At 43.2% G+C, this 56,181-nt stretch overlaps 1 protein-coding gene across 3 annotated transcripts; it reads right to left on the bottom strand.

Moving 5' to 3' along the window:
- Nucleotides 1–12,619: 12,619 nt before the first annotated feature.
- Nucks1 (nuclear casein kinase and cyclin dependent kinase substrate 1) lies at nucleotides 12,620–42,458 on the bottom strand. Of its 3 annotated transcripts, XR_005974023.1 has the most exons (8): nucleotides 42,215–42,452; nucleotides 29,763–29,812; nucleotides 26,653–26,758; nucleotides 24,132–24,187; nucleotides 19,884–20,036; nucleotides 19,170–19,319; nucleotides 16,597–17,770; nucleotides 12,620–12,929 (listed from the first exon to the last, which is right to left on the bottom strand). XR_005974023.1 is itself a non-coding variant. In XM_041648015.1 (7 exons), the coding sequence occupies exons 1-7, from the start codon at nucleotides 42,229–42,231 to the stop codon at nucleotides 17,571–17,573; spliced, it is 729 nt and encodes a 242-aa protein (XP_041503949.1). In that variant the 5' UTR covers nucleotides 42,232–42,458; the 3' UTR covers nucleotides 12,620–17,570. The 3 variants fall into 3 exon arrangements, 2 of the variants coding, with proteins under 2 accessions (XP_041503949.1, XP_041503948.1); XM_041648015.1 differs by having other exon boundaries at nucleotides 12,620–17,770; nucleotides 19,170–19,316; nucleotides 42,215–42,458; XM_041648014.1 differs by having other exon boundaries at nucleotides 12,620–17,770.
- Between the last annotated feature and the right edge of the window lie 13,723 nt (nucleotides 42,459–56,181).

Below are 56,181 nucleotides of genomic sequence, written 5' to 3'. Positions count from 1 at the left end.
CTGGCTGGAACTCATAAAGATTTACTTGTCTTTGCCTCCCGAGTGCTGTAAAGGCATGTGCCACCACATCCAACCATTTTTTTTTTGTAAGTATAAGAATAACTGTCTTAAAAAAAAAAAAGGTTTTTGAGACAGAGTCTCATGTAACCCAGGCCTTGACTTCTGGTTTCCCAAGGGCTAGGACTGTAGGTATGTGCCACCTGCCAAATTTGGGCAGTGCTGTGGATTGGACCTGTGGCTTTGTGCATCTTAGGCAAGCATTCTATCAACTGAGCTACATGTCCACATTCACAGAATTTTATTTATTTATTTATTTTTTAGTTTCGAGACAGGGTTTCTCTGTAGCTTTTGGTTCCTGTCCTGGAACTAACTCTTGTAGATCAGGCTGGCCTCGAACTCACAGAGATCCGCCTGCCTCTGCCTCCCGAGTACTGGGATTAAAGGCATGCGCCACCACCGCCCCTCTCACAGAAAAAATTTTAATTAAAAAAAAAAAAAAAACTGCCGGGCGGTGGTGGCGCACGCCTGTAATCCCAGCACTCAGGAGGCAGAGGCAGGCGGATCTCTGTGAGTTCGAGACCAGCCTGGTCTACAGAGCTAGTTCCAGGACAGGCTCCAAAACCACAGAGAAACCTTGTCTCGAAAAAACCAAAAAAAAAAAAAAAAAAAAAAAAACTTTGGTTCAGTGGTTGGTTTGTGCAAGGCCCTAAATTCTGTCCCTGATGCTGTTTTAAAAAATAAAAATAAATGTTTTTTTGTGAGATCGAGAAGCCTGTCCTGGGTGTGCAGTCTCTAAAGTATCCCAGATTCTTCTTCCTGTTTTTGAGGAATCTGGCAGACTGTCCGAGTTTCCTCAGGGAAGGAACTGCTAACTGGCCAGCAAAGGACCATAAATCCACTCCTCTTCCTCATCTCCCATCCGGTCACCTCAAGGTTGGTATTTCGGTTTTCTAGAGAACTGGAAGGGAGAGCTGAAAGAGGAGAGAGCATGCGAGGCAGGGGCCCGAGTCTCTCCGCTCTGTGCCTCTACCCCCTAGTTCTTTCTCTCCACAATGGTCCCCGAGAGTCACATCCTGCGCTGTCCTATCCGTGCTTCCTGTTCCCACAGCTGTCCCCTCTGTCTCCTCACCTATGGCCCCACAGGAACTGTTTTCTAAAACCACCTGCCGGGACAGCGCTGACCCGGGAAAGCCAAGTGACACTAGGGAAGCCTAGTGGCAGAGGATGCTCCTGCAGGCCTGTCCTGGGAATCCAGCCAGCGTCACCTGCTCCCCTGTCCGCAGCAGTGGCAGGGGACAGCTACACGCCAGGCGCTGACAGACTGAGAATAAAAACTCTGACCTTTTCGGGCCCCCCTCTACCGTACAATTTCATCTTTTTCTCAGCGTCTCTGAAATTGCTCACGTCCCAGCTCTGCCCAGTGGCAGGTTTGGAAGCTTCTGCTGGTTGAAGGGAGCGGTCTCTGTCCCAGGCTAGGGTCCCTGGCGGGGATACGGAAGAGAAACTGCTTCTCTTCCTTCCCTTCCCAGGACTCTCATGAGGAGGGGGCACCAGGGACTTGAGTTTCCCATCTCAGTCCAGAAACTATTTCATTACAGAAGCGTGTAATTTGCCTGGGGAAATGGAGGAAGTCCACGAAGGAAAGCATCCCCGTGCCCCATAGTCTGCCTTTCTTGTTAGGGTTCAGAACCCAGTATCTCAAGAGGAGGGTCCCAGAGGCCTCTGTTGAGCAACTCTCTGCTCCCCGTCTCTCATCCTTCATCTGCCATTGGGGCAAGCTCCGGACACCGGACTTTCTTCCCTCCCTCAAGATGGGCTAGAGAGGGGAAGGTCCTTTCCCCAAAGGCAGCCCTAACTTGTCAAGGTCAAAGATCCCTGCTTCAGCTGAGTCCGACTCCACACTTTACAGAGAGGCCTTGCTGGGTCCTTCTTGGTTGTCATTACGTCCACCATTTTTCTACATGTCTGTCCCTTCTTCATCAACTCAACATAAAAAAGTTTCCCCTGGGTCTTGGGTCTTCAGTTTGAAGGGTCAAATGTCACATCAAGCTTTGATTACATAGATATAATTTCTTCCATTAACTTGCCTTTGTTTCAGTGAAGGGCAGGGACGGTGGTTAGCCCTTTCCTCCTGACACTATTTTACACACACACACACACACACACACACACACACACGGGCCGTGGGGCGACCCCTCTGGCGGTGCTACACTGAAGGCATGCTATGTCAAGATGCAAATGTGGACCAGCCTGGCACGGCATTTCAAACTGGCATGGATAGCTGGGCAGGGGGCTGCAGTGGTCCATATGGGAAGCAAAAGGCTACCCTTGGGCTCCTCGAAGCGGGGTATGGAAAGTGGAGGCCAAGGGCTGGGATTCTTCTCATCAGCCAGTTCTCCCCTTGGCTCTTAGAAGAGGCCTCCTGAACAAAAAAGCATCAGCTCGCTAGGGGGAAATCCCAGGAAATCATTAGGTGGATAGTTTTCAACTTGAGGCAGCTTTATACCCTGGGGACATTGATGTGTCTGGAGATATTTTTTTATTATACCATGGGGGAGGGGCGTTGTTGGCACCCAGGGAATGTGGAGGCCAAATATGCTGCTAAGGCACCCTTTAGCACATGGCACAGGCTCCCAGCACCCGGCACAGGCTCCCAGCACCCTGCACAGGCCCCCAGCACCCAGCACAGGCCCCAAGCACCCAGCACAGGCCCCCAGCACACGGCACAGGCCCCCAGCACCCAGCACAGGCCCCCAGCAAACGGCACAGGCCCCCAGCAAACGGCACAGGCCCCCAGCACCCAGCACAGGCCCCCAGGAGATAGCCAAGGTCAGGAGACCCTGATCTAGAGAAACTAATCGTTCTGGGATTTCAGTTCTGAATTTCTCCTTGCTCCTCCATTCCAAAATGAGGAATGAGCCAAGTTAGATTCCCAGCATTTAGGAGGCTGAGGCAGGGGGATTGAGTTTGGCACTCTGTAATCTCTATAGGAGCCAGAGGTACCTGAAATGATATTGATGGGCTATCCCCAGTGTAGCCTGTTCCACAAGACTCAGGCTCAGCTAGGGTCAGCAAAAGAAAAGTAAGAGCTTGCAGGATTCTCCCATGAGCCACCTGCCCACCCTTAACCCTGCACTCCAGCATCAGAGAAAAGGGGGGGGGGCAGGTAGGAGCTCATGACGATGTGTTCCTTACCAGAGTAACTCGGGGGTTTCTAGTTATCTGCCAGTCCCATCTGTTTATCATCCATGGCCCCTAACCGGGAAGATCTGACTAGCCAAGAGAATCTGGGGAGGCAGGCCTGGCTTGTGCTGTTCCTAGATTCTAGGACATTCAAAGGCCTTTCTCTGGATCACTCACACGTATAAAGATGTATTAAAGGATCTTGTTTACCTGGTGGTTCTCAGGATGAGTACAAATAGACAGTGCCTAAGGCAAGGCATGCAGGAGGCCTGAGGAACCGAGTGGGCAGCTGTGTGAGTCGGAGCTGGCACTCCCTCTCACTGATTTACCTATAGCCATCATTCCACCCTGAGAGAAAACACTCCGCAAGATAGCTTCCCTGTGCAGCAAGAATGAACGGCATGGTGGCTCAGCGACTGCTCCTTGCTTCTGCTCCGGGTGGGCCATTAACCTCTCATGCCCCAGGAGAAGGCCTCCTGTGAGCCTTTGCAAGGTGTTTTGTGTGTGTTCCTGCCAGTCACGTTGAGAAGATGCTGCAGACAGCTCACAGCTGCAGAACCTGGAACTCAGGGAGGCGAAGTGTCTTACCGAGGCTGGTTAGTGGAGAACCTGAGCTCAAATCCAGGTCCCTGATTTTCCCTAAGTTTTTACTGGAGTAATGCTCCTTTTAGGTAGCCTCTGGTGACCTGGTGCTTCTGCCAGAAGCTATTCTGGTACACAAACAAAGGGAACCAAATTGCAATCGATCCCTTTTGACTTTAGTCAATAAGTATTTGCCCAGTGTTGGGGTATCAGGTTGTATGTGTTAGTGGGCACATTGTTTAACCATGTTTCGTCCTCTTTAAGTCAAGGACAAGTGTGGTAAGGATTCGTGAAGTGGTAACATCCTTACCAAGGCTCAGTGTGTTAGGAGAACAAGGTGACAGCCCCAATGAGGGTTTACACTATTCCAGATGAAACTGTGTGCTCTGTGCGCTACTCTCGAACATGACCACCTGTGGGGTTTGTCTTTTTGTTTTAGTTTTTGGAGACAGGGTTTCTCTGTGTAGCTTTGGAGCTTGTCCTGGAACTCGCCCTGTAGACCAGGCTGGCCTCGAATTCATAGAGATCCGCCTACCTCTGCCTCCTAAGGATTAAAGGCCTGTGCCACCACCACCTGTGGTTTCTGCTACCTGTGGTTTTCAAAGGCATTTGCTCACTTGTCTTCTAGAGTGGGAGAAGGAACCTAAACAAGGCCTGGATCTGCAGGAAGTCTAACAGCAGGCAGGATTCTTGGTGGGTATGGGCATGTGCTTGTTATACATGCATGGTGTATGCACATACATGTACAGGTGAGTGTCCCTGTGCACACACACGTCACCCAGTGTAGGACATCAGGTGTCTTCTGTCAATCTCTGCCTTAGGGTTGCCCTGAACCAGATGTTCACCCTTTTAGTTAGGCTGGTCCTATGTGTCAACGAGGCTCTGAGACCCAATGCTGGGGTTGCAGGCATGTTCAGCTTTTTATGTGGGGAGTTCAAATTTAGGTCCTTGTGCTTACAAAGCAAATGCTCTTACCTGTGGCGCCATCTTCTCAACTCGCTCTCTTAAGACTTTGTGTGTGTGTGTGTGTAGGTACTCATGGAGGGTACAACTTTTTGGAGTCTCTTCTACCACATGTATTCATGAGGGAATGGACGTAGGCGGTCAGGCTTGACAGCAATCAGCTTTAGTCACTGAAACATCTCGCCAGCATCGAGGTTTATTTGTTTTGTTTTTTTAGACAGGGTCTCAGCCAGACATCGGGGGCACACACCTTTAATCCCAGCATTTAGGAGCAGAGGAAGGTGGATCTCTGAGTTTGAGACCAGCGTGGTCTACAGAGTGCATTCCAGGACTGCCAGGGCCACACAGAGAAACCCTGTCTCAAAAAACCAAAACCAGTGGGGCTGGAGAGATGGCTCAGAGGTTAAGAGCATTGCCTGCTCTTCCAAAGGTCCTGAGTTCAATTCCCAGCAACCACATGGTGGCTCACAACCATCTGTAATGAGATCTGGTGCCCTCTTCTGGCCTGCAGGCATACATACAGACAGAACATTGTATACATATTTAAAAAAAAACCAAAACCAAACACAAAGAAACAAACAAGACAGGGTCTCATTCTGTAGCCCAGGTTACCCTAGAAATCACTATGGAACACACATTGCCCCCGAACTTGTAGCTTCTGCCTCGGCTTCTAGAATGGTGGGGTGACAATTGTGAGCCAGCGACAGTGCCCTCTTAGCAGACAGGATTCTTGAGTCACAGGATAAAAAGCAGAGGAGTCAGAAGAGGTGTGTGATGGAGCCACAGGAAAGAAACAGGTCACTTCTATCCTTGGTGATTCCAACAGATGAAATATCCAAGAAAAAAATCAATTACTTCCAGATCAGAGAGATGTCTCAGTGGGTAAAGGCATTTGCCTGAAGACCCGAGTTCAAGCCTCAGAACCCATATAAAGGTGGAGAGAGAGAGCTAACCCCACAAAGTTGTCTTCTGACTTCCATATGCATGGGTGGCATTTGCGCACACAATTAAAAATAAGTAAAAATTTTGCCAGGAATAGTAAACAAAGATGCAGTGGTAAGATTTCACTGGTGCAGCTTAACAAACCATCAGCTCATGATACCGTAACTGCCTGTGTCAGTAACCTCACTCGGGCAAAGGCGGTGGGGGTGGTGAAGAGGAGCAGGGGGAGGATGGAGGAGGAAACGGTGAAAATTTAGTTCAGCTGATCCTTGAGTATACTTTATATTGGAAGTGGCTGTCAGAATCCACCGGAGGACTTGTTAAACCCGAACTGCTAGGTCCTATGCCCAGTTTGGGATTTAGTAGGTCAAGGCAGCGCTCAGGATTTGACTTTTCAGGCCAGTTTCCAGCTAAGGTTGAGGCCACTGGCCAGGGCCATGCTTGGAGAGCCCTGATATAAAGAACTTCTATGGGCAGCCAGAGTATCAATTTGCAGCATCCTTCCTTAATACTTCGCTCCCCAACTGCTCTGCTCGGCCTCGGGGATTAGAAGAGATGACTACGCTTCAGTTCAAAACTTTATCCTGAATTGGGCGTGGTAGCATGCACCCCAAATTCTAGCCCTATGGAGGCCGAGGCAACTTGGGCTACTGTCTGAGGCAAGACCTATCTCAAAAAGAAAAGGAAACACTAAAAACTGAGAATCAGTTCTAAAAGATCGGAGAGAGCTAAGCCTGGGAGAAGAATACGATCCTAGTTTTCAGCTTTTTTTTTTGGTACCACACTCTTAGTGGGAACAAAAATACAGTTCTCACGACCTTAAAGGCTGACACTTGTCCAAATGTCTAGTGAGGGGAAGCGTGTGTCATACACATTAACGGAACTCAGTGATAGCAACTGAGCAGACAGAACTGAAAAGTTGTCTAAAGCCAAAACGAACAACCAGATAACACAAGAGGAACTTAGGACTTCTGGGAGTTATCTGTCTAAAAAGCACAGATGATACCTACATTGATATGATGGAAGCGCCGATTACGTGATAACATGTTCCTGACTAACCGAGGATGTGTTCAGGCTGAGCATTGCCCAACAGACATAGCCCAAATGCTTTCCGATCTGTTGAAACTGGGTCTTTGTTCCCTGCAGATTGAAGAACTCGTGGGGAGGAAGGCATCCATCTTGTAGTTTGCTTCTGCGTCCGGCTGCCAAAACGCTATTAGTCATAAAGGGACTCGTGATTGCGCTCCAGAACAAGCATTTTCCGCGAGGTTTTAGTATCTGAGAACATGGGGCATTACACTTCATCAGTTAAACGGTTCTGCCGTGGACTGTGGACCCACTTTTGTATCTTCCTTTAAATTCGAGGCAAAGACACCAAAACATGGTCTTTTCACACACCAAAACCATGCCATTTCCTCCCCATTGCTGGGGATTGAACCCAGGACCCCACAAGACACAATGATCAGCAAGTGAACTCTACCCCATCACTTGCCAAGTATTTCTAATCTGTTTTGCAGACTCAGACCAACATTCTCCCATTTGAATGTACTTAAACTAGGAATACAGTTTGGGATCACTGGGTAAAATTCCTTTTTCTTATAAGAAGCTGAAAAGATGAACACCAACAGATCTTGTATTCACACTAAGGAAAAACCCCAAACTCCACCTGAGTAGTTAGTGCGGGTGACTTGGGGCCGCTGTCACTTTCCCTTAGAACCACCTTACTGTGGCCTGTTAAAGATTACCTTTTTGTAAGTGTACTCATACTAATAAATAACTCACTTATCCCTGAGACAGCGCTCAAGGCTTCGTGTTGCAGGAGCGGGGTTTTAGACTCCAGGCTGCCTTGCCCGGAGATAACTAGCATTGCTGCCCTTGTGTGAAGCTGGTAGCTCTACAATGCCGCCAGCAATGGTGTGTAGACAGAGCCTGCGCTCCAGCCTCCCTTGGGCTACAATGTCCCTTTGAAGTAGAGAAACAGTCCCTTATTATCCTTATTGTAGGAGAGGGCAGGGGAGTGGAAGGGTGGAGAGGCCGATGACTTGATGACAAGATCTTCCTGTAAACTTATCTTCTGACTTACCAAAATCAGTCACAAAACTGAGAACCCCCCACCTACAAAAAAAAGCTACAAAGTTGAGAAGAAAAAAGATCAGCCACAAAACTTCGCTGAGCGACAGGTGTGTATGTGTTGGGGAGTGTGGAGTCATGCGCACCCTGCGAGGCTCCACTGTCCCAATACTTGCTTGTTTTCTGTACCGCTTAGGTCAGTTCCCTGGGATAATATAGTTGTCTATCTTGAGCTTTAGTTCCTTAAGACAAAAGTCATGGACATGTCAATATTCGGAGACCTAAACTGCTCTTAAGCTGGTTTCTGTTAAGAAATATGATGTACCGCTCATTTAGTTGTTTTGTGTGTGTGCACGCAGCTAGTGTGTAAGAATATAGTTGCCATAATTTCCACAGTCAATAAAAACTGCCTGCCAATTCTGAGGAATAGGCATTCTAGGAACGGCTGTTTGTTCCCACTGCCTGGCATTGCAGGTGTGTCCCAGAGCAAGCGCCTACCTCTCAGACTGCTCAACAGTGTTGACTTCTAAAGAAGGGTAAGTAGTAGGCTTTATTGCTCCAAGGGCGTGGGTGGGGAAAGAATCAAGGAATACTGGGTCTAGAGGTGACCTGCTTTGCTGATGGCCCAACACAGACCCACTGTGCAAGATGGAGGACAATACCTACACTCTTGAACTAGATACCGTTCTTTATCCTGCATACCTGAAGCCGGACCAGCATTCACAATAGAGCTTTGAAATCTAAGCTCTACATTGTTCCCCATTTACAAGGCAATGCTGTTTATCTTGTACTCAGGCCAACAGTGGGGCTTTCTACAGGACAGTTGGCTCCCCATCCACCTCCAGGGGGCCGGTTCATAGCTAAACAATGTTAGTTGTCTCAGAAAAATCTAAACCTATGGAAAACAAATGGTCATTCACAAAAACAAGAGAAGGAAACAAGAAATAGTGGCAAATAAGGCCAGAAGCAGGAGGAAAACATAAAACACTCAGCCTGTAGTTGGAATGAGACAGGCAGTAGATACAAAGTTAGGGTACCAATCAGGGCTAGGTGTGGTAGCGGCACTTGCCTTTAATCCCAGCACTCAGGAAGCAGAAATAGGTGGGTTACTGAGTTCAAGGCCAGCCCAGTCTACAAAAAGAATTTCAGGCCAACCAAGGCTACATAGTAAGACCTTGTCTCAAAAGGCAAACAAAACAAATACAACAAAATAAACAGAATGTCAACTGAGTCTTACATAAGAGTTTTGTTACTTCACTATTTTTAATTACTTTGGCAGTAAAATCGTGTATTTATTTTTTCTGTGCTCAGTATTTTTACTCGGTTAGGTTAGTGAACTGCTGGGTTGAGGGATGGCTCAGAGCACTTCCAGAGGAGCTGACTTCAATTCCCAGCAATCTAGAATGGGATCTGATGTCCTCTTTCAGTATAAAGTTGTCCATGTAAATACAGCACTCATTAAGTATTTCTCCAAATATTCAGATACGTGTGGGCAAGGATCACCTCTCACTATGTATCTCGTCAGCTGTGATTACAAACTGGTAGTCATTTTCCCCTAAAATTTCTGTTTTGGTTTCTCAGTAGTTTTTTTTTTTTTAAATATTTATTTATTATGTATACAATGTTCTGTCTGTATGTATGCCTGCAGGCCAGAAGAGGGCACCAGATCTCATTACAGATGGTTGTGAGCCACCATGTGGTTGCTGGGAATTGAACTCAGGACCTTTGGAAGAGCAGGCAATGCTCTTAACCTCTGAGCCATCACTCCAGCCCCTCTCTGTAGTTTTGAAGCCTATCCTAGAACTAGTTCTTGTCGACCAGGCTGGCCTTGAACTCAAGAGATCTGCCTGCCTCTTCCTACAGAGTGCTGGGATTAAAGGCTTGAGCTACCGCTGCCTGGCTCCCCTAAAATTAAACCATTATTTTTCTTGGATTAATAACTTCATTCACCTGCCCTGGTCTCTTATAATCAGGAACACATACAGACTACCTATTCCTGTTGCTGCCCAAGATGGGGAAAATACAATTAGACACAATACCTCAGCCAAAGAAGGGTCTTTTTCTTTTGCTCTCGTTCTTTTTTGAGAACAGGTTTCTCTGTAGCTTTGGAGCCTGTCCTGGAACTAGCTCTGTAGACCAGGCTGGTCTCGAACTCACAAAGATCCGCCTGCCTCTGCCTCCCGAGTGCTGGGATTAAAGGCGTGCCCCGCCGCCTGGCGTCTTTCTTTCTTTTCTTTTTTTTTTGAGACAGGGTTTCTCTGTGTAGCCCTATCCTGGAACTAGCTCTGTAGACCAGGCTGGTCTCGAAGTCAGAGATCTGCTTGCTTCCACCTCCTGAGTTAAATATGGATTAAAGGCATACACCATCATCAACTCCACTGGTGTCTTTAAAAAATTATTTTTTTTTTACATGTGAGAGAAAGAGAGAGAACACATGAGGGAGCACATGAGTACAGACGCTTGGAGCAAGTTACAGGCAGTTTTGAGCCAACTGACAGGGGCGCTGGAACTTGGGCTCTCTAGAAAAAGAACAATGTTCTTAACCACTAGAGGTGTCTTTCTTTTCTTTTTTTTTTCTTTCTGGATTTTCGAGACATGGTTTCTCCGTAGCTTTTGGAGCCTGTCCTGGAACTAGCTCTTGTAGCCCAGGCTGGCCTCGAAATCACAGAGATCCTGCCTCTGCCCCCCGAGTGCTGGGATTAAAGGCGTGCACCACCACCGCCCGGCTAGAGGTGTCTTTCTTATATGCTTGAACAGAAAAGGCATATATGGGTGTACACACACTCCCAGTCATACTTTAAACACTACCGACTAATTACACACGTATACACACACACACACACTTTCTTGCTGTTCCTTGGATATCTTATAAATCGTCATTCCAGTGCCTGCGCAGAGCACTAAGTCAAGGCAAACAATCATTTCCAACATTTTGTTATCACACTTAAAGTAACTATTTGCTTTACTAGGTTGGAAACCCTGGCTATACCCTCTAGCTCCCTGTCCACAGAATTAGCACAGCTTGTATTCCACAATGTTTGTCCAGAACTTCACTACTGAAACAGGGAGCACACATTTTTCCTGGCAGTGGCCCAGCTAAAGCATGTCAGAATGGTAAGCTGTCCCCTGGGCTGAGAGAATAGAGGAGAGACATGCCATCAAGATCAAGGAGTGGCCAGCTACCACATTTTCTCGAGAACAGAGTTCTGTTTGTTGTATGAACACTTGTCAGTGCTGACACCTTCAAAATGGAGACAGCTGCAAAAGTCAACACTTGTTTCAAAACTGGGCCAAGAGTTCACAACTGAGTTTTGAAACCTCAGTGCACACATTCATTTCAGGATGCTGTCTGCTAAGCTTCAGAATTCTATGTGGGGAACAGCACAAGAGAAAGTATGCATAAATCAAGAGACCCTACTTCCTGTTTAAAACCCTGAAGATTACTGCTGCATGCTCCAATGGACAAACTGATCACAGACTGTAACAGAGGTGGCAGGCTGTGCTGAACTGACACAGAATCTGAAAATGAGCCAGGGAGAGCAGGCATGCCACAGGCTGAGTTGACAAACACTGCCCTCTATTGGCAGAGGACAACTGTGTAGTCAAGCTTATTTTAAAAGCCAACTTTGACACAGGGTCTACTATGTAGCTCTGGATATCCAAGAACTTGTCTTTTTCTGACCTCAGCAGGCATACACATGAATGTGATATATGCAGGCAGAACACACATTAACTCCTTAGAAATTCTACAGAAACCAGCTTTAATCTGGTGTACACAACTCCAGTAAGAATATAGTTTGCCAGGCTGTGGTAGGCTCACGCTTTTCACCCCAGCACTCAGGAGGCAGATCTGAATTTGAGGCCAGTTAAGCCTACAGAGTGACTTCTAGGACAGCCTGGGCTAAGCAGAGAAGCCAAACCAAAGCCAACCAGTCAAACAAAAAGCAAACCTTTAATCTGAGCATTAAGGAAAGAGGCAGGTGAATTTTTATGAGTTCAAGGCTACTGTGGCCTATATAGTAACTTCTAAGATAGCCAGAGCTATGTAGAGACCCTACCTAAACATATACACAATAGTTACAGCAAACGTTTGGTTATTTCAACTCGCAAGTGAGAGAAAAAGTTGGGGAGGGGGGGGGATGCCCAAATAGCTGGTCTGGTCTCAGACCAATTCTAAAGAGGGGTCATGCACCATGCTCCTCATCCCAGCACACCACTGACAGGTCTACCGTTTAATTCTTTTCTTATATTTATTTATTATGTATACAATATTCTGTCAGTATGTCTGCAGGCCAGAAGAGGGCACCAGACCTCATTACAGACAGATGGCTGTGAGCCACCATGTGGTTGCCAGGAATTGAACTCAGGACCTTTAGAAGAGCAGGCAATGCTCTTAACCACCAAGCCATCTCTCCAGCCCGAGGTCTATCGTTCTTTACCTTTGAAAAGGGTACTTTTCCTTGAGAATGTGATTATGACAATAGCTTGTCTAGTACTAAGTTCTGGGGGATGTTTGGCACTGTACAGAAATGTGTTCTGTGAGCATAAAAAACACTAACTTTCATTATACATCTGATTGTTAAACTTAATTGCCCTTCTCACTCTGGAGACAAGAAACTAGGGATCTGCAGACTAGGGATTCCCACATACCTAACCCCTCCCAATCAAGTAAAACTTAAGTCTTTTAGTTCAATGTTCCAAACTATTGACTTCTGAGGCAAGATGAGTGTTCCTTTTTCGACACAGGTGGTCACTAAACAATTTGGGAAACAGCTGTACACCCTTCAAGTCAGATGAGTAGTTATGGGCCAAGGTAACTGCTGCACAAGAGGCAGTGTATTTGCTTTGAATATCTCAAGAAGCACACAGAGCACACATCTGGGTTACAAAAGCCCTTTTATAAAGCCATTTTAAAACAAAACAAACCAAAAGGTTTATAAAAGAAAAAGATACAGAAAATAACTTGCTTCATATGTCCCCCAAAAGAGAAAAAAAATAAAGGGGACAATGCCAACATGCTCAACAATAAGGATTCTTTTCCTTTTTTTCCTTTCTTTTTTTTTTTTTTAATACAAAATACAAGCAAAGGATACACGCACTTAAAACGAAGTTCAGAAGACAGCAGTCCTGGAAATCCTCCAATCAGAGCAAAGCAAGAGTTTCTTTTTGTTTATGTAGATACATACAGACTGATGAGAGATGTGAAAATGAAGAATCACATTAGACCATCACATGATTCTACCAATGCATGTTGCATCTGAAATTCACAAATATGGTCAACAAAAACATGTTCACTTCAACTTTAATTTAAATTAAAGAAAAAACTTTAAATAAAGTGGTTACATTCACACTTTAACTTCCTTAGTGCCATGCTGCCAATTTCAGCACTGCTAAGGTATTGCAGGAATGCCCAACCCTCTGATGTCTGATCATATGTCTAGCCACACTGCAACATGAGAAAAAAACGATGCCTGGCTCTCAGCCCACAGCCTAAGATAGGCTAGTTCTCTGACCCTTCCTGCTCAGAACATGAAAGATTAAGGACTAATATCGAGGAAGACTGGGAGTTTTTAGAACTGGCAAATGAAGTCTAATAGATGAATCAAGGCAAACAATTACTGAGATTGTGGCTGCTGCGTAACCCGGCAAGTCATGCCTTGCAGGAATGAAGCATGTATGCTGCAACATGTTCGTGGTAAACTGACTATGTAGAGCTCTTATTTACAGATCTTGTAACAAATACTTCCAGAGAAAAAAGGAAAAAAATTCACTAACTTCTAGAAGATAAAGGTTTAATTGCTAGACATTTACAAACACACACTCACACATACCCACACCCACACACTTCAGGATTTTATACATGTTATTTTTAGGGCATGACTGAGTACTATACTCCCCACCCCACCAAAAAAGGAAGGAAAAAAAATCCAATTTACCCTCCCCCCAAATCTAGAAAACCCTCCCTCACCCGATATACAAAGTGTCTGCACAACTGTGGTGCTCTACAGCCATATAGAGCATGCTCAAACAGATGTCACTGGTTCAGTTACTCATTGGCATGGCAACAGATAGGCATATGGGACCCCTCCCCATAGTGGTTATTACAATCAGCACCACTGTTAATTAGGCTTTAAACAAAAGTATAATGCATGGATTTGATATTCAGAATCATGTATTTTGTTCTCTAAGACAAAAGGAAAATGAGAGTGAAATAGGAACATGGCTACTGACAGCTTGACATCCCGATACTCAAAAAACAACGAACTCCCCATTATCAAGTAACTTAGCACTTCCTCCAGAGGGAAAAAGTGACAATACTCCACCCTCAAGAGCAACCAGTGGCTTTAACTTTCCCTACCCCCTAGTAGGAAGCCTGCACTGCTTGTTTTGACCTCTATCTACATACCATGAGGAACCTACCTTGGATTTTTTCCTACCCATTCACAGGCGGGAACTTTTTTTGTGTAGCTTCTGATGCTACAGGTAAAGAGAACTGTTCTAACAGGCACTCACTCCACAACACCAACAAGGCTTTCTGTTGCTTCTAAATTCTGCTCTTGTAGCAGCCCTAAACCTGAGTTTGTTTACATGATTCTCCTCTCTCAACCTGTAGGCCAAAAGTCCACTCGTCACCTGCATGTTCATAAAAATAAAAACCTATCTTAAAAAAGTGTCACCTGTCATGGTAGCAATATTCCCAGCAGTGTTAAGAGTGGAAGGGGTAGGAGGTCTCCCAGCCAGGCTACATAGTAAAACCATACTTAAAAGAAAAAGTCAAGCTTAGCTATTAAAAATCTTACTAGATTATAATCTCAAAATCCATTACTGATTGGTTATCTGGAAGAAAATGATATTTGAAACAGTACCAAATAGAAAATTGAAATAAAACTTGTTCTGAAAAAACAAACAAACAAATAGGAGTTTAAATGAAGCAGCCTGGGGTACACAAAATGCTGTGTTTTGTTTTCTAAAGAAAAGGCATTTGTAGAGGATTCTCTTACCAATCTAGAAGAAATATCCTACCATTAGTTTTTAAGGTTAATTCTGAGTGGGAGGTATTTAAAATATATCCTTTGGGTCCCCTCTCCAAATCTATTTGAGGTGGAGGGTTAAAAGCAGCAGTAAATACCACTGGGTGAGACAGAGGCTACCATTTCTGGTTGCGAAAGAGAAAGGCTTTAAAAAGAGCCTCAAGAGAACTAGAATGTAGTGTTAGTCAGCAGAGCTGCTGTAATCTGTTGGAGGTAAACCCAGAAGAGGTTAGGTAACAGACAAGCACCTTCAAATGAACATCCCCATTTCCTGAGCACTGCAAAGCAAGACAGTGAATACATTGCCACCTTACTATAGGCACACAGGGGAGAGAGAGAGAGAGAGAGAGAAAAAAGGACAGACAGTAAGCCACAGAGATGCAAAGGGCCAGTCATTAAGGGCTTATAGCTGTGACCTATCCAGATGTCTGTATTAGACCTAACTGCTAAGCACCTGCTTCCAGTTGAGTCACATTAAATGTCTTCCTATTTGCATGCATGATTTGAAGGAAGACCAGTGTTACAAACTAAAACAGTGAAAGCAAAGGTCATTCAGCGCCTGTGTGCTCACTTGAGAACCAATCAACCTAATCAGCCTGTGATTAGAAAATATACTTTTCAATCTAATTAATTAGCTAAACAAGAAGCCCAACAAAACAAGTAATCTACAAGACAGTATTGTTTCTCAATTATAGGTAGATAAAATCAAAGATGTTAAAACCCTGTCTCGAAAAACCAAAAAAAAAAAAAAATCAAAGATGTTAGTGCAGATTACTATACTAAAGAGACTTTAAAAATTGAGGCTAAAGTTGAAAGAGACCCTATCCACAAATTTTCATGAAACATAACCTAAGAAAAGCCCAAATATCACTAGGAATGTAAGACTGAGTTGTAAACCCCTAAAAGGGAGAGATGCCTGGTGGAAACGATGGTGAGTCTTCTCTTTGCTTAAGGATGGGTACCTGAGCAAGCCCACTAAAGCAAACAGATTATCTGTAATACCTCACTACACAGCTCACAACTACTCCATTACACAATACAATAATGCAACTGTTTATGTTCAAGTCTCTATTTTTGGCCATATTTAATACTCATTTATTAACAGTGCAGGGTTGAAATGACTCTCTGCCACTGGGTGTTTTATTTATTTATTTTATTTATTTTAAAGCAGATCTAAGAATGTTCTTTAAAGTGTCTTAAAAACCCGAGTAAAAATATTTCTTAAATAACCCTTTGTCTTAAGAATACCTATAAGAAAATGACATTGTCTGAGACAAACATGTCACTTAAAAAACACAAAAGCAGAATACTGAAGGAGCAAATTTAGCTTAAGTGCAGAAAAATATACAGAAATTAATTCCACTAAATCTTTAATTTAGTAATAGGACCCCTAAGTTTTGCTTCTATTGGTGCATGGGATCTGACTGTGGAGATCTATGTCCTGACGCTCTGTTAAAGTGTCTAGACTGTTATCAGTGGCACATCGGCACCCTAAAATACAGTTCACTCATCCTGTTGAGGCTCAGGCTCTTGCTGTGAGAAACACGAACAGAAAAGAGGGGTCAGAACAAGTAGTAAAACAATTCCACAGGACGGAAGCAGCATTTAACACACACTCCCATGCTGTCAGTAATGAAAACAGTATTCCACGGTTGAACTGCGAGATTCTGAAGTAGCAGGACAAAGTTGTGAGATGTATATCATAGTATGCTACTATGAAGAAAAGATTTAATATCAAAAGGAAATCAATTCTATCCCCAAACAAAACCAACAAGGTTCATGGGCCCTTGAAAACACATTTATAACATAAAAGAACTTCAATTACCTGTATTTATAAAAGATGAATCTCAATCCTTTGTATCTGAGCTTCACATTAACTCAAAACTTTATTTGCTTAAAACTCTAACATCATCAGCCTGTGAAGAAATGCTCCGTGAGGTGCACACTGATCTTGTCATCCAAATTCTAGAGAATCTTTAATTTTCTGATCATTGGTAAAACTCTATCCAAAAAACAGGATATATATCACCAATCACTGAAAACATGAATGAAATATGAAATTAAAAATGATTTTGGCTTCTGGTGGCCCATTTTTAAAAAGGACTGTTATTGAGACAAATGAACCACTGGCTCTTGAGTCTCTTTGAGAATAACATAGTACAAAATAAGAAAGCCCACATTTCCAGAAAAGCTTCAGGAAGCGTATTCCCTCCATACCCAGGAGATAATGTGAGTAGTCTGAGTTAACAGCCCAGAATTCATGTTCACCTCCCAACTGCCTCATCAGTTTAGAGTCATGATTCTTTGACATGTAAGCTCATGTTATATGATAACTGGTCTGTCAAAAGTACAGGAAAAGAAAGAACAATAATTTTCAACTAAAACCTTTCTAGTTTTTTTTGATTACTGTTTAAGTTGCTATTCTTTAGCAAAAAGCAAAGTTTCCATAGCATCCATCTCAAATCTTACTGCTTTACAGCCGTGGGATTCTTAACCTCCATTAAAAATACAAAGATGAAGCAGTCAACCCAGTGATTGACATGGCTTTCATTGGGAGAAGGGGAGGAAGGGATTGGCAAAGAAAAAAGACCATTAGACAAAATGGCAACTTAAACATTTCAACATACAATGGTTTTGAGAGTGAGATAAATATAGAGATAGATAGCTATAGAAAGAAACAATATTTTAGACAAATGAAATAGCACTGAAAGCCCATGAGTCAAGCCACAGCCCAAATGGTGTCCTACGTAGGTTTCCTTTTTTTGTTTTTTGAATAAAATCTCTCCCCAAACATCACTTTTAATCTTCCCCAGATGGGGCTTCATCTTCAGACCCTTCATCTCCAGACTTCTCAAGTGGGGGGCTTGCAGAAGTCTTCTTTTCTGGAGGGCTTTCTGCTTCTTCATCCTCTTCTTTGGGAGAAGGAGTTTTATCCTTTGATGCCTTTGAAGCTGTGGGGCGACCCACTTTTCCTTTGCCTTTCACTGGACTTGGCGTCACTGAAATACAGAAAGTAACAATTTGGAGACAGAGAAAAAAATGCCTTTGAAAAAAAATCAGCTACAGGAGCTACAAAGAGAGAGAGAGGGAGAGAGAGATGGCTCAGCGGTTTTCAATTCCCAGCACCCTCATAAAGACTTACAACTGCTTATAACTCCAACAACACAACACCTTCACACACATATGCATGCAGGCAAACACACCAATGCACACAAAATAAAAGTAAGGAAAGGATTAAAAACAGCTACAAAAAGTCTGTAAGTATAAAAAATAATCCCACCTCACTAAGAAACAGAGTTCGTAGAGAAAAATATATTACTCCTAAAGAGGATAATATAGCCGGGTGGTGGTGGCGCACGCCTTTAATCCCAGCACTCGGGAGGCAGAGGCAGGCAGATCTCAGTGAGTTCGAGACCAGCCTGGTCTACAAGAGCTAGTTCCAGGACAGGCTCCAAAACCACAGAGAAACCCTGTCTCGAAAAAACCAAAAAAAAAAAAAAAAAAAAAAAAAAAAAGAGGATAATATAACACTCAGAGCAGAAACTGGAACCAAATAGTTTTTGGACTTCCATCATCCTCTATAGTATGAAAAGTTTAAAACAAGAAATTCACAAATTATGTCTGCCAGAATAAAGCAAATATAGACTTCTAATTTAACAAACTAGCTCTAACTAGGAAAGTACCTGGCAGAACCCTTGAAAACTCAGAAGATAAATCCTTAGTATCAACAGTGGTTTTGTTTCTGTCAGCATTGTTTTACCCTGCCAGAACAGAAAGCCTTCCCTAACTGCTGGGACCAACCTCAAAGCAGTCAGCACTATGAGCACAGTGAGGAACACTATGCCTGACAGCCTAGCTCACAGGCTCTTTTTTTCTTCTTTTGAATATTCATTTTTATGCACACTGGTACTTTGTAGCATGCCAATATGAGGGTTACAGACAGTTGTGAGCTGCCATGTGAGTACTGGGAATTGATCCCAAGTCCTCTGGAAGAACAGTCAGTGCTCTTAATCACTGAGCCATTTTGCCAGCCCATTCTTTTTATTTTTTTCAAGATTTATTATTTTTAATTGTGTATGTATTTGCCTGTGTGTAGGTATGCACATGTGTGCAGGTGCCTAAAGTAGCCAGCAGTGGCAGCTAGGGTCACAGGTAGCTATTAGCCTCACGATGTTGCTGCAGAACTGAACTTAGCTTCTCTGGAAAACCAGTCATCATCTTAATCACTAAGCCATCTCTCCAGTAGTCTTGAAGGGACCAAAGACACATGTAAAAGCCCTTTGGGTTTCTATCAAATACAAGGCCAATGCTGAGGCCTAATGAAGAATCTGTGTTGAGAAAGTTTAGTCCTTAAAAATTTTAAAGGCAGAAATGTGTTTCTACTTTCATGGGCCTCACCTGTAGCCTTTAGTCTAGGTTTGGGCATTTTCTTTTCTTTTCTCTCAGGTTTGGACTTCTTAACCATCTTTTTGTTTTTCTTTTTTGAACTGCCATAATCACTATCATCATCGTCTTCCATTAGGAAATCTTCATCGCTGCCAGAATCTTCTGAGAGGAAAGAAGAATTTCAACGTCCAACTTAAATGTACACATCCTTCCAAGTGAACAAAGGGAAAGAGTGCTGAGAAAGACTTGATTCAACAAGGAGTTATAATACCAACTTGGCTGGAGCTGCCCTTGGCCCACTGTAGAATGGATATGGACACAAATACCTTAGAATAGGAAAAAAAAATCCTTTTGATTCAGGATTGGATAGATTTACTGGGTTAAAGGTATGTTCCATCACACCCAGCTGCACAGTTCTATCTTTTAACAGGTAGCATCTGCCTGATGCAAGGGACTGGATGCAAACATTTAGTATCTCAAAAAATATCAAAATAATCTACAATTGCAAATAAGTACCGGAACTGGAGATGAAGCTCAATTGACTGAGTACTTGCCTAGCGTGCACAAAGCCCTGGGTTAGAGCCTCACTTCTCCATAAAACTGGGAGAGGTAGTGCAGGCAGATCAGTTAGTTCAAAGGTCATCCTCAGCTACACAACTGAGGTCAACATGGGCTACAGGAGAGCCCGCCTAGACAAACGACTAAACAGTGGGTAACTGTACATACTCTCCTGGAAAGGTGTCTCATCATCATCTTCTGGCTCTTCCTCACTGCCAACATCTTCCAAGAGCATCTCTCGCTGCTTAGAAGCTGCTTTGGATGCTGCCTGTCGTTGCTGGCGTACATTTTTATGATCATCTTTTTCATCTTCACTGTCATCTGCAATATAAAAGTTACTGTGATACAACAATCAAAATATTTCACATCTGCGTACAGAGGATACAACAGCAGCTTAACTTCATTCAGAAAGGAATAAAACCCATCCTTAAAAAAATTCCTTAAAGTAGCACACGCCTTTAATCCCAGCATTTGCCACTGCTTCCACCCAGAGGCAGAGGTCGTCTGGTCCCAAGTTGTTACTGAGGGCCATGTTTGGGTCTGTGTAGCTGGGATCTGTGTCCTGTGTCACACCTCAGTGGGCCTTAGGGTTCATTGGAGATGAAATCAAAGACCATAATGAGTCAGCTCAGCCCTTTATTGACCCTATGAGAGCTGGCCCCTGCAATCAGGAGAGATGGCTGCACCCCTGTAAGGGTGAACTGAAACTGAGGGCACAGATAAAGGGGAGTGGACTTCTGTCCCCTCACCTGAGGCTAGTGGCCCCAGTAACCTGGACTGACCAGCTCAGCTACCACCCAGGCCCACAGCTGGACCTTGGGTTAGCCCACGCTAACATCTACTCCCCATCCCTCGCCCGCAGACCTGCTGAAGTAGGTGAAGGGACTGGTCCTGCAGAATACCCACAGGATCTCTAAGAGTTGATGCAGCCATAGGAAGTCTAAGAGAAGTTCTGGTGAGGACCCAGTGGTGATGGTGTATTAGAAATCATCTTGAACCAGACAATGACTCATTGCAATGAACATTGGCTAGTAAAGCTGATAGGACAAATGATGTGGGATTCCCCTCTGTATGCTGTGAATATCACTTGGGGCTAATAAAGTAACTGCCTCGGCCTGTTGATAGAGCAGAACTTAGGTAGGTGGGGAAAAACTAAACTGAATGCTGGGAGAAAGGAGGTAGAGTCAGAGAAAGCCATATAGCCCCAGAGATAGACACAGAACTTTTCCCAGTAAGCCACAGCCTCAAGGCAATACACAAATTAATGAAAATGGGTTAAATTAATATGTAAGAACTAGTCATTAAGAAAATAGAGCTAATAGGCCAAGCAGTGTTTTAAGTAACATAGTTTCTGTTGATTATTTGGGGCTGAGCAGCTGGGAACCAACAAATGGCCTTCTCCCACAACAGACAAAAGGCCATACTATGTGCAGATTGAGACCTCCAACGCCACCAGAACAAATGAGGATAGGTTGGCAAGGCAAGAAAGAAAGAGAAGCAAAGGGGTTTGTTGCTGTTTTATATTTTCATTGAGGGGCATTGCAGGGATGAGAGGAGGATATAGAGGGACTGGGAGGTGAAAGGAATTGGGATGCATGATATGAAACCTCAAAGAATCAATAAAGGAGCTAAAAATAAAATAATCCCGCAAAATATAGAGTACTAATGTTAAAAATAAACTTTAAATGTACTTTTGATATATAAAGCCCTGGGTGGCCTCAAAATTACAGAGACCTGTAGGCTTTTATCATCATGCCTGGCATAGGCATGTAGTTTTTTTTTTGATTTTTCAAGACAGGGTTTCTCCGTGGCTTTTGGTTCCTGTCCTGGAACTAGCTCTTGTAGACCAGGCTGGCCTCGAACTCACAGAGATCCGCCTGCCTCTGCCTCCCAAGTGCTGAGATTAAAGGCGTGCGCCACCACCTCCCGGCGGCATGTAGTTTTTTTAAAACTACAAAGCTGAATTAAACTATGAACACTTAAATTTATAATTGTTTAATCCTAAAATTATCAGTTACATGCTAACCTATGTTTACTGATTTTTAGAAGCCAAAGTGAGAAAAAAAAATATTTTAAAATAGAAGTGGGGGGCTGGAGAGATGGCTCAGAGGTTAAGAGCATTGCCTGCTCTACCAAAGGTCCTGAGTTCAATTCCCAGCAACCACATGGTGGCTCACAACCATCTGTAATGGGGTCTGGTGTCCTCTTCTGGCCAGCAGGCATACACACAGACAAAATATTGTATACATAATAAATAAATAAATATTTTTTTTAAAAAAAGAAGCGGTAAGGAGGCCTTCCAATTATCTCTATCCTAAGATAAAAAACACATAAACAACAATGCTAAATTACTCCTCCTTACAATGGATTGGGTGACCTTTTCAATTTAGAGACAGGCAGGGGAAAATTTTTAGAAGTACATTTAGATGAGTTGGCTAAAGATCCAAGGCCAAGCTCATAAAAATTATTTTCATATACTACAATAAATTGTTTCATCAATAGTTATTTAGTAAGGTAATTAAAGGCCAAGTTGCTTGCCTACCAGCTCTAGACTAAGTTTGATTTTGCCGGTCTCTACTTACAGCTCTTTACTGAACTTTTAGGCTTCCCTAAAGGTTTAGCTGTCATACTTCTTCTAAAACAGTTCCTGAAGCCTTGCATGGCCCATGTTTTTCTTCTGGGAAGAAAAACAAAAAAAAAAAGAGTCCAGGCAGTGTGGCACCTGACAGCCAAGGCTACACAAAGAAATCTTGTCTAGAAATGCTAAAAACAAAAAACCCCAAAACATAGCACCTTTTATTTATTCTTTGAGAATAAAAATATACATGAGATGCATTTGGTCCCATCTATTCCCTACTACTCAACTCTACCTCCCCTGGTTCACTCACAACACATATCTGTCCTAATTTTATGGTGTGCATGTGTTAATAAGCCAGTAAGACCAATAAGTGCTACTCATACATGAAATATATGAATGGGTGTGAGGCTTTCTAATAGACCATGGACAACCTACCAGTGGCCAATTTCTAGTAACTATTAACTGTCAAAGAGTTCCTCAACTATGGTTGGGGTCTTGTAAGGCTCTCCCCTTCGTGGTCAATATTACTATTTCTAGTGCCAGATCTCATCTAGGGACAATTAGAGAATAAAGTTGACTATGGCAGAGCCTAAACTAAACCAAGTTGGAAAGAGTTGTGCTTAATACAAGTACAGAGTCATGCATCTTGGAAGTATTAAAAATCTTAATAAAGAAATTTAAATTAGGGCTCACAAAGCAAATGAATGCCAAAGCACATTACATTATTTAATACAGATAGTACAATTTAAGTAGTAGGGAAGGCAAAACATGTCAATAGTTAATTTAGCAGGCTGTTGTCTACTTTTTATACTTTTCTTCAACAGCAGTCATGAAAAGGGACATTCAAGAAGACAAAGGAGGCATACTGGTTAAAATTAAAGTAGCCAGAAGCAATAAGGAATATAGAAAACTGTAAGCCACCAGACATAAGTGCTGGGAACGGAACTCAGGTTCTCTGTAAAAGCAGCCAGCACACTATATAACTGCTGAGCCATCTCTCGTCTTTCCATCATTTTTTGACAAGATCTTCTTATGCACCTGGCTGGCTTTGTACTTCACAGCAATTCTCCTGTCTCAGCATCTGGGATGCTGGTATCAAAGGCATATTCCACCATACTTGGTTCATATTAATTCTTTTAATTAAAAAATTTTACAGAGTATTTTTTCTATGGCTATTATTTCAAATAGCGTTTACTTAATTTGCTGTAATTTCTTTATTCCTATAAAAATACACAGCAGCTGGGCACATACCTTTAATCCCAGCATTGAAGAAACAGAGGCAGTTGTATCTCTTAAGAGTTTGAGGCCAGCCTCAAATAATGAGTTCCAGAACAGCCACGTTCACATAGTGAAACCCTGTTTCAAACAACTAAGTAAAATATTTTTAAAGATAGTTTCATTTTATTTTTTTATGTGAATTGGTGTTTTGCCTACATGTATGTCTGTATGAGGGTGTCAGGTTTCCTGGAACTGGAGTCATGGACAGATGTGAGGTACCAATGTAGGTGTTGGGAATTGAACCCTGGTCCCCTGGAAGAGCAGCTAGTGCTCTTAGCCACTATGCCATCTCGAAAGCCTCCAAAATAAAAAGGTTTTAACCTCAATTTTGCATGAAAATAACCTGTAGATGCTTAAAAAAGCAGTAAAGATGGAGAGTAAGGTTTACCTGGGTGAAGATAGAAATGGTCTTATAATTCCAGTACTTGAACTCAGAGATCCGCCTGCCTCTACTTCCTGATTGCTGGAATTAAGGCGTGCACCACCACTGCCTGGTCCCCAAAACTTCTTAATAAATGAAGAGTATGTAAATTATTCCTACTGCAGTAACCATAGTTTACCTGCTGAGTGAGAATCGTCCTTCTTAGTCTTCACATCTTTTTCTTCTGAATCTTCACTGTAAGGAAAAAACAAAAAGAAAATACTTGTTAAGACTTAGATCAAAGATCAGTGGGCAGAGTGGCTACACTTATAATTCTAGTAGTAAGGATGTTCAGACAAGAGGACTGACATCAATCAGTTCCCACCCATCGCAGGCTACGTAGTCTGTTTTAGGTCTGCCTGAACTAAAGAACAGGACCCTAAGCTGGGTGTAGTGGTACACACCTTTGATCCCAGCACTTAGTTGGCAGAGGCAGGAGGATCTCTGAGTTCATAGCCAGCATGATCTACAGGGTGAGTTCTAGGACACCCCACAGCTTGTTAAACAGAGAAATCCTATCTCAAAAAAAACCCAAAACGTTCAAACACAGATGCTAAGGAATGAAACTGCTTCATTATTATCTTCAGGGATGCTAGTGAATAGGTATGATTGTACTCCTCATGGAAAAATAAACTGAGTCAAGATTCAACCAGAAAGGGAATAAGTATCTTGAACAAACAAAAAGCCCAAAGGTCTAGCAAGGCTCCCAGTCTAATCATTCCCAGGGCCACAACAAACAAAATTCAGAAACAAAAGACAATGAAGGAAAGTTTATAAATCTAACTTATGACCAAGTGTATGATTTTTTACTGGCAATTTCAATGAGCAAAGTCAGGGAAAAGCTCAATTTTTTAAATTTTTTTCATTTATTTCTATTTTATGTACACTGGTGTTTTGCCATGGGTGTTGGGTTCCCTGAAACTTGAGTTATAGACAGTTATGAACTGCCATATGGGTATAGGGAATTGAACACAGGTACTCGGGAAGATTATTCAGTGCTCTTAACCAGTATGCCATCTCTCCAGGCCCCCAAAACTCAATTTTTAAGTACAAATGAATAGAAAACTCAACAAGACACTGTGTTACAGGTTTAAGATCAACCTAAAGGCTAGCCTGAGCTACACTCTTGAGATCCTGCCTGCCCCTGACCAAAAAACAAAGAAAAACTTTAGGCCAGATATAGACACTGATAAGATAATGTAAACAAACCACAAATGGTTCACATTTAAGGAAAACTGTAAGTGAATATGATTTAAAAAAAAAAAGAGATAGAGACATTTGTCTCTTAAAGGCATAATACTGAATTATTTTCTCAAAACTACATCTCTGTAATTTTCTACTAAAAACATTAGAAGTTAGGTATATAAACAAACAAAAACTATTTGGTAAATGAATACATTTATATTAATATTCTTTTTTCAGACAGGGTTTCTTTGTGTAGCTTTACAGCCTATCCTGGAACCTACTCCAGGCTGGCCTTGAACTATGAGATCTACCTCCTGCCTCTGCCTCCCAAGTGCTGGAATTAAAGGCGTGTACCACCACTGCCTGGCGTTTAATATCCTAAGAGTTTTTATTTTTTTTAAAATATGTGTATGGATACTTTGTCTGCACTTGTTTGTGCACCAAATGTGTGCCTGGTGGCCATCAAGACCAGAAGATGTCATTGGATCCCCTGAACCTAGGATTACATACAGTAACGAGCTGCTATGTGGATACCGGGAATGGACAGTGGGTATTCTAGAAGAATAGCCAGTGCTCTTAACCACTGAGTCATTTCTCCAGCCTCCATGAGTCTTAGACTGATGGTGAAAAGTGGAGTTTCCACCAGGTATGGTTCCAAAATCTGCTGGTCAATTTGCTTGTTAACCTCCTGGTAGAAGTGTTATGAGAACTAACAATGTACATAAAGCACAATACAGCCTGACACTAATATTCTTTCTTCTCCTTCTTCATCATCATGTCTTAAAAGTTCATCACCACCATCCTCATCAAGTCTTAAAGTTATATACTAAGAAATGTGTGTGTTCACTTTGAAAACCAGGAGAAAAATTCTATCATCCTTTTCTCAATGTAGTTATGTTATGGTTAAATTGCAATTTATGTGAACACATTTGTAAAACTAAGGGGAAAAGTTTGAAGATGAATAGCTCAGTTGCAGAATGTTCGCCCAGCACAAGTAAGGTTCTGGATCCATTCTTAGCACAAGAAAAAATAAATTAAAAAATTAAAAGGAGAGGCAAAGTATCTAAAATGATTACTTGAACAATAAAGACTCATCTTGAGAGTAAAATTTAACAGAGTTCAAAGCTTAGAATTCCACAAGGTTTAGTTATGGTTCTGCTATTGATCACCACAATGAAGTGTCAATACCAACTTTAGATAACAAATTACAAACTTAAAACATTCTTTTGGCTCATGCTCTTAAATTTGAGGAAGCAGCAAAAAAAAAAAAAAAAGATTTCCTGGATGGAGATCACTTCCTGTTCAGACCAAGTTTCTTCTGGAGAAAAGGCTGACCCACAAGCCTAGAAGCATGGCCTACACGGTATGAACACAGACTGCATATAGAAGCTTCACCCAGTTAGAGCTCACAAATTGCCTTCATTTTGGAGCTCTGACACTGCAACTAGGAAGATAAAAACAATGATGCCTCCTACCTGTCTTCTTGTGAATTCTTTCCAGATCGCCTTTTATTTTTAGCTTCGCGGGGAGATGACCGAATTTTCTTAGCAGGAGGGCCTGAATCTCTTCCATAATCTTCATCTAAACAAGCAATTTTTCAAATATGGTTAATTAGATTATGATGTTTACATGCTGAAATCACACATTACTCCTCATGCTATTTAAATAAATGGGACCCGATTTCCCTCATGGTTTAATTAAAGGGAGAAGGGGAGTTAGAGATGGCTCAGTGGTTAAGAGCACATACTAGTTTGACTCCCAGCACCCATATAGGGCCCCACAACTCTAGTTCCAGAGGATCTAATGCCCTCTTCTGGCCTCTACAAACACCAGGCATGCATGTGGTACACAGATGTACATGAAGGCAAAACAAACAAACAAAAAGTACTCTTAAAAAATCGGGGATTTTGGGTGGTAGTAGTGCATGCCTTTAGTTCCAGCACTTGGGAGGCAGAGGCAGGTGGATCTCTTGTGAGTTCAAGACCAGCCTGGTTTACAAGAGCTAGTTCCAGGACAGATACCAAAGCTACAGAGAAACCTTGTCTCAAAAAATAAAATAAAAAAATTGGGGCTTTGCCAAGTGGTAATAGTGCACCCCCTTTAATCTCAGCACTTGGGAGGCAGAGGCAGGTGGATCTCTGTGACTGTGAGTTCAAGGCTAGCCTGGTCTACAGGCGAGTTCCAGAACAGGCTCCAAAGTTGCAGAGAAACCCTGTCTTGAAAAATCAAAAATGACCCCTCTACCACATTAAAAGAACAAAACAAAAAAACCACCAAAGCTAGAAATATTTATTATCTAACATGCAGGAGGCTGAGATCTATTTCTCCAGTACCACAAAAACAAATAATTAAAAGAGGGCCAGCAAGATGGCTTAGAACTTAAAAGCACTTGGCTGCATAAGCCTGAAACCTGATTTAGATACCTGGAAGCCATGGTAGGAGAGAACTCACTCCCAAAAGTTTTCTCCTGCTCTTCCTTTGTGCCCACACTCATACATACATATCACACACACATACACACAACTGAAAACTATTTTAATCCCATTTCACATATTATCTAGTTCTTATATACACACCTTATACAGTTATACCATAGCTTGTCATTTAATATCATTTCCATTTAGTTTATGATTTCCCCGTGTTTCAACATCTTCATAATTACTTAAAATTATAGTAATAGTTTTATTATAAACATCTTAAAAAGAACCTAAGATCTACAATCATAACATAATGTTGTGATCAAGCAAATTATTCTTAAACTGAAATAACAAATATATAATATACCCTGGATACCTAAAACTTTAGTCTTCTGGGACTTCAGCAATTCTTAAATTGCTGGATTCATTATGAATTCCTTAGCAGAATATCCTAACCATTATCAGCAATATTTATTTTAATTATGTGCTTGTGTAGGTTGTATGTGTAATGCTGTTTGTATGTGGTTATGTGCACATGAGCTAATGGATGTTGAGAACTGAACTTAGGTCCTCTGCAACAGCAGTATATTTAACTAGTGTACCATCTTCTGCTTTTAAAAAATAACAAAACAAAAACAAAAACAACATCAAGCATGCCTATGCCTACATGCCTTTAATCGCAGCACTCAGGAAGCAGAGGTAGGCAGATCTCTGTGAGTTTGAGGTGAGCCTGGTCTACAGAGTGAATTCCAGAACAGCCAAGACTACACAGAGAAACCTGTCTTGAAAAATCAAAAATGACCCCTCTACCACATTAAAAGAACAAAACAAAAAACCACCAAACATTTATAGTGTGTGTGGGCATGCCTGCCAGGTTGTGCATGTACAAGACAGGACAACTTGCGGGAACTGGTTCTCTCCTTCCACCATTTGTATTCTGGAGATCAAATTCAAGTTGTCTTTGCCTGCTGAATCATATATTGCTGTTCCTTAACTACATTTTAAAAAGATGAAAATCAAAAAGAAAAAAGGTCAAAACAGCTACATGTCAACTAAGGGACATAAGTATCAACTATGCTTCAGTTTCCTTAGCTGTAAAATGAAACCGAAAATTCCTAACAGTATTGCTCCAAAAAACAACCTATTAAATAAATATATACATTTAGAACAGTTCCTGGCAAGTAGCACAAGTAATTGATTTTGGTATTACTTCAGAGACAGAATTATATATATATATTATATAGTTTTTAATTCTTCTACATATCTTCCAAGCCTTCCTAAAGGGTACATTATTAAAGCCACTGGTTGGTCTTCCAGCACCCATACAGCAGCTAAAATGGCAATAAGTTCAGTTTCAGGATCTGATCAGGATGGCACACAGTTGGTACTCAGGCGCAAACACAGGCAAACACTCAAAACACAAAATAAAATATTCAAGTAAAATAAGGTAATAAAAAGACCCATCTAACTTCATTATACAAACAGCAAAAATTCTTAGGCACAGATTTTACTGTGATAATAATTGCAACAATAGCACAATTTTCTTGTTTTTGAATCAGGGTCTTGCAATATCACAGTTGGTCTAAAATTTCTGGGTTCATGTGCTCTGTCTCAGGTTCCTATCTGCTCATACTACTGGGCTTAGCTAGCAGTGGGTATTTTATATAAATAAATACTGCAAATTACTGGACATTTAACCTTTGGATTCTAAAACCAGGTAAGAAAAAAAATCAGGTGTTTATTTCAATGATTTACAGAAAAAGCTAAGCGCCAGACATAGTGGCACACACCTTCAACCCTACAATTGTGAGGCAAGAGCATTTGAGTTCAAGGACAATAACAGACCTTATCTCTAGGAAAATGGGCAAGTTCACATTGTTGTTGTTGTTTTTTTTTTTTTTTTTTTTTCGAGACAGGGTTTCTCCGTGGCTTTGGTTCCTGTTCTGGAACTAGCTCTTGTAGACCAGGCTGGCCTCGAACTCACAGAGATCCACCTGCCTCTGCCTCCCGAGTGCTGGGATTAAAGGCGTGCGCCACCACCGCCCGGCTCACATTGTTTTGACACAGATCACTGGGTACTTTTAAATAAGAGACCTTTAAAGCATGACAGAAGGCACATAAACTGACAGTTCGGTCAGTACAGCAAGACTGTAGAAATACAAACATACCTGCATCATCTGATTCCTGAAACTGTGAGTAATCCACGACCTTTCTATTTCTGCAGAAAAAGACAAATATAGGTAATTTAAAAAAAAGTATGACTTCTAAGACACCAGAATACACATTTTAGTTTTACAAACAGTAGTTCTCAGGCCAGGGATGCATGCCTTTAATTCTAGTTCTTGGGAGAGAAAGGCAGGCAGATCTATATGAATTTGAAGCCAGGCAAACTCTGTGAGACCCTGCCTCAAAACATCAATAACAGAAATCCAAACAAACAGACAAAACCAACTCTCCAACTTCTACCACTTACTTACCTCAGTGACAGCTTAAACACTGTTCTTCCCAAGCTTTACACTTCCTACCTTCCCAAGAACAGAACAGGAAACCAGGGCCACTCACCACACATGTTCATTATACAGACATTCCAAATACATCTATTATACACTGATGCGGAAACAATCTTGTACACTGTAAATATGTATTACTCTCACTGGTTATATCCGTGCAGGAAGGGATTGGGCAGGAGAACCAGACTAGGATGCTGGGTACAAGGGTGGAGTGTGAGGAATCACCAAAGATGCAGAGAAGCAGCATGGAAAGAACATTCATGAGGTAAGCGAGCCCTGGGACAGCACACAGATTAATAGAAATCAGTTAAGTCACAAAAGCTAGTTAAAAACAAATGTTAAGTCTGTGTGCGGTGATTTTGGGGAGTGGTTGGTGTGAGAGAAAAGTTGCCTACAATACATATATATTCGTGGGTGAAAATTTTAAGTGTTATTTTAGCCCCCTCCCCGCTTCTGTATTATACAGTCTTGGCTGTTCTGGAACTTGCTTACATAGACAAGGCTGTCCTCTAACTCAAGAGATTCTTTTGCCTCTGCCTCCCCAGCACTAGGGTTAAAGGTATTTGATACCATGCCTGGCTGCTATTTTTAATTCTTGGTTTTTGAGACACAGCTTCGTTGTGTAGTCCTGGTTGTCCTAGAACTCATTCTGTAGACCAGGCTGGCCTATAATTCAGAGATCCACCTGCTCCTGCCTCCTAAATGCCAGGATTAAAGTCATACCCTCTTTTTTGGGGGAAGGGAGGTGTGTGCACGTGTGTTTTATTTTTACTGTTATGTGTTGTTCTCCCCCACCCACCCCCAAGACAGGGTTTCTCTGTAGCTTTGGAGCCTGTCCTGGAACTCTCTCTGTAGACCAGGCTGGTCTCGAACTCACAGAGATCCACTCCTCTCTGCCCGAGTGTTAGGATTAAAGGAGAGCGCCACTACTGCCTGGCGCAAAAAAATATTTTTTTTAAAAAAATTATTTATTATATATACAGTGCTCTGTCTACATGTTTGCCTGAATGCCAGAAGAGGGCACCAGATCCCATTGTAGATGGTTGTAAGCCACCATGTGGTTGCTGGAAATTGAACTCATGACCCATTGAAGAGCAGCTAGTGCTCTTAATCCCTGAGCCATCTCTCCAGCTCCAGTTTTTAAGATATAGTTATGTTATAATGCTCCCAAATTATGATAAGATTAAGCCTTAGAAGAAATTTTTTTTTACTGTCATCAAAGATGTTTAAAAAAAGATGGGGCTGGAGAATGGCTCAGGTTAGGAACACTGGCTGTTCTTCCAGAGTACCTGAGTTCAATCCCAGCAACCACATGGGAACTCACAACCATCTATAATGAGACCTGGTGCCCTCTACTGGCGTGCAGATGCATATGCAGGGAGAACATTATATACATAATAAATAAATCTTAATAAAAAAGGGATTTAAAAAAATATATGTGTACATTATCTATGTATGTGCATACATACCGCATGTGTTCTGGTACCCAGAGAGAACAGTTCTCAGATTCCTAGGAAATGGAGTTAGATAGTTGTGAGGATGCCTAACTTGGGTGTTTGCTTTTTGTTTTGAGACAGGAATCTCACTATGCAACAAAAGCTGACTTCAAACTCAGACTCCTCCTGCTGCCCCTTTTCCAATTACAGATGGGTACCATCATACCTAACCAATGGAATTCTGTCTTCTGCTTTGTTCCACGAAAAACTATAAAATCTGGAGTTGACTTTGACGTATGTAGGGGAATGTGCACAGGTCATATACAGCATTCTATAAGGAACTTGAGAAGTGTACTTGGATGCTTATTGTACTAGGGCTAAAATATATTTTTAATGAACTTGTTCTTGTCAAACAGCAAGCTAAAGCCTAACATTTAAGAGGAGGATTACTAAAACACAAGGTCATGCAATGTTCTATTTATTCCTAGCCAAAACAAAAGTCTTGTCAAAATCCTACTACAGCCAGAAATGGGTGCTACACACCCCTCACCTCAGCCCCTAAGAAGCAAAGGCAGGAAGGCCAAGAGTCTGAGGTGGACTGAGCTGCAAAGAGCCCTAGACTTAAACTGTTATTTAAATTCCAAGTGGACAGTAACTACCAGAAACGTAAGCAAATACAACATAATTCAACATAGCTCAGATGACTGAACTAAACTGAATCAGGGTTCTGCCACAAAGTAGTTCTATGTCCTCGAGTAAGGGATTCCCCCTCACTGACCATGTTTTTCAACTGTAAAATAGGAGGAATACAAACTACTAGACGGGAGACACGGCTCAGTGGCTGAAGTGGCTCTTGACCAGTTCCACTCACAGCAAGAGGTTCACAATTCTTATAACTCAAGCTCTAGAGAATCCTACTCACTCCTCTGGACTCCACATCCACATACCCACAATTACAAACAAATATTTAAAATTGTATATATAAATGTATATATTTAGCTTTTTGAGACAGCGTCTTAGATGGCTTCAACTCACTGAGACCTACCTGCCTCTGAATTAAAAGCAAAACGAAGTAAGTCTTAAAACAAAGCTACTCGCCGGGCGATGGTGGCGCATGCCTTTAATCCCAGCACTCGGGAGGCAGAGGCAGGCGGATCTCTGTGAGTTCGAGACCAGCCTGGTCTACAGAGCTAGTTCCAGGACAGGCTCCAAAGCCACAGAGAAACCCTGTCTCGAAAAACCAAAAAAAAAAAAAAAAAAACCAAAAAAAAAAAAAACAAACAAACAAAAAAAAAAACAAAGCTACTCAAGATTGTCCGGAGAATTAGTGCTACATAAATAACGGCTATCTAATAAATATCTATCTCCCTACTTTCATGTTAACTTATTTTCAGCTTTTTGGTAGCTTTCCAGTTTCCTTTTAGGTTGGGAAGAATAGGCATTTTCTTTTTCTTTTTTTTTTTTTTTTGGTTTTTCGAGACAGGGTTTCTCTGTAGCTTTGGAGTCTGTCCTGGAACTAGGTCTGCAGACCAGGCTGGCTTTGAACTCAGAGATCTGCCTGCCTCTGCCTCCTGAGTGCTGGGATTAAAGGTGTGCACCACTGCCACCAGTGGCATTTTCTTTTTTAATCAGAGTTCAGAAGAGGGCATCAGATCCCCTCAAACTGGAGTTTTTCTGAATGGTTGTGAGCCACCATCATGCTGGGAATTGAACCTTGGTCATCTGAAGAGCATCCAGTGCCCTCAATCACTGAACAACTCTCTAGCCACAAACAGTATTTTAAAGACTACAATTGGATTATACCAATTTCTACCATTTAAGTCAACTGGAGTTCTATCCAAAAAAGTCTACAAATTTGTACTAGAAAGAAAAATGTCCAACAAAAAAAATACGCAAAACAAGAATGCTTGGGGGGAAAAAGCAACCCCAGAAATGTTCAAATTTCAACGATATACCTTTATTTACTTTAGCTGATAAAATCTGTGTACTATACTGAAAATGTAACATGAAGCTTGAAATGGTGGCATAGGCCTGCAATCGAGCCATTGGGTGGTGGAGACAGGACTGCTTTGCTGTGAGCATGAGGTCAGCCTGGGCTATAGAAAGAGATTTTGCCTCAAATAGAAAAGAATGTACCTTTTGGGACAGAGTATAATTCAGTGATAGAATGTCTTATTAGTGGCTCCCTACCCCAGATAAAATGGGATGGGGGATGCTTGTTTATAATGAACTATTTGGTTCTGAACATTGGTAAGTTGAGGTTTAAAGGTAATAGGATTTTTAAAGTGGTGGTGGTACAAATTTGTAATCTCAGCATTTCGGAGCCAAAGGCAGGAGAATAATCAGGCAATTATTTTCAGCTACACAGGGGAGTTGAAGGCCAGCCTGAGCTACATAAGATGCTGCCTCAACACCCCCACTCAAAACCAATGGGATTTCAATTATAATTCAATTTCTTTCTATTGAACAGTGAAAGCATGTTGAGGGCTGGTAAAAATGGGTAAAGGTACTTGTCAATCTCTAGGACCAGCACGGTGGAAAAGAAGAATGGCTTCCATGGTTGTCCTCTGGCCTCCATAAACACAATAGAACACATGCACACCCACACAAATAAATACACACAAATAATAATTATTTTAAAAAACAAGAATGCTAGTTTCACATGCCAAGAATATCTTTTGTCTGCTCTAAGAAAAAGTATTCTTCTCTCTGAAGAATGAAGGAGTACATTGATTCAGAGTTAGAGATTACCAAGCTTTGAAATTATTTCACTTAACCCCCTTAATTTTACATTAAGAAAATGGAATGAGGCCACTCAGTGGTTAGAAGTACTGGCTGCTCTTCCTAGAGGACCCAAGTTCAATTCCCAGCACCCACAGGGCAGTTCACAACTGTTTGTAACTCTAGTTCCAGGGGTCTGACAACTTTACAGACATACACTCAGGCAAAAAACAAACAACTTAGCTCTGTTTTCTGTTGAGATAGCTCACTATGTAGCTCCAAAACTCACTAAGTAGAGCAGGCTGGCCTTGAACTCATCAGAGATCCATTATCTCTGCCTCCCAAGAGCTGGAATTAAAATTGTACACCACGATGCCAATTAGAATTTAATGTTTTGTAACAAGTCTGCATATCTGCCTGAAATCTGTGTAAGGAAAACTTCTATACCATGGACAACACAGCCATTTTTAAAATTAAGTCTAAGAGACTTTTAAATAATCTACAGTTCAACCAATGGTTGATCTCACTGCTACTTCTATCCCAAAGTTAATTATTATTATAAAGCCTGACTTTTCTGGGGGTTGGAGAAGTGGCTCGGCAATCAACAGCACTGAGTCAGGTGGCTCACTACCACTTGTAACTTCAGTTCTAGAAGGTCCAACACTCATGATGAATGAGATGCTGCAGAGCAACACTAACTTATAGGCCACAAACCTTTGTTACTGGGCCTTGGACTCATTTATTGGTGCATAAACGGCATTTTATTTATTTTTTTTAATATATTTATTATGTATACAATATTCTGTCTGTGTGTATGCCTGAAGGCCAGAAGAGGGCACTAGACCTCATTACAGATGGTTGTGAGTCACCATGTGGTTGCTGGGAATTGAACTCAGGTCCTCTGGAAGAGCAGGCAATGCTCTTAACCGCTGAGCCATCTCTCCAGCCCTCCATAAACAGCATTTTAAAAGAAAAACAGCAAATAGAAAATAATAAAGAAAACTGTACTTTATCTAACACACCTAAGTTCACAATCTATCTCCCAGGCATCCACATTCTTGTACAATGTTGATTATAACATACACACATTTCAATTGGAATTCTACCAAAGTAGTTCACTGGGAGTGTGGGGAAAGCAGACTGCAGAGAGAGACACTTCCAGATTTTTGTTTTTACCTTTAGAAGAACAACTCTGTTTATAATCTATGGCCACAAAAGTGGTATTTTTGTGTAAGTAAATGTCACATGTGTGCAGGTGCTCAAGGAAGAGACCAGGAGGTCTGGGTGTTTACTCCCCTAGTGCTGGTGTTTTGGATGGTTTAGGCAGCAGAGTCCTCTGGAAGAACAGCAAGTGCTCTTATTCCCTGAGGTTGCTTTTCAACCCTTCCTATTTCGGTCTAAAATTGGTGTTCTTCTACTCTAAGCCTCCTATGTGCAGAAAATCTGGAGCACACCTTCAAACCTGACTCAAAATATTTTTCATTTGAGATAGCAAGCTTCTTGAAGTTTAAACACTGTTAGCCAGATGTGGTTACACATGCCCTTAATCCCAGCATGGTGTGTGTGTGGTGGGGGTTGCAGAGGCAGGCCTCAGCTAGTCTGGTCTATATAGCAAGTTCCAAGACAGCCTGGGCTATAAGAGACCCTGTCCTTAAAATAATAAAAGACCTATCAGATTTTGATAGTAGTGATAGGAAGACACAGCAATACTCAGCAGATTCTGTTATACTGAATTCTAAACAATCTTATCCAGCCTTGAATCTTGTCAATAAAATCCCAAGAGAACTAGGATCCACTCATGATCTCCATGGTAAAATTCCATTTATTAAATGGTTCTTCACAGGGAGTCCAAATCTGCCATTACCATCTACTGACTAGGTCACGTACTTTAATTACCTTGTCTAACCCTATCCCTTCCTCCTCAGAGTAGCCCTTAACATTTAGCTAACCTAATTTTTTTTCCTTCAAAGTAAATACTGTTTTGGTTTGGTTGGTCCTAAGACAGTCTCTAAATTGCCCCTCTGTTGCAACTCCCTATGTAGACCAGGCTGAATCCAAACTCAGTTATCTGCCTGCCTCCGTCTCCCCAGTGCTAGGATTAAAAGTGTGTGCCTCCATGCCCAGCCCCTAAACACTATGGTTTTAACACTCACTCATAATATATCTCAAGAACCTTCTTGTCACTCTAGTTGATTTCCTCCAAATAAAAGATAAAGTCTGTCCTGTAATGCCCACAGTAAATATGACAATGTGGTTCATAAAAGATAAGAGGGGGGGTGGCTGGAGATGGCTCAGAGGGTTAAGAGCACTGGCTGCTCTTCCAGAGGTCCTGAGTTCAATTCCCAGCAACCACATGGTGGCTCACAACCATCTGCAACGAGACTGGTGTCTTCCTTGCCAGAAGTACATTGTATGCTTAATAAACAAATAAATCTTAAAAAAAAAAGAGGGAATAATAAGGGCTACACCTTCCTCTACTAATTCTACTTTATGTTAACACAATCCAACATTTCAGTTGTCTCTGCTCCTTCCTACAGTGAGTTTCACACTCTAATTCTAATGACTTTCTTCACACAGTTTCAACATATTCTATTTCTCCCAACATCTTATCTTCTGCAGATATCTTCCAAGCCAGTCTTCACCTATGTCAAAGAATAAAACAGCCCCTCGCCCCTCGGGGGAAAAAAAAGAACATGATGACAGGCCAAGACCAGAGAGATTACAACAATTGCCCATCCGTCTAAGACATTCTGTTTGGGTTTGGATTTCTCCATCTTCCAAGATCTCGATGTGAAACTGAAAACTCTTGCTAAAATAAAAACTCAGCATTTTCACAGAATTCTTTTGCTCTAATAAACCTTTTATGTTTCCCTTCTATGATGCTGGGGTAGAATTTAGAACTTTGTGCATGCTAGCCAAGCACACTACCAGTAAGCTATGTCTGTCTCATTTAAGGAAACAAAAAAGCAAAGAGTTTACTTAAATCAGTGAACTTTTTAGTGCATAAATTAATTGTTCATCTAAAAGTAAAATCAGGGCTGGGGACAGCTCAGATGGTAGAGTGCCTGCCCAGAATGCACAAAGCTGTGTTCAAACCTTAGCACTATATCAATTAGGCCTGGCATCAGGTTTGTAACCCCAGGAAGAACAGAAACCCAAGGCCATCCTCGACTACATATTAAGTTATAACACAAGACTGTCAGAAAACAGTAAACTCAACATTTTAAGAGCATACATTTGGGTGTAAAAGGTGTAACTGAGCAGTAGAAAACCAGACGGTATAAATTTGTCTTGTAATTCACATTTTAAAAAATTTGTCTCGGGGGCTGGAGAGATGGCTCAGAGGTTAAGAGCATTGCCTGCTCTTCCAAAGGTCCTGAGTTCAATTCCCAGCAACCACATGGTGGCTCACAACCATCTGTAATGGGGTCTGGTGCCTTCTTCTGGCCTTCAGGCATATACACAGACAGAGTGTTGTATACATAATAAATAAATATTTAAAAAAAAATTTGTCTCTCAGACTAGAGAGATGGCTCAGCAGTTAAGAACATGTGCCACTCTTAGGCAGGGCATGGTGCCTGCCTTTAATCCTAGCAGAGGCATGTGGCTCTCTGAGTTCCAGGCTAACCAGGACTACATAGGGAGACCATCTTGTGGGGTAAGGTGAGGGGGGTATTAAATGAAGTCATTAGGCAGACCAGCCAGGCCTTGGACTTTTCAAATTCCTGCTTTGTTTCTCAAGTGCTAGAATGACAAGCATAAGTATACCTACACATTTAGTTTATAAGACTTTTCTGATGCCTTAAAAATTTAAGTCTATAGATACAAATTTCTTTAAAGTCATATTTCTTATTCATAGGCACTTATACATCTAGAAGAAAAGAACCAAAAACACAAGGAAAACAGGTTCATCTAGAAGCACATTTAATGGGGCACTAAATTTAAGCACATTCTTGTACTTACTTGCTAAATTCTAAAATTTCTCCAATTTCCAAATTTCCCCTTTAACTAGAGTTTTCTTTAAACTACTTTCTTGCTAAGAAAAAAATATTAAATTTTAGAATTCAGACATCTCAAGTTTTTGAAAAGACAGCACTCCTGAAAAACTTAATTTTAATCAAACTACAAATAAAAGTAACATTCTATCAATTTGTAAGAGCCTACATTCTTTTCTTTTTTTCTTTTCTGATTTTTTGTGACAGGGTTTCTCTGTATAACAGTCCTGGCTGTCCCGCTTTGTTGACCAGGCTGGCTTCAAACTCACTGAGATCTGCCTGCCTCTGCCTCCCAAGTGCTGGAATTAAAGGTGTGTACCACCACCACTAATCATCTGAGACTATACTTTTTCATTTAAGTAATGGCAAAGATGTGTGCAGGGGTGGGGTGGGATGGAGGGTGGTGGTGTAGAGAATACAACAACAAAACTCAAAACCAAATGTGCCAGCATTTGGGAGGTTAAGGGCAAGATTTGTGGTCATCTTCAGCTACAACACAACAAGTCTGAGGCTGGCCTGGACCTATTTAAGACTCCAGTTCAAAAAAAAAAAAAAAAAACAAAACAACAACAAAACACTCAGTGGTATGCCTTGGTGGTTAGGAGGGCTTGCTGATACAATCATGAGGACAGGAATTTGAATGGCATCGCTCACATACTAAGCCAGGTGTCCCAGAGCATGCCTGCAGCTCCAGCTCCAAGGAGGCAGAGACTGAAGGGTCCCAGTGCTTACAGTCTAATCAATTTAGAAAACGTGAGCATCTCTGGAAGAGACCCTACCTCAAAGAGTGTTGGAAAACACAAGATGTCTTTTTATTTGGGAGGGGGTTCTAAGACAGGGTTTCTCTATAGCTTTGGGGCAAGATGTCTGCTTTTGACCTCTTTGCACACGTGTACACACACACACACCATCTCAGAGGGAAAAATTAAAACAAAAACAGGGCCAATGAGAGAGCTCAGAGGCTAAAGGTACGTGTGCCAAGACTAGGTTCAAACCCAGAACCCACAAGAATGGAAATATTTCCACAAGTTGTCCTCTGACCTCAATCAGACAGGTAGTATGTATATCAACACATATACTGAAGTAAATACAATTTCTAAAAAAATTTAAAATCGAGTATTTTTTTAAGAGCAATAAATCAGCTATGTTACAATGGAGGCCTAAGTGCTGATCTGAGTGACTTCAGTTCACAGAAAGTACACTTACTATGCTAGATCAAGAAAACTGGGTGAACCAGTAACTCTGAGCCTCCTTATTTTTTATTTTTTTTTTTTTTTGGTTTTTCGAGACAGGGTTTCTCTGTGGCTTTGGAGCCTGTCCTGGAACTAGCTCTGTAGACCAGGCTGGTCTCGAACTCACAGAGATCCGCCTGCCTCTGCCTCCCGAGTGCTGGGATTAAAGGCGTGCGCCACCACCGCCCGGCTTCATTTTTTATTTTTTAATAAAGATTTATTTTTTATGTGTTTTGCCAGCATATATGTCTGTGTGGGGTGTCAGGTCCCCTGCAACAGTAGTTACAGACAGTAGAGGAGCTGCCTGCCATGTGTGGAAGAGGAAGCCAGTGCTCTTAACCCCTGAGCCATCTCTCCAGCCCCCTTCGTTTTTAAAGACAGGATCTCACTGTATAGCCCTGATTAGCCTAGACCCCGCTACCTGCTTCTGCCTCAAGTGCTGGGATTAAAGGTATGTGTCACCATGCTGGGACAGTTCTCATCTTTTATAAGCAACATTTTTCTTCTTTCTTTTCAAGGTTCCAGAGTCATGAAAGCACTCTGAAAGTTAAAGGATAAAAAAAGACATATGCTATGTTCTTTAATTTAATGAACACTGGTAGCACTATACACCAAACAGAACACGACGTGGTCACTATGGAGGTGGAAAAATGACCAGGACTGTTACCTATAAAATGGTTCTATAAGTCACTTTGATAAAATGAAACCTACTACTATCAACTTTACCACCTATTTTTTCCCTTCCCTTGAAGTAAAAGACCAAAACCAACCAAACAAACAAAAAAACCTTTTAAAAAACAATACCCCCCTCTTTTTCCGAGACAGGGTTTCTCTGTAGCTTTGGAGCCTGACCTGGAACTCACAGAGATTCACCTGCCTCTGCCTCCCAGTGCTGGGATTAAAGGCTTGCGCAGCCACCACCCAGCAATACTGTTGTTTTGTGGAATAAGGGGCCATTTTTGCTGAGCTCCACTGCCCTCAGGAGTTGTTTGCTGTTAAAATACACAGCTCCCACTCCACTCCATCTGCAGCACAGTGTGAATCGGAAAATGAAGTTTTCATTCCAGGGATCTTTACCTAATTTCACTTTCAATAGCCACCCAGACATCTGTCCTAGTAGGGACAGGTGGTGTCTCAGATATGAGTCTGAAACCAGCCTGCTCTACAGAGTTCCATGCTTGCCAAGGCTATACAGTGAGAACCTCCCCTCCACTCCCATAAATAAATAAATAAATAAATACACCTGTTTGGCAAAAAGAAAAAACAAAGCATCCCAAGTTCTAGCCTCAACTAGACCTCACTTTTATTGAGGTCCCAATTAAGCTGCCAGTCAGCCCTCACTCCCACAACGAGTTTACCTCACTTTCTTCCTAACCCCTGGACTATGTCCAATTTTTCATCAGTTAGGATGTCCCCAAAGTACTCACTATAATCTGAAAGAGCCATATACTACTTGCCTAAACAGCAGCAAACTCACAGAAGACATGGTAATTTGAAGGTGTGGGTTGAAACAAACTGGAAAAAGCAAGCAGGTGGGTAACTCATTCTCAGCCTTTCCACCCCGCACGAGGAGGGAGTATGCAGTCCCAAACGACCAGGTGACAGGAGATCACCGCATCGGGAGACACAATGGTGGGGTACCAAACCGCTGTCAGATCCAAACCTCTGACACTAAGAGACTCCTGATATCGAAACTTGGAATGCCGGAGGCTGACAGCTATAAAAATCCTCAAGAACTAAATCTTTACCTATTTAGGAAACACTCCTTTACGTGTAACAGGTATTGACTTCGGTCTCTGTCCTCTATTCTTCCCTCCCTCTCACCTTCTCCCCCCTCTCTCTGTCCCCCCCCTCCCCAGGCCTCAACAGACTGGACCAAGCCACACCCCTCCACCCAAGGCACATTCCCATACAAACAGCCCTGGAAGACATTAAAGGAGAGCCCACCGAGAGAGGAAATTAAAAACTTCTTAAAACCATGGTAATCAAAGTCTGACGGCCAGCGGAACATTACGATTAACGTCACTCGGGAAGAGAGAGGGTTACAGACAGATCCGAGACGTGTACGCGGGTGAGGGGGAACGAGAACCACACGGGATTTGGGTCGCGCGGTTAACGCGCACGTCCCCGGAGGAAGGGCATTTACAGACGGGGAAAAGAAAACTTGGGGTTAACTCGTCCGGAGCTCATACGTGGAAGGGGAGGGGGGAAGCAGCAGCCCATATTTTTCGGGGTTTAGAGTCAAAACTCACTTTCACCCCAAGGGGAAAAGAAAGCGTGGGTCCCGCCCAAGCCGGGCTGGGAGGCGGGGCCTGCCGCGACCCCGAGAGCGGAGGCGGGGCCGGGCAGCGGGGCACAGGCAACCCGCTCGCCAAGGCGCTAGGCTGCCCGCGAGCCTCGGAAGGACGGGATCGCGCGTGGCGGGCCCCGGCTCGGGTTGGGCCCAAGGGCTGCGGCCTACCGAGGAGCCGACCGCGCGTCGCGTCAGCTCCAGGGCCAGGGCGGGCCGGGCGGCCTCGAACTAGCCCCGGGCCCGGGAGGGGGGTGGAGGCGGCGAGCACGGGGGCGCCCCCGCCACCCCGCGCGCCGCCGAGCACCCCACGCGCCGGGGCGCGCGCGAACCCCCAGAGAAAGCCGCGTGTGGTCGTCAGGAGCACGACTGCAGGCCCTGCTCCTTTGCCGCTCGTCCCGTCCACCCCGCCCCGGGCCTGGGACTCCACACTGACCTGACAGGCCGAGACATGTTCGCTGTCGAGGTGCGACCGAGTCAAGGAGCCGAGGATCGGGACCCCCCTCCCCGCGCACTCGGCGCCCCACCCCCCCGCTCCGGCCGGCGGGGCCGCTGCTGCCGAGGCCCGAGGTGCTGGCTTCTCCGAGTCCGCGGCTGCTTGTTCCGGGCCCCTGGATCTGACGAGCCCCCCGCTCCCCCGTCTCCTCAAAATGGATGAATCAAACCAGCCGAAAATGCGCCAAAGCCGTGGTGTAACCAAACGCGCTAGGGTCTGGGCGCTCCGCCCCAGCACGCCCGCTCATTGGCCACTGCTGCCAGACGAGCCCTAGCCATTCGTCCGTTTGAATCATCACGCCTCCAGGGCCCCGCCCCACTCCCTGATAGGCCCCGCCTCCCCCATGGGGTCCTGTTAGTCAAGATGCGCTGAGAGCACAGGCCTGCAAAACAAAAATGGTCGCCGATTGCCCGCCCCCCGGTTCCACGCCAGAGCTGCAGATTCGGCTTGGGTTCTGTCTTGAGCCTCCCAAAGAACCTGATTTATATAGAGTTCAGTGTGGATCAGATGTTCGTGAAATAGATTTAATTGCTCCTAGCGTGATTTTTTGCAAATCAGCTAGTTGCAAGACTCGTGAGATAGGCAGCAGATTCGTCACTAAGGGACTACTTCAGATTTGGAGGGAAATTTCTTAGGTTCAAAAATTTGACCTTAATCTTAGGAACCCTGTGCTCTGGCTTCAGCGTCAACTTCCCAGGCCTCAGCCACGCTGCTGGAGTTGAGAGTTATGCTCACAATCAAGGAATAGCTTCGATCCCATTCTTCATTCTCCAGTATGCTCTTTGTGAGCTACTTCATACTCGTTAAAATCCCATTTTCCGACATTACCATTTCAAAGAGAAAGAGGTGGTTGGTTAGGAGTGGGAGTGGTGGCGAAATACTTGCTTCCGAATTCTAAGTCCTCCACTTAGCAAGTGAATTGGTTTCCTCTCTACCCCTCAATTTCACGACATTACCTTATATTTCAAATAAACAAGGCCCTGTGTTGAATGGCCTTTAGTCTGGGTTTAAGGTTCAGTTTTTAGTAGAAGTAGTTGGGGCTGCTTCAAGACATTTGAATTATAACTAATGGCAACTCAGATTATCTAGTTAAAATATATAGGCATTTACTGAACACCTAAATCTCTCAGGAGGGCGCAGTATCCCTGTATCAATAACTGGGATTTATGTTATAGATTGGATCATCTGTCCCCCAGCGGACCATATGCCGAAGTGGCCAGTCTGTGGTAGAGTGGATATCAGTGGTGCTCTTAAAGCTGTCGGGACCACGGCTTGACCACCACTGTCTGTTTCCCTGTGGCCACAATACGATCAGTTTTACTTTGCTGACAGGCTTTGCACCACGATGTTCTACCTCTTAGCAGGTCCAAAGCCACAAGGCCAAGCAGCCCTCGATGGAGACACGTGACACTATAGCAAAATAAATCTGTTCTTATAAACTGGTCTTTCGAGTCACAGTAAAAGAAAACTGACTCTTTACCAGCGCACGCAGGCTGTAGTCCTTGCCACAGGCAATGTTAATAACCAATTGGAAGGTGGGGGTGCGGCACAGTTAAGGCTTGCCAGCCCGCAGAAAGTCGTGAGTTCAGTTTTCAGCACAACCTAAAACGGGGCGTGGTGCAGAGGTACAAGTTCAAGGTCACCCTGACTTACACTGGCACTTGAAGACAGTTGAGGCTAAGGAGGCTCCAAGAACTCCAGAGTCAACAACAAAACCAAGTGAAGATATGGTCCCCAAGCCACAGACCACATCACTATCTGCTTCCTGAAAGTCTCCATGGTAAAACTGGACTTCTCTGAGGGAAGAGAACAACATAATACAAGAAAGAAACATTTTAAAAGTTATCCTTGGGCTGGAGAGATGGCTCAGTGGTTAAGAGCATTACCTGCTCTTCCAAAGGTCCTGAGTTCAATTCCCAGCAACCACATGGTGGCTCACAATCATCTGTAATAAGGTCTGGTGCCCTCTTCTGACCTGTAAACATACACACAGACAGAATATTGTATACATAATAAACATTTTTTTAAAAAAGTTATCCATGACCCTTTCCATTCAACATCATTCCCTCTTCACTTTAAAAAAGGTGTCAAAAAAAAAAAAATCTCCAACATAACTGGGAAGTGGTGACACAAGTCTTTAATTCTACCACTCAGAGGCAGAAGCAGGCAGATCTCTGAGTTCAAGGTCAGCCTGGTCTATAGAGTAAATTCTAGGACAGCCAGGGCTAAGCAGGGAAATCCCCAATCCCATCTTGAAAAACAAAACAAAAATCTGTGACATAAAATGTAGCATCTAAGCCTTTTTATTTTTATTTATTAATTATTATTATTATTATTAGTTTTTAAAGGCAGGGTTTCTCTGTGTAGCTTTGGAACCTGTCCTGGAACTCACTCTAGACCAGGCTGGCCTCGAACTCACAGAGATCTGCCAGATTCTGCCTCCCAAGTACTGGAATTAAAGGCGTGTGCCACCATCTTAGCCATTTCTAAGTGTACATTCTGTGGCATTAAGTACATTCATAGTGTGCAACCATCCCCAAAATCCATCTCCAGAATTCCTTTTTTTATAATACATCCCTCCAGTGTGTGTGTGTGTGTGTGTGTGTGTGTGTGTGTGTGTGACAGCATGAATGTAGAAGCCAGAAGAATATTCTCAGGACCAGATTCTCCCCTGCCACTATGTGTGTCCTAGGAATCAAAACAAATGCTTTTACCTGTTGAGGTGGGAGGATCACCCAAACCAGGAGTTCAGAACTAACAGGGAGGAACAGAGTGAAACACCCACTTCAACTCAAGAGGGAGGGCAGTGGAAGATGGCTTAGGAAGTGGATTCTTACTGCCAAGCCTGCTAACCATCTCCAGGACCTACATGGTAGAAGATGTCTTCTGATTTTCTACTATACACTGACTTTTTAAATAAAGACAGTAGGGGGCCTGGAGACCCCAAGTTAGGGTCCTAGCACCCACCACCTGCAACTCCCAGAAATCTGATGCCTTCTTCTGGTCTCCATGGGAGCGTGCGTACACACACATACACACACACACACACACACACACACACACACAAAAATAAGAGATGGTAAGAGATGGGGTTAGAACTCGGTGGTACTACATGTGCTTAATATACAGCCCTGAGTTTATCTCCAGCAATCTGCACATGTACACAGGTGTGTGCATTCACATATGCACGCACACACGTGGTGCACACGCGCACACCCACCCACCCACCCAGACAACTAAAGCTGGGCAGAGCTGATCTGGCAGGACTGATGAATTTCCCATGATCCAAAGAAAACCCAACCAATTTCCTTCAAATACTGTGCTGTAATACCTAGGACCTTTTCCTCCTCCTCCTCCTCCTCCTCCTCTTCCTCCTCCTCATTCTTCTTTTCTAACTTGGCAAAGAATTGTATTAACCTTTTCTCAAACCTGATTCCCAGGCTTTTTCAGCTTACTACAAAGAATGAACTGTGTATAAACAAGAACTGAAAAGAGCTGCAACATCCAAGGGGGCTTGGACGTAAAAATATTAGAGAGATTTCTGAAAGCAGTCATGTCAAGGACTAGCAGCCCCAGTAACTTCTCCCAGTTTCATCTTTCTCACAGTTGCCTCGGTTCCATTTGCCCCATTCTTAGAAGCCTCATCGAAATTCTCCACATGGCCTGCAACTTCCTCGTCCTCTCCAGTGGCAGCTGATGCTGTGCCATTCCCCAGTTGTTTGGGCAGAGCTTCTGCCAGTCTCCTTGAGCCAGTCAGGCTGTCTGCACAGAGCGGATGTAGGACATTGGGAAGTGTCTCTGCCGAATGGTGGAAGTGTTTTCGGCCTGAACTTCAGGGTGTTAAAATGGATCATTGTTCCTCTTCAATACGAGAGATACTGTTTACACCTAAGAGAACTGGAGTTCTTCGTCATCTGCTGCGGCTATACTATATGAACCACCTTCTTTCTGGAAACAGTTCCCTTTTCACCAATATGCACTTGTGCCCACGCTCTGGCGAGTTTTTCCTGGGCCATGATAGCTTCTTTCACTTGGTTGGAGCAGAAAGGGGGCCGTGAGGGTGACAAGGGTTCGTGCTCAGGGGGTCTCTGGCAGAGCAGCTGAGATTAGGGGCATACAAGTGGGGATGCGAGAGGTGGCTGGAGGGGATGCGGGGAGTCCTTGGAACTCTGCGCAGGGCATGTCTAGTTCTGTTCTTCTAGTTCTAGTTCTGTTTCTTTTTCTTCTTTTCTACAATGAAGACCAGGTCTGTTACTTAGCCCAGATTGGGCTAAAACTCCTGATCCTTCTTCTTACCCCTCCCAGGTGTTGGGATCCCAGGCCTGTGCCACCACATCTGGTTGTTCTTAAAATTTTCTATTTCTAAGAACTGGGCACACATCTGTGATCCCAGCCCTGGGAAGTGGAGGCAGAAAGGCGAGAAGTTCAAGGATACACACATAGCCAGCCAGCCCTCATGTGTTGTTTGATTCACTCCAGACGTCCATCTTCTTCTTTGCTTTGAAGAATGTTAAGAGCTAAGCTTAGGTTAGCTTATCTGCTGCTAAAACAAAGAAGATGTACAACTTGACATTTAAGCTGAAGGAAAGAAGCCGAAGACCAGTCCTGGCTATTTTACTAGACACCAATAAAATCTATAGAAAAGTCACCATTGTGGTATTGAAGGGTGACAGTTTTATTTATCTAACCCGCTAACAAATACTACGCTGTGAACATTGCTGAGAAGAGAGGCTCTGAGGGCTAACAAAAAGAACACTGAACTTGTAAATGAGAGTACCTGTATGGGGCTACAGAGATGGTTTAGCATTGACGAACATGTGCTCCTCTTCCTGAGGACCTGGCTTCCACCACTTGTAACTCCAATTCCAGGGGAATCCAACACGCTCTTCTGGCCTCCCTGGATATCTACACACACACACACACACACACACACACACACACACACCCGTCCCTGTACATGTAAAACAGTAATACAATAAACCTAAAAAAATAAAATAAGAAACTATCTGTCTCTGATAGTATAAAAAAATCTAGGAGTTCACAAGAAAATGAAAGATTTTGTCTTAGGGTTTCTGTTGCTGTGATGAAACACCCATGACCAAAGAAACTTGGGAGGAAAGGGTTTATTCAGCTTCTGCTTCCACATCACAGTTCACCTTCAAAGGAAGTCAGGGCAGGAACTCAAACGGGACGGAACCCAGAGGCAGGAACAGATGCAGAGGTCATGGAGGAGTTACTGGCTTGTTCCTCATGGCTTGCTCAGCCTGTTTTCTTACAGAACCCATGACCACCAGCTTAGGGGTGACACCACCCACAATGGACTGTGCCCTCCATTTTTGGGCACAAAGAAAAATGGGTGGATTTTTCTTTGGGTTGCCAGTTCACACGCACACAAAAAAATGACATGGGGACTAATTGCTAATTATGAAAGCTCACCCTGTAGCTTAGACTTGTTCCACTAGCACTTTTTTTAAAGTTTTATTTATTTTTTGTATATGATGTTCTATCTGTATGTACACCTGCAGACCAGAAGAGGGCACCAGATCTCATTACAAATGGTTGCAAGCCACCATGTGGGTGCTGGGACTTGAACTCAGGACCTCTGGAAGAGCAGCTCATGTTCTTAACCGCTGAGCCATCTCTCTAATCCCATCCCACTAGCTTTTATAACTTAAATTAACCAATTTATATTTATCTATATTTTGGCTCATGGCTTTTACCTCTCTTTCATCTTATACCTGTTTCCCTCTCTGTGTTCTCTGGCAGCTCTCTCATGCCTAGATTCCTCTGCCTAGCTCTTCCTACCTAGCTATTGACTGTTTATCTCTCTCCCTCCCTCCCTCTCTCTCTTTCTCTTTGGGGGTTTCTCTGTTTAATAGCCCTAGCTGTCCTGGAACTAGTTCTGTAGACCAGGCTGGCCTCGAACTCACACAGAGATCCCCCTGACTCTATCTTCTGAGTGCTGGGATTAAAGGCGTGCACCACCACTGACAGGTGGCCATTCCTCTCTTTATTAAACCAATCAGAAGGTGCCTTGGCAGAGACACATCTTCACAGTGTACAAAGATTATCCCACAACACCCTCCCACATCTATCACTCATTGAGAAAATGCGCTAGAGCTCACCAGAACCCGATCTCATGGAGGCATTTTTTTTTCAATTGAAATTCACTGCTCTCAGATGATTTTAGCCCATGTCAAGCTGACATAAAATTAGCCAGCACAGATCTATACAATGAAAACTTAAAACAATAAAGAAACTGAAGAAAACATCAAGAGATGGAGAGACTTCCCATGCACATGGGTTAGCAGGATTGATGCTGTGAAAATGGCCGTCCCACTAAAGCTATCTAATAACAGATTCAGTGCAATCCCTCTCAGAGAAACGTTTAATGGTAAAGCTCAGCGCCCTCCGGCACCAGGACTAGCATGGAGTCGAAGCAGCAGGGACGGCTGGGTCTCCCCATAGAGCCTCCAGTGGCAAAGAGCATGAGGAAGGTGATCATCAAACAGAAGAGCCCCATGGCCTCAGACAGGGTAAAACGGCATAGGAGAGGAGCTGTTGCTTGAGAGACCGGTTCCTGGCATAGCCAATAATCAAGCTACCAAACACCGTTCCAATGCCAGTCCCGGATGCAGTCATACCAACTGTGGCTGCCCCAGCACTGATAAACTTGGCAGCTGTGTCAAGGTCCCGGGAAACAACACTGGTCTGGAATCTGGCCACCTGGAGAGAGGTGCTGCTGCAGGAAGGCTGGTGAGATGGGGCCTCTGGCCTACTCAAGAGGGAGGCAGATACAGGCCTGATTAGACCTCTGGTACAGGAGCGGATAAGAAACTGGAGTAACGAGCAGAGCCTTGGTGTCTGCATTTTTCCAGTCTCCCAGCTTTAGCCCTGGGTCTCCATCTCCCCATATATATATATTTTTTAATATTTATTTATTTATTATGTATACAATATTCTGTCTGTGTGTATGCCTGCAGGCCAGCAGAGGGCACCAGACCCCATTACAGATGGTTGTGAGCCACCATGTGGTTGCTGGGAATTGAACTCAGGACCTTTGGAAGAGCAGGCAATGCTCTTAACCTCTGAGCCATCTCTCCAGCCCCCTCTCCCCATATCTTATACAATAAAAACATTGCTAGGTGTACCACTATTCCTAAGTTCAAGTCCCAGTACAGAGCCACAGTGGTAATAACAACAACGTACTGGCGCACAACCAGGTGACCAGAGAAATAGAACTGAGGATCCAGATGGAAGCCCAAGCACTTATAGCAACCTGGTATGTTTTGTTCTTTACACCAAGAACCCTGGAGAAAAGACAACAAATGGTGCTGGGAAAACTGGAGAACTACATGTAGAAGAACGGAACCTGATCCTTTCCTCTCACCCCGCACACAAATTAATTCCAAATAGATCTAAGGTCTCAATGTTAGACCTAAAACTTAAAAGAAACCATTTCAAGCACTCTTAAGAACTTTCTGAAGGTGTGGTAAGCACAGCTGAGGGGAACTCTAGGAAGGGCTGGTCATCCTAAGCAGGATTGGCTAAGCAAGGGGCAGTTACACCAATATGTTTCTAATTGGTGGAGGCCATACTCCTTTCATCCTAGGGCATGTCCAGGCAAGTTTGGGTGGGCCTTGGGAGGGCCATGCAGGATTTTCCCGTAGTTGATTAGGTGCTAGGGGCTGATCCAGGTATTATGGCACTGCTGTCTCCCTCATCCATGCTGTCAGAGGCACTGTTGGTTAATTCCCATTGTTCACGGCTTCCTGCTTCATTACCTTGGGGGACATGGGGACTTAGACCTAGAGACTTAGGCCATGCAATGGCCTCTCATTGGCAGGCAGATCGCTGTGAGTTTGAGTCCAGCCTGGTCTACAGAGAGAGTTCCAGGACAGTTAGGGCTACACAGAGAAACCCTGTCTCAAAAAACAACAACAATACACACACACACACACACACACACACGCACACACGCACAAAATAGGCTATAGAATTGAAAGGTTCTCAGAACACAAATGGCTAAGAAGTATTTTTTTTTAAGTTAACCACCGGGAAAGAGCAAATTAAAACTCCTTTGAGATTTCCTCTTACTTTCCTCAGAGTGACTAAGATTGAGGCAGCAAAAGACAGGCTGGCGAGATGGCTTAAAGGTTAGGAGTGCTTGCTACTTTCACAGAGGAACCAAGTTCACTTCCCAGCACCCACACAGGGTGGCTCCTAACCACCTGAAACTCCAGCTTCAGGAGATCTGGTGCCTTCGTCTGGCCTCCTTGGTCACTTCTCCTCATGTATAGGTATTCACACAAGACAGTAGACAGACAGACAAACTGGAAATAAAATAAATCTAAAAACAAGCAAACCCACAACATGCTGGGGAGAATGTGGGGGAAAGAGGGACTCCTCATGCATGCCTGTTAAGAATGCAAATTGGTGCAGCCACTGTGGAAATCAGGAAGGTGGTTCTTCAGAAAACTGGAACGAGACCTGTGCAATGAGTCAACTGCACAACTCCTGGCCATATCCCCGAAGGACTCCACTTCCTGCTACAGAGACACATGCTCATAATACTCATAATAGCTATGTGCAACAGTTTCACTCTCCTATACACAATAGAATCCTATTCAGCTGAAAGAAAAATGAAATTTGCAGGTTCGTGAATGAAACCAGACAACATCATAGGAGTGAGGCGACCCGGACTCAGAAATATTCATGTTGCATGTTCTCACTCGTATGTGGGTCTTAGGGATAAATGTTTAGGTTCTTGTGTTTAATCTGCGGTACCCGAAGAATCCAGAAAACTAAATAGGAACCATTGGTGGGGAGAGGGAAGAGATATCTTAAAACAGAAGTAGTAGAACACCGGTGATATTAAGGAAAAATAGAAGTAACGAGGACAATCACGTGGGGAATGGGATGGTAGAGCAAAGGAAGGTCAGAGCGAGGAATAACTAACAGGATGTTTGAAAGGCCATATGTAAACTATATATATATATATATATATATATACACACTGTTTTATATAATTCATGTATTTTTTTATTAAAAAGAGTTTAATTGGAACTTCCATACTGTTCCCAGAAGCTATGGAGTTGCCAAATAAAAAGCTCAGCGCCAAGTATTCCAAGAGATTCAGGTATCCCAGAGACCTCCACAACCATACAACCAGAACTCCATGGTCAGGCTGTGTTGCTAGAGACACTGCACTCATTGGTCATAGACAGGGAAAAGTCAAGTCGGTATCGACCAGGAAGTGTCCGTCCTGATGGCAGCTCTCGTTGTACTGGGAGGTGCTATGTGCGTTGCTGGAGGAAAAACGCCAGCCGTGAATCCTGTGAACTTCAATAATGACATCTAGGCAAGATAAACCCATGGGCGCAATAGTGGCACGATTGTCATATTGTCCACTCTGATTGGATTGAAAGCCCCCTTCACAAGAGGAAACAGGTGCCTGACATTAAATCCAGCCAAGAACTCACGGCTGGGGAGCTTACGGCCCCAAGGGTGATCCTGCTCCTTTGTTCTGTTGCGTGCACGTACTGCCAGACTGCACTTAACTTCGTATCTCTGTACCCACAGATTAGTACAGCTCCCAGAGCTCATCAGAGAAGTCCCTTTGTGTAGCAGACAATGGTTAGCACAGAAACCCAAAGCTGGCCAGGTAATAAATGTCAGGGGACTGATCTACTACGAATGGAATATCTATATCACCCTCCCCCATGAGGCTCAGGGACCATTGCAGAAGGGGCGGGGAAAGGATTTTAAGAGCTGGAAGCCAGGGACTACCAGAATGGAACCGAGTTTTCTGGACGCGATGGGCCCGCTGCACACGCCCTCACAGCAGCTACCGGCTCTCGTTGCTGTACAAGGCCTGTACGACATCAAGCCAGCCAACACTCTAACACTGAGGGGGATGGCATTTGAGAGTCCCATTCCTAACTGAAAGGCTGTGGATAATTGATGGCTTCTCTGGAAGGGAAAGCCAGTTGCTTTTATAAAGGGTGTGGTTTCTGGCAGGCCCATCATTCTTCAGAGGATGGTCCCAGATCCACGATACGGGCAACAACTGTACTCAACAGGTTATTAAAAAAATAAAATAAAAGATGGCACAATATTTAGTGGGATAGGGAGGTGGGAGTGGATCTGGGAGCAGTTATAAGGAGTGAAGGTGAATATGGTCAAAATACATGGTATGAAGTTCTTAAAAGTTTGTTGTTGCCCGGCAGTGGTGGCGCACGCCTTTAATCCCAGCACTCTGGAGGCAGAGGCAGGCGGATCTCTGTGAGTTCTAAGCCAGCCTGGTCTACAAGAGCTAGTCCAAGACAGGAACCAAAAAGCTACGGAGAAACCCTGTCTCGAAAAAAAAAAATTTGTTGTTGCTGGGTTTTTTGTTTGTTTGTTTGTTTTGTTTTTTTCTTTTTCTTTTCTTTTCTTTTCTTTCTTTCTTTCTTTCTTTCTTTTTTTTGAGACAGGGTTTCTCTGTGTAGCCCTAGCTGTCTTGGAACTCGCTCTGTAGACCAGGCTGGCCTCGAATTCCAAGATCTTCTAGTCTCTTCCTGTGCTGGTCAGGCCTGTGCCATCATGTCTGGTGACATTCTAAAAAATGTATATTATACTAAAAAAGGGAACACCTGACTGAGCTTTGGGATTTACTACCTAGATAATGTTCACAAATTTCAAACATGCCGGGCAGGGACTTAATCTGTAAAGGGAAGATAAGGATACTGGGTCTTTCCCACGCCACAATGACAAGAGAAGAAACGGGGTCACTTATGAATGTGGTTTGCATCTATGAAGCACTGTGTCTGTGCCTTGGAGGGGGTCACATTGTTTTCACTACAGAACAAATTCAAAGTCCAACAGCAACTTTATTCCTCCAGCAGAAACCACCCGGGAAGAGAGTCAACAAAGCCTGCCCCAGGACGGGTGGAGAAAGGCCAGCGCAGGCAAGAGCACAGCCAGCTTGCAGCACTGTGAATGTTCACGATGTTGTTCCTTTGTCTCTGGACCCCTTAACAATGTCTAGGACTTCACTCCAGCTGTGAGCAGTATGGGTCTGTTCTACCAACCTGTGCTGCTTCCCTGCACATCTGTGTTTGAGCCTAGGATCACAATGTCTAAACACACACATTTCCACTCAGGTATCCAGAGCCTCAGCTTATCTACAGCAAACAAATCACCTTCCTTACCCACATTCTTTCCTTAGGGCCGCCAGTTCTGTCAGTTATACCGCTAAATTTATCAAACTATAACTAAGTAAAAATTGTAATGTAATGTAAAAATTGTCCATATTTCACTAATATATAATATTCAGGATATGGCATGAAATGATCACCAGAATCAAATTAATAGGCCCGTCGCCTGTATGTGGTATGGTAAGAATATTTAAGATTTATTCTTGTAGAACATCTCAATGAAAGACCCCCAGTGTAGGGACACTCTCACTCAAGTCTTGGGATAACACGACCCCCTCCCCCAGTAACTATAACTTCTCTACTATATTCCTTGAGTTCAGTGTTCCAAGAGTTCATATGTAATTGGAATATTTGTTTCTGTGTACCTGATTTGTTTCATGTAGTATCACGTCCTCCATGTTGCCATAAATGGCACCGTCTCCTTTTATAAAGGATGAGTAATACTCTGTTCTTATGGATGTCACATAGTCTTTACTTACTCAACCATCAATGGATATATAGCCTGATTCTATGTCCTAGCTATTATGAGTAGTGCCATAACAAATATGGGATGCAGTCACCTCTCTGTTTCCTCGTTTTCTTTCCTTTGTGGACGTGGCGATACTGGGTCAAATGACAGAGTTGACATTTTTAGATGACGTTATTTATTTGTATTCCTATATTTGCCAGGATGCACATGTGGAGGTTACAGGATAACTTTGGGGACTTGGCACTCTCTTTCCGCCATGAAGGGCCTGGGAAATTGAACACATGTCATCAGGCTTTGTGGTGTAAACCTTCATCTCTTGATCCATTTCTCTGATCCTAAATTTTTAGTTTTTTTTTTTTTTTTGAGGAAAGTTTGTATTGTTACCATAATGTTTACATCAGTTTATATTCCACTAACACCATATAAGGAAATCCTTTTCTCCAAATCCTCACCAATACTTATTACCCTTTGACTTCTTTTTAAAAGATCTATTTACTTATGTATGTTATGTATATGAGTACTCTATTTGCATGAATAGCAGCAACAGAGAGCCTCAGATCTCATTACAGATGGTTGTGAGCCACCATGTGGTTGCTGGGAATTGAACTCAGGACCTCTGGAAGAGCAGCTAGTGCTCTTAACCACTGAACCATCTCTCCAAACCACCTTTTGACTTTTTGATGACAGTCATTCCAAAAGGTAGAGGTGATATTTCATTGGAATATTGATTTTCATTTTCTTTTTCTTTCTTTATTTTTTATTTTATGTGTATGAATACATGTTTGTATGTATACCATGTGTGTGTCTGGTACCCAGAGGGGTCAGAAGAGAGTGTTGGATCCCCTAGAACTGGAGTTACAGATGGTTGGGAGCCTCCATGTAGATCTGAGAATTTCATTCAGGTCCTCCAGAAGAGCAGCAAGTGCTTCTGACCACAGAACTTCCTCTCTAACCTAAATTAATGTTTTCTTGATGAATTGTGAAGTTGATTACGTTTTCATACACCTGTTGTCCATTTGTTTGTTTCGCTCAGGGAAAATAACAATTCAGGCCCTTTGACCATTTCTTAATTGGAACATATGCTTTTTCATTATCAAGTTCTATAAGTTTCTAAATTATTTGGACACTGACCCCTTATTGGCTATGAGAGACACAAGTAATTCTCTCCCTTTTTAGGTTGTCCTTTAATTGTTGCTTCCTTTGCTACCCAGGACTGTTTTTCTCTTAGCCATCTGATCTCACGCCTTTAGACTCCCGACTCCCGCTCCTTGTATCACTGCTAGCCCTTAATGTGCAAAATCTCTTGATTAGTTTTTTTTTGTCACATTTCAAAGTGCATTTTTTTTCTCCACTTACTGGTGTCGTCCAGTCTGTGTGACTATAATAATGAAAAGCTTGAGAGCGGGTAATTTAGAAAGAGAGTTCGTTTAGCTCAGTTCTGGAGGTCCTAGAGCAGTGTTTCTGAATCTCCTCAAAGTCTGGTGAGGACTTCATTCTGCTTCAGCTCATGTTAGAGAAGTGGAAGAGGAGTGGGGGACATGTGGAAGGGTGCACATACAAGACAGAGGCTGAAGGTGGGAATCTGGCCCACTCTAGCAACCCACTCTCTTGGTAGTAACTAATCCAGTCCCATGTTACCTCATTCCCATGAGACTGAGCTAGCTCAGCCTTCAGAGAAAGAAGTTCATTTATGTATGAGGGTGGTACCTCCACGAGCTAATGGACCTCCACTAGGCCACACCTCTTAAAAAGGTCCTATCACCTGTCAGGACAGTCATGCTGAGGATCAAGTTTCTAGACTTTGGTGGTGGTGGAGAGCCATATCCAAGCCATAGTGTCTGTCTTTTTCAGTTACCCCTATGGTAGCTTGAATGTGACTGATCCCCATAATCTCACAGGGAGCAGCACTGTTAGAAGGTGTGGCCTTGTTGGAGTAGGTGTGGTCTTGTTGGAGGAAGTGTGTCTCTGAGGGTGAGCCTTGAGGTCTCATTTGTCCAAGCAATGCCCAGTGTCACAATTTACTCCCTGTTGCCTGTGGATCAAGATGTAGAACTCTCAGCTCCTTCTTCAGCACCACGTCTGCCTCTATGCAGCCAAGTTCCACCATGATGATAACAGACTGAACCTCTAAACTATAAGCGAGCCACTCCAATGAAATGTTTTCTTTATAAGAGTTGCTGTGGTCATGGAGTCTCTTCACAGCAGTAGAAACCCTAGCTAAGACAGCCTCCATCCCTGAT

The sequence above is a fragment of the Microtus oregoni genome, unplaced genomic scaffold (genome assembly GCF_018167655.1).
Source record: "Microtus oregoni isolate MIOR12 unplaced genomic scaffold, Mior012 000003F_ref0000135, whole genome shotgun sequence".
NCBI lineage: Eukaryota > Metazoa > Chordata > Mammalia > Rodentia > Cricetidae > Microtus > Microtus oregoni.
This window is presented reverse-complemented; position numbering and strand designations above follow the sequence as displayed.

Excerpts from the sequence above, each read along its gene's own strand:
- Nucks1 (XM_041648014.1), bottom strand. Across the intron at positions 20,037-24,131 it reads GGACGATTCTCACTCAGCAG|ATGACAGTGAAGATGAAAAA; the intron begins GTAAACTATGGT and ends TTTATATTGCAG. Across the intron at positions 19,320-19,883 it reads TGAGACACCTTTCCAGGAGA|AAGATTCTGGCAGCGATGAA; the intron begins GTATGTACAGTT and ends CTTTCCTCTCAG.